The sequence below is a fragment of the Diabrotica undecimpunctata genome, chromosome 7 (assembly GCF_040954645.1).
Source record: "Diabrotica undecimpunctata isolate CICGRU chromosome 7, icDiaUnde3, whole genome shotgun sequence".
NCBI lineage: Eukaryota > Metazoa > Arthropoda > Insecta > Coleoptera > Chrysomelidae > Diabrotica > Diabrotica undecimpunctata.
This window is the reverse complement of record NC_092809.1, coordinates 69284601-69356689: the sequence shown is the minus strand read 5'-3', so window position 1 is coordinate 69356689 and position 72089 is coordinate 69284601. Positions and strand designations below refer to the sequence as shown.

Genomic DNA, 72089 nt, shown 5'->3' with positions numbered 1-72089 from the left:
GAAGAATATGAATTATGACAGAAGATATGGAAATTGGAGAATAGAATTAACGAAATATATTAACATAAGAAAGAAAGCAGGCAATGTAGCAGTTATAACGCTACACACTTCCACCACCCAGTAGAAAAATTTCTAAAGTACCTTGAGAAATTTTTCTCATCACTAAACTCATTATATGTTATGATCATCAAAATAATAATAAAGGTAATCTTTACCAAATAATAAAGTTATCTAGATACCTAGATATAGGTATAATAACTTGTAAGTTTAGGTACTATTATTTAAACAAAATAAAGTGAAAATGGTTAACTTGTGATAAGATATAAAAATTAATATACTTATATTAACCTAAGTCAAAAAAATAAATGACTATCACCCAACGAATTATAGTATCCGTTAAACTAAAATTTTAACTACATAATTATAAACTATGTATTACAGTATTGTAATACTATATACACTAAATGACTTTAGAGTGAGCACTCTGGGTATTATTTCATCCCCAACGAATTATAGTATTCGTCACACTAAAATTGTAAGGTAAATAATCCTATGCTATACCTTATAGCAATTCCTTACAAGGCTTTAGAGTTAATACTCAGGATAATATTTTATCCCAACGAATTATAGTATTCGTCACACTAAAATTATGAGGCAAATATTTATGTGCTATACATTGTAGCAGCCTGTAACAGGGCTTTAGAGTTAATACTCAGGGAAATATTTTATCCCAACGAATTATAGTATTCGTCACACTAAAATTGGTCGTAGACCAAGAGGGAGAAAAGCTACGTTAAGGGTTATCCGCAATCTTTGGTACTGTACATCGATTATACACTGGGCCGATTGAAATCATGTTGGTATGAACGCAGTAGCTCATAATCCATGGTTAAACCTCGAAAGCGCTCCTCAGAGACGACAGTCCTGTGTACTATGAACCCCCCGACGCCATACCCTAAAGACAACCTTACCATTAAAGAAAGATCCAGTGGTATAAATGTACATCTCCACCACAGTTCGGTCCCATATATATGTAATTACATAAATATCATACAAAAACAACTAATATGGGGACGATGTATCTATCACTCATGGAGATAAACATCGTTAGAAATACATTCTTTCAAGAATGTTAGTTCTTAAGGGAAGCTAATTTTAAACCAAGGTAATTATGATATTAGCAATATCACTAGATATGCATATAATCATTAAGTTATAAAAGATAAGATATCATAATCATCAGTAATGCAGTAGGTATATAAATCCAAATATTAGTTATCATAATACTAATCTAGATTTTAGTTGCATATATTGCATGAGATAGTATGAGTAGAACATTATAAGCAGTTAAGAAAGATAAGGTAAACATCAAAATATAAAAGAAATAAGTAAAAATTTAGTAAGACCAATCTAGACATCTATTAAGTATAAAATCTACACAAGATGAAAAGAAAACTGCACAAAATTATACTCAGTTGAACTGAAGAAGAAAAATTAGTCATAAATATACTTTGATTTAAATCCAAACGTTATGCACCTGTTAGAATAATAAAGTAATCTATACAGAAAAATTGTACAGAGCAAAGTTATACAAGAGGGTATAAAAAAACAAAACCTTTCCATTGTCATTTCAAAGAGACACAACCCTACACCAGATTTCTAAATAGTAGTATGCATAAGGTTAAATCTACCTTGTAAATGCAATAAAAAAAATTTCATTAAAATATAACACTCAAGAAAAAGAAAATTCATTGTAGTTATGCATTGATGAGGGCAATCATTGTGAACTAAATCAGAGAAACTTATTATGACTAAACTTCAATAGACAGTATGGTCTGGAAACAATTACATTGTTTATTAAAGATAAGAAGATAATGAGAATGAATTCTCGGCATATTGCATATGCATATTTATGGACTAAGGCAAGTCAATAAAACAGCAAATTGACATTAAGCTAGTATAAGATAAAGTAATTTTTGTACCAAATAGTATTAAAAATTAAAGGTAGGTAAATATCAAGATAATTAAGTAACACAAGTAATTTTGATTGTCAGATAAAGATAAGTATATTCTTCACAATACCTAGTAAGTCAAAGTTCTACACAAAAGACATTAAAGATACTGCATAAAATTTGGCTTACTTATGATAAAGGAAAATACAAAGCAAAGATAAGTTGTGGTAATATCATATAAAATTGCTATAACACTAAACACTATCCAGGGATCTACACAAAAGAAATAGAACTAGAACTGCATAAATATAGACGTATGTATTTAAAATGTTAAAGACAATTCAAATGCAATCAAAAATTTCAAAGCTTCATAATCTTACACCAGAGGTTTCTATAAAAGAAGATATATGCATAAGATTACTTTCACTCCAAAAGATAAAGAATTATGCCTAACGCAACACCCCTAATGGGTAAATGGAAAATATTAACGCCCTTGTTAATAGTTTTCCTGCAGTGACCTCAAGTCCCGCGAAGATAAATCATCCTAGGCAATTTTTATGTGCTTGTCCGAACAAATCCCATATTTGAACCCACTCAACGGAAAAACAAGACACTTGCACTAGGTATGAAAATTAGACATAAGTTATTACCGCAATAGTTTTAATAACACCATAAAGGTAATACAAGTAGCTAACTTGTAAAGGTAAGAGATAATGTGTTATTAAACGAAGATAAAGATAAGTAAATAACAATCAAACTTGTGAAAGGTAGTAGATAAATTTTCTAGCAAAGGTTCTCATAACTAAATATTTTATTGAAAAGTCCATAAATAACGAAGATATTTGTTAACGCAGGTAATAAAAATATGTATAAGCTTAACAAAAGAGATAAGAAGATAATTTAAAATATATGCAATACAAGATATATGTAAGTTTAAATTACACTTAAAGGTAAGATATAATAGTATAACTGCAAGTTTTACTCAAAAGATATATTTTTAATATGCATTACTGATTTTCATCGTCACTAGAATCAGTGACATCTAATTTGATATCCCTGACATGAAAATTTCCAAGATCATTTCCATCTAGATCCTTTAAATTGTAGACTAATTTAGACAAAACTTTATTGACAATACAGGGGACAAATTTTGGCGCTAGTTTTGCAGAGAAATCATCGACAGCTTTTGATAGGACAAAATTTTTCTTCCAGACTTTATCACCAACGTGATATTTGACATCACGTCTACGAAGGTTATACCTGCTAGAATTCGTCGCATAAGAGTGACGTATTCTCTTTTGCACTTCTTTGAAAATAGAAGACATATTTTCTAGTGGTCTTGGGTCGAATAGCTTGTTATTAATATTAATGACATTGCTTGCTTTGTCTTCTATTGCACCAAAGAAGGAACCGTCCAAAGGGATATTTCTGGCAAAAGTTAGAAACGAAGGACTAAATTGTGTAACTTCGTGTTTGGCTAGGCGAATAGCCTGGGCAATCTTAAAGATTTCTTTGTCCCAATCTTTATGATTATCATGTATAAAAGAACGAATAGCTGTTACGATAGTTTTGTTAATTCTCTCAGTAGGATTTATTTGAGGAAAATATCTCGCATTATACCAAATTTTTTGTACTTTATATTTATTCATTAAATTTTTGAAATCATTGGAAACGAACTGTTTCCCATTATCAACTGCGAAAATTTGTGGTACCCCAAAGATAAGAAAAACTTGATTTTCAATAAATTTAACAATAGCTGTAGAGGTAGCATTTGCCATTGGATGGACAAAAATAAATTTCGTGAACCAGTCGACAACAACTAAAAGAAAACGATTTCCATTTTTAGATCTAGGATAAGGACCTAATAAGTCAGCAGATAAAAACTGAAATGGAAAATTAATATCTCTGTACTTTCCCATTAAACCAGCAGGAGGTACATTTCCTGGTTTACTAGCAGCACAGATTTTGCACTTACTGATATAGTTTGCGACATAAAGTCTCATTCTAGGCCAGTAATACAATTCCGTGATTCTAGAGAGCGTTTTATATACTCCTAGGTGAGCAGCTGTAGGATCATCATGAAAGAGTTTCAAAATATCTTTTCTGTGAGGAGACGGAACGAAAATTTTCCATTCTGGGGAAGGATCTGAAAACTTATTCCTTGAAAAGATATGCTTGTAAAGAACATTACCATGAACTTTAAAAGCAGGAAATTGATCTGGATTATTTTGTACTTTTTGTACCATATTATCATACCAAGTATCTGTTTTAAGATTAGATAAATCTAAAAGAGAAATTTCAGGATTTTGTTCAGGTATTCTAGAAAGGGAATCAGCCACAACATTTAAAGAACCACTACGGTGAATGACAGTGAACTTGTGACAGGATAGTTTCATTATCCATCTGGCAATTCTAGGAGAAGGGTTTTTCATGGAATATAACCACTGTAAGGATGAGTGATCAGTAATCACAGTGAAGTTTTCACTTCCTTCAATATAACACCTAAATTTTTCAATAGATAATAAAATAGCCAGCAGTTCTTTCTCAGTAGTAGTGTACTTACGTTGAGCTTTAGAGAGAGTTTTACTAAAGAAAGCTATAGGATGCTTTAAACCATCTTCTTTTTGAAATAATACACCCCCAACACCAGTGTCACTTGCATCACAAGCAAGATAAAAATGCTTGTCAAAGTCTGGACTAGCAAGAACAGGAGCAGATGTTAGTGCCTGTTTAATCTGACTGAAAGCTAAGTTAGCTTCTGGAGTCCAAACAATAGACTGTCCTATCTTTTTACCCTTGAGTAAATCAGAAATGGGAGTACAAATGGATGCAAAATTATTCAAAAATCGACGGTAATAACCTATCAATCCGATAAGTCTACGAATTTGAGTAGTAGTTTTTGGAACTGGATATTCCAAAATAGCTTCTACTTTAGCTGGGTCAGTTCTTAACCCTTGTTGATCTACAACAAAACCAAGAAATTTAAGAGAAGGTCTACAAAACTGACACTTTTCAAAATTGACTGTAAGATTTGCATATTTAAGTCTCTTAAACAACATTTTAAGAATTTTGATATGACAATCAAAGTCAGGAGTAACAACAATAATATCATCAAGATAATAGAAAACATAAGGCTCCAGTAAAGGACCTATAACTGAATCCATAACTCTGCACATAGCTTGTGCACTATTATTTAAGCCAAAAGGTAATACATTAAAACAGAACAAACCTCTATTTTGAACTGTAAATGCAGTCTTTAATTTGGATTGATCATCCAAAGGTATCTGATAAAAAGCTTGTTTTAAATCGATTGACGAAATAAATTTAGCATCTCTTACTTTAGATATGATTGAATCTATTAAAGGCATGGGGTAACTATCAGGAACTGTTATCGAATTAAGTTTTCGACCATCAAAACAAACTCTATAGGAACTATCTTTCTTCGGAACCAACCACAAAGGAGACAACCAAGGTGTACTGGTTGTTAATGGTTCGATGACTTTCAACTTAAGCATCTCATCAACTCCTTCGTTGAGAATTTTCTGCATAGCAGGCGAAAGAGGATATTGTCTTTGCCTAATTGGTTTCGCATCACCAGTGTCTATATGGTGAGTATACAAGTGGGTTCTACCAATAGAATCTGTTAGGCCTATTTCCTTAAACAGTTTGACTACCGAATGTAGTTGTGAAAGCTGATGGGTGGATAAATTCTCTGAACTTACTATAGTATTAACAACACAAGTTGACAGTTTAGCTGTACTATACGAAAAATTTGTGAAATCCAAAGAAATTCTAAACAATTTCATAAAATCCATACCTAAAATCATTTTATGTGAGATAGAAGGAACCACTAAAACTTTTAACTTTTGTGTGCTGCCAGATAAGGTAACAGGTAAAAACACATAACCTAAGGTACTTTGGACATTACCATCAGCAGTAGTTAGCTGTACTGAAACATCATAGTGAAGATGCAAATTCATCTTCTTAAGAAGAAATAAGGCTGGAGAGCCAATAATAGAGACATTACTACCAGAGTCTACAAGTGCAGATATTGTTTCACTGCCAATATTTATTGAAATATATGGTCGATTATCCTGTGTACGAATATCGAGAAGAGGATTAGTTCTACATAAAGTATCAGACGTTGAAATCAACGGAAAAGAAATATTCGCAGGATTTAAAGAAACATTGTGCGTTGTATCTATGGGAGTTTTGTCTATAGGTAAAGGATTAAAATCACAATTAGAATTAGAAGTTTCAGCTCGCGTTTTAACAATAGGTGGTAGTTGAAATGTTACTCTGCTTGTCCTTTGTTTGAAGTTTTCTTCAAATTTTTTCCTGGTATGTTCTTCCCTTTTAGGTTTGATGCAGACATTTGACTGCAATGAGGTTGATTCCTGTCCGCTATCGAACAACCTCGCGCTTCGTTTTTTGAACATTTAGGGCAATGTGCCTTAATAACGTTCTTAAAACCGCAACCATAACAAAATTTATTTTTCTGGTACCTGCACTGAGGATACACATGACCTCGTTTGTTGCAATTCCAACAAATTTCATCAAGTGAATTTGTTTCATATGAAAATTTCTTATTATTATTATTAAAGTGGGGTATAGATAACGCAGACTCAATTCTTTTACAGTAAGAGGTAAGATCAGATACAGTGTCTATATTGTGCAAAGCCAAAGCTTTGATGTAGTCTGGCAAAAGACCACGTCTAATTTCTAATTTCAGATACTTTATCTTTCTCTGAAACGGCAGAAGGTAAACGGAAGAAAAGAGCTTCAAAATTAGAGATAAATGTAGATACAGGTTCTCGAAAAGATTGCCTTGTAGAACGAATTTGTTCCCACAAATTCCTCTCATAATCTGCCGGAAGATAAGTTTCCTTTAAAGCGGCAACTAAGTCAGACCATGACTGAAATGTCTTTTTAAGAAGATGATTATGCCACCAAGTGAAAGAATTGCCATCAAACAGATCTCCTGCAGAAAGAAACAGGTCATCATTAGAACAATTCCTGGAGATTTTAAGCGTCTCAATTTGTTCAAGAAAAGGAATCAAAGGCTGTTTGCCGGAAAACTTTTGAATTCCCCATTTATAAATGGGCACAGACTTCACTACTGAAGATGCAGTATGTGATTCTACCCTAACTGGAGTAGATTCTGAAGGAAGATTAAGTTTTTCCACAAGCACACCCTCAATTGACAATAATTTACTCCGTAACTGTCTTTTGACTGTTTCCTGCGTTGAAGAAGTGGTCTTCAGACGAGATACACGGCCAGACAAATGAGTTAAACGAGAACAAATACATTTGTACCTATAATCAGACTTACTACCTGAAAATTCATCGATGATACTAGATAAATCAGCAAGAGTAGCCAAGGCCTGATTATGGTCTTGCTCAAATTCAAGAGGGACAACTGTTTCAGAGAAGCTTCTGTCTGATGCTTCCTGAGACAAAATTCCAGTAAGGACTCTTCTTTTCTCATCGACAGTAGAAGAAACCTCAAGATCTCTAATAATTAACTCATAGGTTAACTCATCAGTTTTCAAATGCTTAGGGTTGATGGTAGCCATTTTGTAAGATTATTTAAAAAACAATAATTTAAGTAAACCAACAAGTAACCAAATCAACTTTAAAGATAAAGATAATTAAATTTACGAAAATAATATAAAACTACTATTTTATATTTAATTAAGTTTTAACACTACCCAACAACACATGGACTTGTCTAGGTTAATGATAACCAGCAGACAAAAAAGGTTGGTGATCAAAAAAAACTATCAGTAAAAACTAGATAAAAAAAATAAGTATAAAAAAGTAAGTAAGATAGAAAATAGATATTTTTACTGAAATTTAATAAATTTACTACTCAAAATAGGAAGAAAAATGTTAAAGATAATAATAGCAAGAAAATATAAAAGTATTGTTTCAACTAAATACAAGAATGTATGCATTACTCAGAGTATATTACGTTGGTGCGCCAATTTGTAACGTTAGGCACCAATTTGTAACGTTCCAACGAACATTCATTGGGTGCCAATTTGTAATCCTTCGAGGCTCAATTTGTAACATCCCAACGTTGAGCTGCTGTTGTCAACTTGTAACCGCAAACCTTAGTTTGCTGCTACAATCCGACTAACATCACTAACAACGTTGGAGTGACAAATCGTTTCCCGTTGGGACCAATTTTTAACGTCATAACCCCTAATGTATCAATTGCAAAATTGCTACATTAGACGTTATACGAAACACTCCCTGGCTAGCTCACTCAGGACGTGAATATGGCCTACTCTGGAGCAACACATGCAAACAAGTAAAAAGAAGAAACAATACACAGTTAAATTAACACATGTTTATTAAAATATTAAACAAAAAAAAAACAGTAAAATACATGTTTAAATATTAGGTATATTGAATTTAAATAAAAATTATTCGACTTCTTGCTACAGTGTTACATTATAGTAAGGAAAAAATGCTTGTCACCAAATCCTAGGTTTTATCCTGGTCTTTTCTGCTATGGTTGTTAGCAAGCCATGTTGTTAGTTGTGGATTTTCTTCCCCTGGAGTCAACTCTCCTATTGGAATGATAGTGCCATTCTCAGGCCGGTTGGTCTTCTGGATGTTAATATAATTGACCCGCACCTGAGAAATGTATCCCGGAGGTTGACTCCTAATTCAGGAGACGACACAACAATTGGTTATTTATACTTTTACAAAAGTCATGAAGAAAATCGACATTTTTAGAAATAAAAGCCATTATATCGACTTTTGTATCGAACGGGAAGGGGGAAATGTCAACAAAAAGGAGTCTTTGTCACTAGCATTAAACTAAACAGAGAATAAAGATGGCACCTCTCGTTCCAAAGTAACAGAAATAGAGATGAAAATAAAATTCATTCTTTAGAAACTTGAGTAAAAGATAAAAATGATGATTATTAAGAAAATAGGAAAGGTATATACTGAAATATATATATATATATATACATATATACACATATATATACATACATATATACACACATATATACACACATATATATATATATATATATAAAGAAGATAGATTTGGACGCCAACTGGTTTTTATACCAAATACCAGTAAAAATGAAAAGAGAATAATGAATCAATTAAGTAACGACATAATTCTGATACAATCTATATCTGAGAAAATATATAGAAAAATAAGAGATACAATGGAGGATATAGAAGAATATGAATTATGACAGAAGATATGGAAATTGGAGAATAGAATTAACGAAATATATTAACATAAGAAAGAAAGCAGGCAATGTAGCAGTTATAACGCTACACATGGTGCATCGGCCCATAAAAAATTATAAAAAATTGCTTTTTTTTTTCACTTTAAAAACAACTTTTTTTTAATACTTTGAGAGTTATTTCAAGGCAAAATTTATTCTTATGATTTTTATGAAAAACGCTTATTTTAAACGTAAATTGCAAAAAAACTACTAATTTTTCGAGGCCATTTTTTAATCGAGGTTGAACATCAAATGTAAAAAAAAACAAAAAATATAAGATGAAAGCTTACGTCAATTCGTTTAGAAATGTTCAATTTTATTTTGATTTTATATTGCAAAAGTCAGTCAGTTAAACTGATATACCGTTGCGTTTCGGAATATATTGGGTTGACGAACGTTCAAACATTAGCATTTGACATACATTGTTTAGTTCGTACCCAAAATATTAAACTTATTTTATTCGGAAGAATATGATGCTGTAATATTACAATAAAAAGTTTACCAAACATATTCCACGGAAACTTGGAATATAAAAAAAGAATAAATAATATAAATACATTTTTAATTTATTAAAAAATTGTTAAAAATAATAAACAGCTTCCCGTGTTTAAACTTCGGGTTAGCTTTTTACTGAAATGTTGTAGCATCATATTTATTATTAAGTTTAAAGTAAGATTTAGCTTATGGGTAAAAATAAACAATGTGTTTTGAACGTTAAAGTTGAGATGTTTGTCAAGTCTATTAATATATCCCGAAACGCAACGGTATATCAATTTGTTTATGGATATTTTAAACTGACTTATGCAGTATAAAATCCAAAACGAAGCATCTTGAACCTATTTTATAAAGTTTTGTCTCATATTTTTTGTTTTTAAAATTCGATGTCAAACCTATTAAAAAATGGCTTTGAAAAACGTTAAAGTGACCATTTTTCGGCATTTTTAATTGTTTATTTGCATTTTGCGTTTAAAATAAGTAGGTACTTTACGAAAAAAATACAAGAATATTTTGTTTTATAATTTGTTTAAAATTGCGTTGTGCCAATTTTGTAGACCGCATTTTTGAAACTTTGTGAAAGATTTCAACAAAATGAAATATTTTTCGAATTTTGAACATTAACCTGGGACTGCTTTTAAAAATCAAGGGAATCTAAATGATGCACATGATAAAATAAAATGCTTCATAGGAATCCTTATTTTGAGTGGTTACAATTCAGTCCCATCTAAACGTCACTATTGGGAGAAGTTCGAAGATAGAACTGACTTGGTATTGACAGCTATGAGAAGAAATAGATTCCTGTCCATCATGAAGTTTATTCACTGTTCCGAAATTAATAACCTTAATTGTTAATAAATTAAGTCCAAAATAGTCGACTGCAGAAAACGATACTACTCAAAAAACAACTGTCGTTTGCCTGGTCGGACGAGTGTAACGAGAAAGAGCTTATTTCCCTGAGCTAAAACTAATATTTGTGAACTATCTTTACTGAAGTGAACGTTGACGCTCCAAAATAAAGAAAATCTTACTATTTCCCTGTTGTATTATACATATAAGTTAAAAAAACTAATACCATTTTAAATTTACTTATACCTACATATCGTCGTATAAAATGACTTTTTAAACTTTAATGTAGATTAAGACATACAAGAAACGTTGATGGAATGTGCTGATAAAGAAAAAAAAACTAACTGAAAAACAAACTGTTTTAAAAATATTCCTTTAATTTGTTTATAAAAGGTCTAAGTTTATACATTTTATCACACACATCAATGGCATTATTGTCTGAGCAGTGCATACACTTTAAAATTTGTATAAATTGGTCTCGCCTCATATATTCGCTAACAAGAGTATTTTTCTTATTTCTTTCTATGATTCCCATTATTTTTCTAAAGGTTTAATATCGTAACCGCTGAAAAAATCCTTATAAAACATTTAGTTTCTTTAGCAGTAATTAACGGTTCAGCACAATTCTTGAAAGAAGCATATTTATTTGACTAGATTTACTAGAATAGACTAGAATATACATTATGTACTATACATCTCACGTCGTTTGATTTGATGTGTCATATGCTATTATTAGGCTAGTTGTTTATTTTGTAATCAGTCAGATACCCTTTTCAAATCAATAAACCGAATTTACCTTATATTTACCTTATGCTTTATATCTATATAAAACAAATATGTTTATTATCATCCACAGTGTCATGTGATATGCAGCTATACATTCAATAATAACGACGACTATGTGAAGTGCCCTTTTAGTAGTCTCTTTGTTTGTTTTTCTATCTAAATATATTCGCTATATTCTCCCCTTTTGTTTACTATATCGCACATTAGGATTCGATCAGTTGTTTATTTTGGCCTTAGCCTGAGGCCTTCTGTAACTCAATAAATCAAAATTTGTCTAATGGTAAATCTATTTTTATCCATAGTGCCCTGTGATATCTCATATGTTGCTATACGTTCATTAATAATGAAGATACTGTGTAGTGCTATTTTGATAGTCGCCTTGTTTGTTTTTTGTATCTGAATATATTTGTTATATCCTCGTCTTTCATTTGATATGTCGCATGTTATGATTCGATCAGTTGTTTATTTTGTATTCAGCCAGAGGTCTTCTTTAAGTCAATAAATCAAAATTTGTCTTATAGCAAATCTATTTTTATCTATAGTGCCCTATGATACCTCGTACGTCGCTATACGATCAATAATAATAAAGATACTGTGTAGTGCCCTTTTGGTAGTCGCAGTGTTTATTATTTCTTTCTGAATATATTCGTTATATCCTTTTCTTTTATTTGTTATGTCGCATGTTAGGATTCGTTCAGTTGTTTATTTTGTATTCAGCCAGAGGCCTTCTTTAAGTCAATAAATCAAAAATTGTCATATTCATTTCTACCATTTTCATCCACTTCATCTATATTCCTTTTATCATAGTCCTTGTCCTTATTAAATTTTTTCTCCAATTCTACCACTTTATCCTTGATTTTTATTGTTTTATTTTTAAAATTAATCATTACATCGTTTTCCGATAATTTCATATCATAAGACATATTCGGCATTATCACACATTGTAGTGGAAAATTTCTTTTCCCAATCGTAACCTAATTCGTATACCTTCATTTGTCGTTGCCAATCGTTTATTTGCGCCCACTAGATTCACTGGAGATATTTTGTAAATTATTTTTTTCAAATATCTGCTTCTATAATTTTTCTACTTACAAGTAAGATTTGAGAGCCAGAGTCAATTAAAATTTTTATGGACGTTTAATTTATAAATTCATTTACTAATTTTAAATTTGATCCATTTTCTTTCTACCTATGTTCTGCCAGTTTTATAAATCCCTTTGGCTGACAAACAATTCTGGTTTAAAATGCGTTAGGCTTTCACGGCCATCGTCTAACTTGTTAAACTGTTTGTTCGGGCTGTTAGGCTTTTAAATAGGCGGAGTCTTTTACAAAGGCATCGTTTTTATTACGCGAAGTGTATCGAAAACCTACAAACACGGGCAGATACCTAAACAGGAACTCAAATCATCATCCAAGCCAAAAACAAGGTATCATCAAAACTCTGGTGGAGTGAGCGAAGAGAATTTGTGAACTACAGCATCTGCAAAGTGAACTTCTTCATATTGAAAAAGCGCTCACCTCTAATGGTTATACGAGAAGAGAATTACATAAAGCGATAAACAATGTCTCTAGAAGAAAGGACGAAGAAACAGAATGTATAGACAAAGCGTTCTTGCCCTATATATCGGTAATGGACAGAACTTTGCGAATACTTAAAAAAGCCAATGTAGACGATTTTCAAGCCTACAAAGAAAATCAAGGAATGTTTAAGATCGGTGAAGGACAAACGCGACCCAGTAGCAACGGCCTGAGTATACCGAGTACCATGCACATGTGAAATGGTATATGTGGGAACCACGAAAAGACACACAAACACAAGGATAAACGAACATAAAAGCCATTTCGTTTAGGACATATCGACAAATTTGCCGTTGCCGAACAGCTTTGGGAAGCGGAGTACTACCCACGGTTGTATCGGGAAGCGGTGGAGATATATAAGCACCCAAATAATTTTAATCGGATAGAAGAAGGACTAAAAATCAACAAAACATGAATACCAATATTAAAATCCACAAAAACTCTTCCCGCAAAACACGAAGAAAACAAAGCTACTACAAACGACGACACGTCCCCTCACGCCGAAACCAGTGGAGGTGAGGCGAGTAGAAAATATAAATATGCCCTCCGCAGGACAACGCGGCGTCAGTTTCAGCTTACAAGCGAAGCAGTAACATCCCAAGAAGATGCCAACCTCTAGTGTTGGCGAAACATCGAGAACTAATCTCAGAAGATAACGGCCTAACAGCCCGAATAAAAAGTTTGTTTTGAGTGAAAACACTCCTAATGTCTTTCTGTATCACTTCTGTCATCTCATTGTCTCACTTTCCCGTTGTGTGTTATTGACCTCTCTAGCCATTTCTCCTGGTTCTATTGTATCTATGTATGCTGGATGTATTTCTATTTAAATTTTTTATTTTTTTCAGTTCTCTTGTTGGGTCCTGCAGTCTACAGTATCTCTGTAGTCCTGCTATTTTTGTGGTCTTTTAGTTCTTATGTTTCGTAGACGCAGTTATCTTATTTGTAAAAATTGACAACGACTATCATTATCTTTGTAATTTTGCAAAGTGATGTGGTATTCTAACGTTTCCTCAAAATTTCTGGCAATCAATTCTACCAATTATTATAATAATAATTGGTAGAATTATATTCCAAGTGTTTGGAATTGTTGTAGACCTGTAATGCATTGGTTTTTCTGGCATTTTCATCCTTATTGTATCTCCAGTTTTGCAGTTCTTTGTTGATTTTTTAAATGTTGATATCTAAAGATGTTTATAGTTGCTGAATTTTGCCCCAGAAATAATTTATAGAACTGTTTTCAAAGTTTTCCCAACTAGCAAATTCATCTTCTTTGCTGTCAAATCATAGGTTTGCTTTATCCTTAAGGTGGTTTCTGATATTTTCCTTGCAAGCTTCAAAATTTTCAACATGTTTTTTTTATTCTTAATGAAAGGAACCGGGTGCAATTTTCTCACGTCCCCTCCAAATTGGATTTTCAGGTCACCTGTACTATGGATAAGTATTTCTCTTCTGTCTCCGAATTTTTGTTGATTTTTGTTTTCTGTGACTTGTTTTTCTATTTATTTTATTCTTTTCTCCACTTCTTGCACGTTCTCTTGAATAGCGTTCACCAGGTTGATTTTCAGATTCAATTCCTTTTTTCTGGTAATTCTTTATTTCATTTATTTTATTTTTAATTTCTTTTTTCTTTATCTCTTGTTTTGAATTTTTTAGTGTTATCTCTTTCATCTGTTGTACCATTTCTCTCTTTATCACCTCTACACATCCTTTAATTTCCTATTCATAATTTTCCAGACGCTGCTCAATAATCCTGTTTTTTAGTTCTATTGCTTGTATTGTTTCCCGTTTGTTTTTTCTTCTCCACACTTTTACTTTTCGTCTTAGAGGTTTGTTTTTCTCCTAAATTATTCTCATTGCCAAATATGATGCTTTTAATTAGTTAAATATTATTCCCGTCAAATGTAAAACTTTAAATTTCCTCGATTTGTTGCATATACGACAAATTTTTTGCTCACACAAATATAAAAAATCAAAATTTTCAAAATGTTATCACACGTCAATAAAAAAATTTAAATAAATTTGTTAGAAATTGTAAATACCACTAAACATTTTAATATTGTTCTGAAACTATTTTCTTGTGGCATTTTAAAGTAATTACTATTTAAATGAGAATAAGCCACAATTAAAGGTTAAAGTAAGTTTATTGACGTTTTAATTTACACTTCGGAAATTGTTCTCAAAATAAAATTTACTAATGTTTGTATTATGTTAATTGTGGCTTATTCCCATTAAAATGGTAATTAGTAAAAATTTTAATTGTAAAATGGAATGTATCAAAAAAATTATTCACTCGATGAAAAGAAATCTCAATCACCTGTGTTGTTGCAAGGATACGGGAACTGATTGGAATTTGATTGGCTTAGAAAATAAAGAGAGGTTTTAGATGTCGATGTGAGTCCTGTCTGGAGAAGAGATTGGTATTGTGGTTTAAAGACCCGGAGATGATACTACAGTTTTTCTGATACGACTTTGTTAATAAGCAGAGTTTTCAAAAAGTAAATTTTGTGAAAAGTTGTGTTTTGTGTTTGTGGAAAGAGTTTTAACTGTGGTAGCAGGCAAAAGAAGTTGAATCAGTAGATGACATACTGTAAGTAAAAAAACAGATGTAGGTATAGTTTTTATTTGATCAAGTGGATCAGTTGAGATATCCTTGTGTCTAAAGAGAAGGGGTTTTTCCTGGAGTTTGTAGTTTGAGTGAGGAGTTGGTCAAAGATTAATGCAGTTGTAGCATTGTTTTATCGACAACGACAGGCAGAGGAGAGAGCAGGCATATTTGGAGCAACTGGGAAGTACGAGGGAGGTGGACACGTCGCAATTAAAGGGGAATAAATTGAAGTCAACAATTTTGAACACAAAAGGTTATTTTTATCATTTACAGACGACAGAACTATCATCCACGACCATCTATTTACAGTAGAGTTATTGGTTTTTAGTTATTTGTTTTTCTTAATTGAAAATAAAGTAAATATAACATTTTTGAGTCACTAGCAACAAAGTAAATGAAAGAATAAAATAAGGGGTCTTTGATATGGTACTAAGTTCATTTAATTTTTTTAGTGATAATTTTGGGTGTATGATTTGACGCGTTTTTTTTGTTAATTTATTTTCCTATTGTCTAATCTTTCCTCAAGGGCAACTATAAAAAATACTTTGAAGCGAGGTTTTTTGTTAAATAGTAAGTAAAAGAGCCCGGAGATATCGTATTAAAATATATTTGTTTTGTAAAGGTAAGCTCAATTAGAGATAAGAGCTAGTAAATTGTAAAAACATGAATTTCAGCCAAATCATAACAACATAACCTATATATATATATATATATATATATATATATATATATATATATATATATATATATATATATATATATATATATATAGAGGTATACTAACATATATTTATAATATATGGATTATAGTACTTATAATGTTTTTCTGTTTTAAGAGAGTAGCGCACTAAGCTGCAAGCTGCTATATATGCAACGCGAAACTTGGAACTGGATCTAGATGCAAAGGTGGGATAAACATGTCGTCTTTGCCCACTGCTTCCAGATGGGACGGTACCCGCCTGTATCACCATATTAACAAATGTTAAGTGAATGTTTATTCTGTTTTATAAATAGTAATTTCTTTGTTCTAAAGAAACATTTAATATTATTTTAGTAACTTGTGGAAGGTTACAAAATGTTATCGTTATGATATTTTCCTTGATTTCTATGTGTGCTTTAGATTATACCAATGTCAATTACAATTTAAATCCTAATATCAATCTCAGAGTTTCTCACACATCTGGATACTATGTTTACTTTAGTTACGTGTGGTTTTATCTCTTCCTTGATTTTTTAGTCATTATTAAACATATTTGTTTATAGTACATTTGAAAATAATTGATAGCACACATTTTATTGCAGATGAGATAAACGCCAATATAACATCATAATTCAGTGACGGAGATTTTCGTATATAAAATATTCAGCAATGTTCTGAAAATATTTGAGTTTCACCTAAAATTTTTAAACAATTTATTTCAATTTTTGTCCTAAATTTTGTAGTTATTTTAATTAACAAATGCGACAAATCTTCTGCTTGGTCAATTTGGATATCGAAATGAGTTGTGGAATACGCATATGGAATGTGCGTAGTTTATATCAATCCGGAAAAATGCATAATGCAATAAATGAGATGAGAAGACTGCATATATTAAACATCCTGTACATGGTCCCTTGAGCCGGATCATGTACAGAATGTTTGATCAAGAACTAATTGAAATTCTGGTTATACATGAATAAAATGCAATTCTGGATGTAAATAAAAGCATTAAACCCAAAATGACCGTTTTGTTGACGCTTAACCGGTTTGTAATGACTTAAACCCTTACGTCCTCTAGATTAATTTTTACCGACTACTCTCTTTCTCTAATCCGTTACATGCTTTTATAAATGAATTACGACGTCAAGCTCCACGCTTCAAGCCTTATAACAAATATGATTCAACAAATAATTGTTAACATTTAAATGAATAGCATCTAGCAAATAGATAATTTTTAGGCTACACATGCAATAACAGTATTAAAAAAAAAGGTTATTTATAAGAGGCAATAAAATCCATTGTTTAATAGATGATAATAAATACGTAACTGAACATAACTGTAAATAAAAGCAGACACAAGTAATGAAAATAACGAGTAACAAAGATACGAAACACTTAACCGAAGTGATGATAGAACAACAAAAATTAAGCATAAAAACACATACAAATACCTGGCAATAGTAATAAATTAGAACGATCCCAAAAACAGACTAGAGACTATAGAAGAACCAGACTTTAAATCAAGGATCCACCATCAACAAAGAAATATAAAAAAAGACGACAGTATACGAACCAATATATTGACCAACGTTGACATACCGAGCAGAAAACTGGATTTTAAACAGAAGATATCAGCATAAGATGCAAGCAGCAGAAGTGAAACACCCCAGAAAAACAATAGAGAAAAAAAGAACAGACAGACTCACAAAAAAATAGTGTGGCTGAATTATATAAGTCGATTTTGCAGTAAAAGGAAGTCAGAAGAGTCTGGGAAACCTAATCAATAGGATAAACCAGAAAAAGTAGAATAATTCTGATAGGATAAAATTTCAGGTGAAAAAATCTTTTTTTACAATTTTACTGTCCTCTACTTATAACTAAACTACGTTTTTACTAAACTTTGACGACTCTGATAACTTTCCACCCCTAAATGAATCTTATTTGGAAACGTTTTTTCTAAGTAAAATAAAAAAATATATATATATTTTTGTAATACCACCGTGCTCTATAACTTAAATAAAAAAGTATTCTGTTAAGTTTTTACTAAACTTTAACCACCGTGATAATTTTTACCTCTTAACCAATCTTATTTGGAAACGTTAATTAAAAACGAAACATTAAAAAAATATATTTTTGAAATCCCGCAGTGTTCTGCTAGGTTTTTACGAATTTATTACCACACTAGTAATTTTTTACCCCTCAACTAATTCTTGTAGAAAGTCAATAATTCTGCTAAGTTAAAATTTAAGATGAAAAATTTTTTTGTAATTATACTGTACAATTTAAAATAAGAAACTGCTCTCTTAAGTTTTTACTAAATGTTAACCAACTACACCAATTCTACCAGCCACACATTTACGTTAGCTGAATTAAAAAAAAATCTTTTCGGAAATACAAAATACTACAGCGTTATGCTAGATTTATAATATATATAAATTGCGTGCCAGAGTTTTACTGAATTTGGTTTACCTCATAATTTTTGACGATATAAGCCAAAGTTAAATGGAAACATTCCGCAAGTTACATATTCACGCTAGCTAAATGCAAAATCTATTTGGAAATACAAAAGTGCTCTGCTAGATTTTTACAGTATTTGTATAGTCCTACTAGAGATCTAAGAGAGTCGTTTATATTTATTTATTATCGATAAATATCTACTGCAAGGCAGCTGGGGATCGTCTCTGGACATGATCGTACATTTATTTTCGATTTGCATTACTTATTCGATTATTACGTGTATTTAAAAGCCGGTATTTATCATTGTCTACTAAAGTTATAATAGTTGCAAAAATATTTACATACACTACATTCGCATATTTTCAAAACTTTATCATTTCTAAATAGAGTACAAAAAGAGCAGAGGCAAAAATTATTTTTAAAATTGAGGTGTGTCTAAAAGCTGGTTTTATACCGTTATCAACTGAATTTTAATATATTTATATAAATATTACGTATACATACAAAGTTTACCATTTATAAATACAATTCAAAAAGTACTAACATTTAAAAAAAAATACATGGACAAGTCAGTTTCACTATCACTGTCGGTTATCTAAATCAGTTATCTAAATCTATAATAGTTTCTTTGAGCAACCTATCTGTAGCTGTTTTCAGCTGTCATTGGTTATTTTGTCCATTTATAATTCAATTAGACGAACTACAGATGAATTTAGGGTAAGCGAAACATTACTTCTCCTTACCGATGCTTTTAGCTCATGCCATATGTGTTCAATAGGATTGAACATGCAATAGTAAGGAGGAAGTCTTAACACTGTATGACACATTTATTCCGCCAAACTGTCGCAATACTATTGTTTCTGATGGAAAATGATTTTTAAGTTTTAAATAATTGTTTTTTGGAATAATTATCTTTATAATATATATCATTTACCAGCATATATTCCTGGATTTTAAGTTTGGTGTCATTAGAACATGCCTACGACTCACGATATATTAAAAATCGTAATTATATTTTCTAACTTGGGGAACAGGTAGACTAAGATAATATTATGACACTTTTGTTAGTTATTTGTTCATAAAGGAAGATAATTTGTGTATAAAACAATGTTATTTAAAAATGTTTCATCCCTGGTAAGCGCCGGCTCACGGATGAAACGTACCAAAACGTAAACCAAAAGTACTTCTCGTGAATTTATTAATAATAATAATGCCGAAAGGATGGACGTCAGTGTTAACAAACCCGTAAAGCGCAGTGTTTTGTCAGTTGACACAAAAAAGTGGCATTTTACGTTTACACTACCCTCCTTGAATGAGAACTTTCCAAATTTAATGCAGTGAAGAAAGCAGCAGCCTTAACACAAAGATCAATGAACACAGTGTGATTCATAAAAAGACAACCGATATTAAGTAGAAGAATAAGAAAAGACGCTGGTATGTTTAGGAAACTAGACCGGAGTATTGTGGAGATCATTAGGAGAAAAATTTATAACATGTATGAAGAACAGATGGTCCCCACGTTAAAAACCATCATACAAAAGTTGCAGAAAGATGACACTGGAATCAAGTGCTGCAGTGAGACATTTAGGCAATATCTTCTAAAAAACGGATTTAAAATAAAAACGATCTATAAACGCCAAGTAATTATGGAATCTGCTCGTCTACAAATATGGAGGATGGAATTTTTAATTCAATTTCATAAATACAGAGAAAGTAGAACAGAAACTGTTTATCTGAATGAGACGTGGTTTTACACCCATTACGTTCCAAAATATGGTTGGGCAGATTCTTTTGGTCGCTGTACAACAAAAGCTCCATCAAATAAAGAAAAACGTATTACAATAATCCATGGAACAAAAAAATGGTTTTATACCTAAATCTTTAGCCTTTTCATGCAAAAACATTACGGACTCCCCTGTCGAGTATCATGATGAGACCACGTCAGAATTATTTGAAAAGTGGTTTTCAACGAAGTTATTGCCAAATATACCACCAAACAGTTTAATTGTAATGGACACCAAAGTTAGAATTCAAGAATATATGCTGGAAAATGATATATATTATGAAGATAATTATTCTAAAAAACAATTACTTGAAACTTTAAAATTATTTTCCATCAGAAAACAATCATATTACTGCACTCCTTACTTTGCATGTTCAATCCGATTGAACACATAGAATGAGCTAAAAGCATCGGTAAGGTGAAGTAATGTTTCGCTCACCATAAATTCATCTGTGGTTCATCCAATTGAATTAGAAATGGAGAAAATAGCCAATCACAGCTGGAAAAATAGTGTTGCCCATATTCTAAAGATGGAAAGATATAAATACAGATAGGTTGCTCAAAGAAACAATTAGTATAGATCTAGATAACGACAGAGATAATGAAACTGACTTGTCCATGTATTTTTTTAATGTAAATACTTTTTGAATTATATTTATAAGTGGTAAACTTTCTATGTATACCTAATTTATGTAAATATTTTTAAAATCAGTTGATAACGATATAAAACCAGCAGATTGGTAAATACAATGGAATTGTTATATTTTCCATAATAATTACCAGGTAAGAAATATTCAAGGGCCTGCGTAGTGCAAGCGGTAGGATGCTTGCCTCGCACGCCGGTGGTCCGGAGTTCGAATCCTACCGCCGACAAGAACAACTAGACATTTTTAAAAATGTCTATAGGCCACAGGTCGACTCAGCCTGAATAAAATGAGTACCTTGGGTAAAACCAGGGGTAATAATAGGCGGTTGAAGCGTAGCACTGGCCATGTTACCTTCCTTGTATACCGTAGGCCCTAGATATAGCAGACTACCCTGCTATACTCCCAAAGCCGCGAAGCGGTATAAAACGGGAGACTATTATAAGAAATATTCAAATTGCAATAATTATTTATTAATAATTATTGCAATAATTATTTTCAGGTAGGAACTTTGTAAGTAATGTATTTGTAAAACAGATTTGTATTTATTAGGTACTGAAACTTTAGAAAATAGTTTAGGTATTAAATATTTTAATATGATTTAAAAAAGAAGGGTATTAAAAATTGGTTAAAACATACTGTTTTTAGACTAGTTGTATAGCATAAAGAATTTATATTACTGGAAAACATTTTAGGAGATAAACAATTTAAGAATATTGGTTGGTCAAAACAGCTAGTTTAGATTATTATTTTATATCTATATTACATTTATTGTCAGTTGGATGTAGGTAAAAATTTAGTATTAGGGTATTAAATAAGATAGTTAAGGGGTGAAAAATTGCTAGGGTGGTAATAAATTCGTAAAAACCTAGCAGAACGCTGTGGTATTTCAAAAATATTTTTTGGGGTTAAAGGAGATTGATTTAGGCGTAAAAAATTATCAGGGTGGTCAAAGTTTAGTTAAGTTAAACTTAACAGAACGCTTTTTTATTTTAGTTATAAGTAGAAAACAGTGAAATTGAAAAAAATATTTTTTCACCTTAAATTTTAACCTTCCAGAATTATTGACCTCTCATAAGTAGTAGTGGAAGGGTAAATAATTAGTAGGGTGGTAATTAAAATTTTAAATTTGTTACAGCTATCAGAATAAGGAGGTATAACATAGATCTTTTTTTTTGGAATTCTGCTAGCTTGAATATTAAGCCAGCAGAATCACTCCCCTTTGCAGAAGGGGCCAAACCCCCCTGCACCTCAGCAGGGTGATTTGGTGGAGAAAAATAATTAGGGTGGTATTAAATTAGTGAAAAAATATTACGTAGATTCAATTGGATTCCGCTCATCTGTCCCCGCTAGCTTAAGGGTACTAAGAATCAACACAAATGGCGCTGTACAGAAAAGATTGGAAATGAAATGGTAGAAGAGAAACGATTATATATTTAATGTAATAAGAACGGTATCTATAATTGGTCTAGATTTAAACTTTAAATTTAGATATTTCCTACTCCTCCTCAGTCCTAATCCCTTTTGGGATGTGGTGACACCATCAGGCCTTTACAGTTTTTGTACGATTTCTCTCCATCCTTCTCTGTCCGGGCTAGTTGTTCGGCTTCATGTAACCCTTGGTTAATCAGTATTTTTGTTTGATTCCACGGCTTGGAGATCTTCCCCTAGGTTTCTTTCCTTCAACTCTACCCTCGACTATCAGTTTTTCCATCGTACCTGTTCTTCTAGCAATGTGTCCAAAATACTGCAAATATCTCTGTTTTATTTTTTTGTGCAATCTATATTTTACTTTAAGTTGTTCTAATATCAATACGTTAGTGCGATGATCAATCCAGGATATTCTCAACATGCGGCGGTATACCCACATTTCAAAAGCGTCTAGTTTATTTTTATCCGCTTTCTTTAAGGTCCACGTTTCGGATGCATATATGTCGCTATGGGAAAAATGAGCGCCCTTACCAGCCTTAGTTTTGTGTGTATTGTTATGCTAGAATTTTTCGAGATTGCTACCAGTTTTACCATAGCTGTTCTAGCAATAGTCTACCTTCTACGTATCTCTCTGTCACACCCTCCGTCATTTGTTATTAGGGACCCCAGGTATATGAAACTATTTACTACTTCAAAGCCCCCAATTTCTTTAATGTGTTGTTAGATATTTAGCTATAGCTAAAAGGGAAGGGTCGCAGTAGTTGACTGTATACCATGGTTTAGATAAACTTAACAGTGAAGTGAAAAACTTCGGGTTTAAAAAATTGTATATATTTAAAATTTAATAAAAATATAAATAAAGTGTAAAAAATATATTAAAAATATTAAAATGAGGTTATTCTGTTTTAGAAACTTTCATCAGACAGTGCGCATACGACGGTGCATGCGATATCATTTATCCAGATGAGGAAGAACTTAGATGGTGTAAAACTTGTTTTACCGACTTATGTAACTCTCAGAGTTCTTCTGTTTCTATTACACCAACTGTGTTAACTCCAATTATTGTCTTTGTAGTGATACTAAATTACTTTAAAGTAGATTTTTTAAAAGACATTTTGAGAAGTTTTTGAATAAAAAATAAAAACATTTTGAAGCGAATCTTCTTTATTGACGTTGTATTTTACTTTTTTCTTTATAGTGAAATGCATCAAGTCTAGCGTCAAGAAACTAGTGCTACAAGATGGCGTCGTCACAAGTATTGTTATAGAATATCGAGTCTTCACATTGATACACTACTCTCAATTAATTCGTTTCTAACCTTCATATATTTACTCTAAGCAGATTTAAATTAAAAACTACATAAAAAATAACTAAAAAAATACAGACAATAAAGGAAAAAGTTAAAAACTAAAACTATACCTGTCATACCATCCAATTAATAACAATATAATTACGTGTGTTTAATAAGGCCTGATATTATAATCAATTTAAAGTGAACATATATGTACGCCTCTCAAAAGTTTACCGAAGAATGAATTGTTTAGAATAACATGATGATATATATATATTTATTTGAAAGTTTTTTTTTACCAAAAGATACAGTTATGTCTTTATTTGAACAGATCAAACATTTAATAAAACTTCGTAACAAAGAGGTAAGTAATATCATTAGGATATAATAAATATTGTCATCACATTAACATAGGTGGATAAAAAATAAATAAAAAGTTAAACCAGTCAACATTAATGTTATAACGTATACAGTGTGTAATGTATAATGTCCCTATAATCAACTGACTTCAGGTAACCCTATAGAAAAAAGTCAGGTAGCGGTAAGTCTGGTGACCTCGGTGGCCACTCAATAGGACCTCTCCTCCCAAAACATTTGTTCGGATAATTAGTATCCAACCAGTGCCTAACTGGACCTGCATAGTAAGGAGGTGCTCTGTCTTGTTGGAAGTGCAGCAAATCTTCATCTAGAGCTAGGTTGCCTTGATCGTCCCTTTGGTTCTCTAATTCATACACAATTAAAGGTTCAATGATGTTTTCTATGGTATAATTTTACTATTTGAGAGAGTGATTCATCGTTTAAAGACGTATGAAAATCCAGTGACGTACACTCACTTTTATTTTAACGTTAATTATATTTTATTTTTCAAATATTAATGTTCGAAATAGGCCACAATATATTTATTTACAAGTTTTTACTGACTTTTCGATCGCTATATCCAAAGACCGCTTTCAAAGATATAAATGATAGTTATATTTATTTTATTTGTTTATTATTATATATTTTTATAATCTTATATTGTTTATTTTTTTTTGTTCTATCTTTAAAAACGGAATAGAGATCGAAACGTCAGTGTATTAAACATGTAAATAGATATATTGTGACTTATTTCCAACCTTCTCCCTAAAAATACAGAATGCCACAAACAAGAAGCTATAGAAAAATAAATATATATGTCATTTGTATGTTTGAAAACGGTCTCTTTATAGAGATCGAAACGTCCGTAAATTAAACATTTGAATAAATATATTGTGGCTTATTCCCAACATTATTTCTAAAAATACAGAACGACAGTGAAAGGCCATAGAAAATAAATATTACTATAATTTGTATAATTGAAAAGGGTCTCTGGATATAGAGATCAAAACGTCAATAAATAAACATATGAATAAATATTTTGTGGCTCATTCCCTACATTCCTCTAAAAATACAGAATGCCACAAACAAAACGCTACAAAAAACAAGTAATTTTGCGGAAAGTTTACTGATACCAACCGGCTGTCGCGGAAGTTACGCTAAAACGTCTTTTGACTTGACGCGTCCTTAAAGAGTTACACAATGAATTTTTTTTAAACCAAATTTTAAGACAGTTTCCACACCACCCCAGAGGTATATCTTGTGTCGAGTTACTTTTTTGAAATGGGTGTTCGCCAAGAGCAATATTGTCTTATTAAATAAAATGAACAAAACACTTAACCAGTATAAAACAAAACAAAATAAAATCCTATAAAACAAAATAAACTTCTATAAAAACAAAATAAAAATAATGTTTAATGTAACAAAACATTGTACTATTCTATTTAAACACAAACACTATACACACTTACTATGTTCTTCTCGTTTTTTTTTGTTTTTGGTTCTTTTTTATGCTGATGTTCTCATTAAACTATTACAAAATATAATTCGCTGTCTAAATCTGAAGCTACAGTGCTGCTATCGCTATCATTATCTTCACCACCTGGTGTAGTTATAATTGGCTCTAGTAAAACTTCGATATGAGTGTCACGTTCCCACATACGATGTTCTTCTTTAATTATGTGGCCTATACATTTAGCCCATTTCTCTGGAGTTATATGGAGGATTGCTTGAATCAAAAGTTTCTTAATTTCGTTTAATTTGAACGTTTTGTTATTGCGTGCTACTTCTCCTTTCACTTGCGCCCAGATAAGTTCAATGGGATTAAGTTCGTAATGATAAGGTGGTAGACGCAGAATCACCTATGGCTTTGACACCATAATCTTTTGCATTTTCATCTACAGCATATTTAGGATATTCACTTTTCCTTAACCGTGCAATGTCAAGTAGCTAAATTTTAAGCATTGATTCTTCGTATGCAATCCCCTTTTCTGTAAGCCATTCTTGAATCCTCCCTTTCAATTTCTTTCATAATCACCTGTTTTTTTCGACTCAAATTGAAGAAAACCATCATCAAGAAACCCTATATCACTTCCTATATGGGTGATGATTAAACGCCGTCCCTTTCCTGGTGGAGCTTTTAATACTGTAGATCAGCCTTCTATAGATGCTTCGCGTTTACTTTTGACATTTAAATCTTGCCAAAATTTTTCCAACTGTATGACCTTCGTTAATCCAGGTTTCAAAACATATTTTGCGTCCAGTACTGCGAATTTTGCGTATTTCTTCTAAATAATTTCTTCTCCACACTATAATTTTATTTTTTTCTGTTGAGTTTTACATATCGAAAGTTCATTTCGCGCATGGTCCTGATTAAGACTCTACGAGATATCTTGGGTAAGGAGTCATCGTTTTCGAGCTCTTGAGAAATATTTTTCAGTGCTGGAATTTCACTCCGAATATAAAATGAATGAATTTTTCGACGTATAATATTCCTTGTCTCGTCACACAAAACAATGCTTTTCCTACCTCTAGTTTTACCTTTTTGTTGCTTTTTATTTTCCGATGAATTTTTAAGTACACGATAAATACAGCTAACGGATACTTTTGTTAAACTGCTACAAATGTCGACCGCTTGGCTAACATTTAATGCCATTTTTCTGCCGACAATTCCTTCATAAACGTTTCGTATCATTACCTTCTCTTCGGACGTTAACATTTTATGTCTCTTATCAACATCAGAATTTTGCTGTCTTCTCTTGGAACAACTCGGTTTTTCGTCCAGCTCCAATAAAACTCAAACCAAATAATCACAGAATATAACTAAAAATTTACTATAAAACGACAAACTATACCACTCGTATTATCAATAACACTTTTATCAATAACACAAACTTATCGCATAAAATATATTCACAAAATGCAACACATGCCCTACCCTCAGAAATGCCAATGTAAATGAACTATTGTTGATATGCACTTGCTCGACAAAAACTAGTTTTACGGCTTTCTGTGGGTCGGAATTGAAACGGAGTTCCGTCGCTAATTCCAAAGTTGCCAAACGACTGTAGAATATCGTTTTAAAATATCGATTTTTGTTTTATAAATTTAAATATGTAACGAAACGGAACATATAAATAAAATTTATTTAATTACAATTTTGTGCTTAATTTTTAATATTAAAAAAAAATCATGTTTTTTTGGTATTTTTATGACTGTAATAATCGCTGCGTGGAAGAATACAGGTTTTGTATGACCATAATTACTACTTGTGAACACGAATTGGCTACACTGTACGACAACTCCTGGTCAGTTTTTCTATAGAGAGGCACAAATAAATATACTACTTATATATTGTGTAATTTCTTATGAGAAAACGCAAATTGCAATTGAGAAAACAGGTAGTTTTCGAGGGCCGCTGTCTACATTTAAATTTGAGGATATTCAGCGTTTAAACGATGGATCACTCTTCCAAATAGTGAAATTCTACTATAGCGTATCGATATAAATGTCGCCACTTAAATTGCCTGGTATGAACAAGGGGCCAATTATAGCATCGCCTAATATTCCTTCCTAAACATTCAGTTTTTCAGTATATTGAGTGTGACCTTCTCTGAATCGATGCGGGTTCGCATAACTACAGTACCGACAGTTTAGTTTATTTACATTACCATTCAGCATAAAAGTACATTCATCAGTGAAAGAAATATTTTTTAAAATTCTCGGTTCAACGCGAATTCTTTGAGTCATGAGTTCACAAAATTCAATTCGTCGGACTGGATCATCATCGCCTAGTTCTTAAAGAATTTGTGTTTTATACAGGTGAAACTTATGTAATTTCAACACCTTTCTAACCGACTCATATGAAAGTCCTTCATTGCAGATACTTGACGTGTTGATGCAGTGGACTCTATTGCAAAATTTCCATGGACCCCAATTTGGGATGCTTCATTCAGTAATATTGGGGCATACCTTTTTTTGTTTTGCACTGATCCCGTTTCTCTAAACTTTTTAACTAAATGGACATTGTCCGGATGCCTTTCATGAACTATTTGAGCTGTTCTTAAATAACACTGGTTCTGGGAGGCAACTATGAAAATGATCTCCACGTGTTCAGGTATAGTGTAAACTATCATTACTACAGCTGAATGACAGTACCGGTTGTACAAATAATGAAAACTAATGACATTTAAAATTCTCAAACAAAACCAAAAATTATTGAATCTGACAGAACCCAAAAAACAAATTAATGTTTTCAGCTAGTTTTGCAAAAATGGCAAATTAAGTTTTTATTTAACAAATAAACATTCCGACGGGCACCTATCATAAAAAATAATAGTCCGAGAGATAGCGTTACAAATACAAAAGTCATAGTAAACCGGCTAATATTAACTCCCTGTATAATAATTATTAAACAATAATTATACAGGGTCATCAACAGAATCAACAAAAACCTTATTAACTTTTCCATTTAAGACATAGTTTTACAATTATTGCTTCAACCTGTATAATTATTATTTATAGCATTGGATAGCATTTTTTATAGTCTTTTTAATGACTTATCACAAGTAGGGGTTTGCAATTTAAACTTTTTTGGCTGTGGTGGGTGAGGCCTAGGAAGTACAGGGGGGTGAGTTTTTTTTGTCATTTTAGTTCCCCCTTACTATCCTAGAAACGGTTTCAAGCATTTTTCGATGTCAGCTTTTGTTTGTAAGATATAGCCCATTGTAAGTTTTAAAATTGACACACTGTAAGGAGAAAATGCTAATCAGCACATATTTTTAGGGGAGAAGCTGTTACATCAGTCCAACAGTTATTAGTATTAATATTTTTTGCTTCTGAAAAAATGCAAATATCAGTAGCTAACTATATGGGTATATCGAGGGCAACAGCTTCAAGAATTAAAAAGGTATTAAATACATGATGAAATGGTCCAAGTTGAAGAAGAGTTTTATGCCATTCTATGATTTTCAAGATGCATAGCAGCAGTTATTTGTACTTTAATACAAACTGATCCTTATGGTGGTGCAAATGCAGAAATATACCGTTTAGAAAATGAATTTTTGCATTAAATGTCCAAAAATCAGTGATTAGTTTAAAAATTTAAAATATTGTTGCAAAATGGCTTTGTTCTTAGCAAAGTTCTTAGGGTGCAAAGACTTAAAGCTGGAGACTTTGTTAGGTTTGTACTAATTTTTATAGTTGGTGTGGTTAAAATTTGAAACCATATTTGACAACACGGCTAGACAAGATGTTAGAACAGAAGCAGAGAATCTTTAAAATAAATCTCTCATACGAACTAGGAATGTTGTGGAAAGGCTATATAGGGTATGGATGATTACCAATTACCAAAATATAAATTTAAAAGTGACTAATAAAGTGTAATAATAGCAACAGCAATATTTAACAATCATAACAATCATATTTAACAGCATAACATCATTATAAAAACGAAGCATTGTTTTCTGTAAATCATAATCTAGATCGATAAGAAAAACATTTAATTAAGGCCATAAAAAGAAATAAAGAAGACAATCTCCCTTAATTTCACCTTAAAATTATTACGTCACACTATAGTCACAATTTCTAAAAAACTAGTTTCTATTATATTAATTGTTTTATTTCTGAGGTAATATACAAAGTTTTACACTTATTTTCATCTTTGCCAAGATAAATTTTATAGAATATTATGATACTTGTATTTCAATAGTTTGCATTTTTATAATTTTACACAATATATTACTCATAAATATATTCGTTTAGTAATTGCTGTACTATGATTAAATTTTGTGTATAGTTTAAATTTATTTATTTAATGTAAATGGTATTAAAAACCTACACTTTTTGTAGAGTATATTTATTATAGACTAGCTGACCTGCCGATTTTAGTACCGCTTTAAAATTAAATATTGTATCAAAGTGCAATGCTCCTCATCGGGTCTGTTAAGTAACAGAAATCTCTGGGTGATAAAATGAATTTGGTCGAGGTGTCAATAGCGACTTTTTCCAATTTCTAAAACCTGCTTCACAAACATAATTGCACTTTGATCTTATTGCAAAAACTCTCACATGATATTTGAAGCGTCTTTAAATGCGCAACAAATTTGATGATGTTATATTTTTACTGGGAACTGGGAACGTTTTAAACAATTTCTATACAGCGGTTTACGTTAAAGGGCGCGGCATATTATCATGCACGTATAGTTTCTGGCACGTAGCGTTTCCAGTCCAGCAATCGGACTGCGCGTTCACATTTTTATACGTAGAACGTTTCAGTTTGGTTCGGTGAAGATATGATCTCGCTTTTCTCGACAAAAATTATGTGCAATTGCTCTTCTCCTTAACGATGAAGAAAAAAAAAACTGTAGTAAAAAGAAGGTTTGAAGTACATCCAATGCTAAGAGAAAGGAAGAATAAAGTGAATACTGGACTTTATACAAAGATTTATTTGATGACGATAAAAACTATTATGGATATTTTAGAATGAATAGGATTCAGTTTGAATACGTTTTAAATTTAATTACACCTTTAGTTTAAAAACAAAATACTACATTTAACAAAGCCATACATATCAAACCAAAAAGTATTTTTAAAAAGAAGAGGTATAATTTCCGTACAAAAGTCCTAATTGTTTATCACTTCCGTGATTAATTATCACAAAGCAATAAAAACATATGCATAAATGACAAAATAGCCTCCGAAATTATTTTTTTAAATACTCTGTATCAAAATCAAACAAATACCTAAATAAACAACGAGGGGAAAACGACGAACATCTAATTCACATTATCCATACCAACAGGTTTCGACTCCTTCAGTAGCCGTCGGCATTTGTAAAATATTTTTTTTTCGAATATACTGAACGGAAACGTTAGGTGTCTGATACGTTCCGGACAGTGTGAATCGTTCATATTTAAAACCATTTAAATTATATTTTTTCGGAATTTAAACGCCACGGGCTGGAAACGCAACGTGCATGATAATATGACACGACCTTAAGAGCGGAACGTTGCGTAGATAGGACTACGTATTTCTTATGGACAATAGAAGCGCGCCGATGCCACGACGAGCATAAACACGATTCAGGGTTGTATTTGTATTTTCTTTTCCACATAAGTTAACTAAAATGAATGTTTTCTAACGTAACTGACCAGAAGTGCCCATTGGACACAAGAGAGGAAAAGTAGAAAATATGATTTTAATTAAATAAATATTGCTAAATATTCTATGCTGAATCAGAAACACCTTTATCGACATGCCACGTCGTTTACTCTGTATTGCACGTTTTAGTATTTATCGCAATAGGCTTCTGAATTTACTGTTTCACCCGTAGGCAACTCTACGTAAATTAAACCCTTACATTTATAAACCGAATCACACTGCGTACTTCACATTTGGCGGGATTTTTAATGGGTGCCACCATTTTACAATGTTAAAGAGCAAAGTCACGTGACTACACCGTAATCAGACTTGGCTCATTCTGATGCAACAGACAGTGGTAACTAGCGAAAATGAAATTGTGGCGGTAGGAGATCGGACCCACGTATCTGTAGCACTTTGTATGTAGCACAAAATTGTTTCTGGTTACAAAATCAGGATTTAGAATCCCATCAATGCAGCTGATCAGATACTTGAGCTTGAAAACTTTAGTTGTTTCTATTCCGTATACAACTTATACTTACTTGTTAGTTTGAATTCCTATTTACTACCAATATCTTTGTTTTTTCGGTGATAGTTTTTAAGCCAAATAGACCTGCTTCAGCTATTTTGTTAAGTAAACGATGCAAGCCCTACTGTAATTAAATATATTTGTACCGTCGGCATGTCTTAATTTAATAGTCGATACTCCGTTCACTTTTATGCCAGCTTTGCCCGCTCGAGAGCGTTTAGGAATGTAAAGTATATGTTAAAAAGAATAGGGCTTAGTGCAGAACCTTGTCTGACTGCACGTTTATTTGATGTTAAAACGTCAATGCCCCTTTAATTCCCAATTATTCTCATAAACCCATCAAGAGTGCTCTACGCTTGCTTCAGTTATTATAGGTTAGGTCTCTGTATTTGTGTAATGTTAAGGTCGTTATACTGGAAAATACGGACCTAACTATGACCCACAGCGTCCAGCGGCTATACAGAGATAAATTCCCTGAATTAGCTGACGTTGAAGATAATTTTGAAGTGCTGGAACAGACAACAACAATACGAAAGGGCGCAGACAGACGCACCAAATCTCAGAAGATTTTAAAAATTAGAACGGCTGGCACGCAAGAAGACATGTGGCATATCCTAGAACGTGTCAGAGAGAAGGCCTTCCCAAATGCCTCTGTGGCCTTACATTACGTGAGCTTTATGTCAGTTGGAGATTTGAGGAAGATGGCAGAGGTTATCTTTAAAGCGACTAGCAACATGGTACAAGTACATACTACTGCCACAAGAAAGGACAGGCCGACCTACGGCTTCATCGTGTCGAAAAAGGACACAAGCTATACCCAACTCCTAGAGGGGGTACAGAATGCCGTGGGCAAGACAAATGCTATTTAGGCAATCCGTAGCCTCCGGAGTACTAGGGATGGTAAGTTACTTATCACCATATATAAGGACCCAGATGCCGTCAAGGCAATAAAGACTGCCATTGTGTCCAAAGATAGCGGCTTCAAGGCAAGACAACTGGGACAAGATAGGTCCACGGTTATACATGTCAGAGGTATGACCGCGAATACAAACACAGAGACATTGCAAAATGCACTGTCTGTAGTGATAGGCAAGTGGGAAAAGGACTTCCTGATTAAAAGTCTAAGAAAGATGCGAGGGGATACGCTGGCAGCCACGATTGTACTGTCTACCGAGGCAGCCAAAAGAGTGTTGGAGATAGGACACATTAAAGTAGGCCTTGCTAGATGCGAGGTCGAAAAAAGATACGTAGTTAGGAGATGTCAACGGGGCTGGTCGTACACACATGACATCTCAAAGTGCGACGGTCCTGACCGTATTGGCCTCTGTCTTAAGTGCGGAAAGAAGGATTGTAAGGAGAAGGACACATGTACAAATGAGGAGTGGTGTGTTCTCTGCAAAGAGAGGCACCACATTGGAACCCCGCGGTGCCGAGAATTTAGTGGCGCTCTCCAAAGGGCACGACTAGCCGACAAGACGCGCGCAAAAGAACTAACAGAAAGCGTGCCCGCTAAACCGCCATCGACACCCTTTTCCCAACCGATAGTTAAAGACATCGCACTGGCGAAAAATGACATACCTTCGACATCTGCGCCAAATCCTGATGACGATACTATAGATGATGACGTTTTTCGTAGAGCTAAGTTCCCCTCATTATTGGAGGAATTCGAGAGTATGTGTGCCGAGGTAGTGGAAATGGCTAGCAACATAGCGGAAAACAAAAACAACAATCCCGTCCCCGATACTGAAGGACCGCAGTTGTTGTCTGGACTATCTCCGGACAACACTCTGCGAAAAATACTCAGTTGATCCCCAATAACTCTCATCCTAGTGACCTAGAAGAGCTAGTTGTAACGACTTGAAATAGCTTCGATCCAGACAAAAGGACTTAGAATACTGCAGGTGAACATCGGAAGGGCAAAGGTGGCACAACCTGATTTACTCAAAAGCCCTGCAAATTGACGCAGATATTATCATAGTCCCAGAACCGAATAAAAATATCTTAAAAAAAATTGGTTGGATCTCCGATAACAGAGCAGACGTTGCTGTATTTTTGGTAAACAACAAAGTGTGCATAAAGAAAAATACCAAAAAAGAGGGATTTCTAAAGATAAAAATAAACGAACTAGCAATCATAGCCTGTTATATCTCACCTAATATAAACATGACACAATATGCTGAGCGGGTTGAAAAAATCATTAAGGCGTCACAGGGAAAAACAACATACATAATTGCTGGCAATATAAACCCCAAATCTATTCTTTGGGGTCCCCAAAAATGACAAAAGAGGAGAAATTTGGAACGAATGGATCTCCTCCGCAAACCTGACTGTGCTAAACAATGGTAAACCCACATTCCAAAGAGGTGAGTCGCAAAGTCACATAGACAGTACACTAGCAACCAACAACTGCGCCAAGAAGATCTGCGGATGGGATGTGCTTGATGATAACATCTTCACGTTTCACAAGTACATCTCATACGAAGTCGGCATTAAGGTCACAACCAGGCACGGCAGGAAATTTCTCGAGTTCGATAAGAACAAATTCAGGAATCAGATACGGAACTTACAAGAAGAAACTATGTACCAACTTTAATAACTTTAGAGACAACATAATAAAAGCACACAAAGCGAGCAGCAAAAGCTAACATGTCACATACACAATACCATACTGGTAGAATGAAAACATTCACCAAAAGCGGACAGAATGTCTTAGAATCAGGCGTACGACACAGAGAAATAGGACCCAGCAAGTTAAAGAAGAGTATAAGAACGCCAAAAAGGAACCAATAAATTGATCAAATGGGCTAAACGTACATGCTGGCAGAACTTGTGCGAGGCATTGGAGAACGATATATGGGGCGAAGCATACAGGATCGCCACTAAGACGCTGAGGTCAGAGACATCATAAAACCTATGCGATGACAAGAGAAGGGAAATAGCGAATACCCTGTTTCCTAACAAGCCTATAAACGACTTCCTGATTAAAGACGATGAGAACTCTCCCAAAGAATTAACGGCGGCTGAACTCACCAGAGCTGCCAATTCCATCAACATAGGTAAATCCCCTGGACCGGACCGTGTGCCACCAGAGGCGATAAAAATACTAGTGAATAAATGCCCAGAAGCTACTAGAATAGCACTCAATGAGCTGCTAGCAAGACAAGAATTTCCAGACCAGCTGAAACTAGCTAAACTTACACTAATACATAAACCCGGTAAAAACCCGGACGAAGCCAATTCGCACAGGCCTATATGTTTATTAGATTGTCTGGGAAAACTATACGAAAATATTGTCAAAAATCGCCTAGAAGATGAATTAAGTGAAAGAGAGACTATCTCCAACAGACAATACGGATTTAGAAAAGCTAAATCAGCCATAGACGCGGTAAAAAGTTTAACCGATACTGTAAAAAACATAAAGAAAAGATGGGCTATACTGGTTATATTTGATGTAAAGAATGCCTTCAACTCGGCCAACTGGGCACATATCATAACAAAACTGAAATCAGCACGAGTGTTAGGATATCTCATCAATACCATTAAAAGGTATCTTACTAATAGATACGTTACAGTGGCAAAAAATACAGAACATAAGTTAACAGCCGGCGTACCGCAAGGTTCTGTATTAGGTCCGACACTCTGGAATATATTATATAACGTGGTACTAGAAATAGACTATGGTAGAGATACTCTAGCTATTGCATACGCAGATGACCTGGCGATACCAGTCATGACTGACATGAACTGGAAAATCGAAGATAAAGTCAACACATGCTGCAGAAAAGTCAACAGCTGGATGGCTAGAAACGATCTCGAACTAGCAGGAAGCAAAACGGAAGTGGTCATACTAAAAGGACCACGACGAAGACCCGAGGTGACTTTTCAAATTGGTAGTACTATTATAATCCCTACAAATTGTGCAAAATACCTAGGCATATACATCGACACAGGCCTAAGGTTCACAAAACACCTGACAAATGTAGTCCAGAGGGCGGAAGAAAGAACGGCAGCCCTACAAAGAATCATGCCGAATATAGGAGGCCCAAGCAGCCAAAAACAAAGAATGTACCTGCAAGTGGTACAGTCGACTATATTATATGGAACCCCCATTTGGGCAGACGTACTAAATTACAAAAAGTACAGAGACATGATAACCAGAGCCCAGCGAAAGCCTCTATTAAAAGTTACAAGTGCGTACAGGACTACTTCAACGATGGCCCTACAGGTAATAGCGGGCACGCTCCCTATTCACCTCCTAGCTAAAGAACGGCAGACGCTCTATAACTCTCAAGACGGCCACCTACCTCAGGTCAGAGCCGCCATTAGAGAACAAAAACTAACAGAATGGCAAGCAGAATGGGAGGCACAGATAGACAAGGCACAATGGACCCAAAAAACGAATATCCAATGTGATAGAGTGGTACAAATGTAAGTTCAGACGAGTAAATTTTTATTTTATGCAGTTCCTGACCGGACATGGATCTTTCAGGTCTTACACGTATCGTATAAGAAAAACCAGCGATGATAATTGTGTCATATGTAACGTAGAAGACGATGAGGAGCATTGTATCTTTAGGTGCAAGGTGTTTGCGTCGGAACAACATATAATGCGAACAAAGCTAGGAGAGATATCCTCTGACAACTTGATACGTGTCGCTATGGAAAGTAGAGAGAACTTTGAATTTCTTATAGACCAAGCAACAAAAATTATGAAGAGAAAGTCCATGATAGAGAAAGAAACTGAGACAGGATGAGAGTGATCTGGGGCAATCCACCTCCATTTAAAACTAGTTATCATTGTATATTATCTATGAATATGTATGTAGATATGTGTATTTGTGTGTTCGTAGGTGTGTATGTGTATGTACGTATGTATGTATGTACATATGTGTGTAATACACTTGTTTATTACATACGTATATATACTTACTTATTGTTACCTAGTATTACCTAATACCAAGTATTCTTACACCTTATTGTTACCTTGTATACCTATACATTCCATATACTCTCCCCCTGGTTCCTTACCGCTCTTAGGTAATACCATCGGCAAGGCCATTTACATATGGACATATTTTACATACATTTTTCTTCTGGTTCCTTACCGCTTCTAGCTAAGAACCAGCAACAAAACTTTATTACTAATTTAGGCAGCGCAAGGCATCTCTAAGTTTCGTTCGCTAACTGAACACGTACGGGGGTGTCTTGACGAAGAATGGGTGGTTTTAGTTGGTAGGCAGGGCAACAGAAAGGCACCCATTTGCAGGACCTCCTCTACATAGGGGAAAATGGGCTCAGATGTTTTCCTCTGCCCTAAATCCAACACACGCCGAGCAATGGTATGGTGTTTAGAACATTTCCACCCTCATCAAAAAAAAAAAAGGTATTTTGTTCAGCTTTACTCAGTTGTTCATTGAGTTTGTCAGTATTTGTTTTTATCTCGTTATCTTTTTAGCCGAACTTGTATTTGTGTTACTACGAGATTCCTATCTACTCCACGTTTCTACCAGAATTAGTTTTTATATATTACAAATACTGTTTCTATACCTTTTTGGTACTAAGATATAGTCAATTACTTGTATATCTTGTGGTGGTCTCCATATTTTATTTGGTAATATAGATTTAAACTTCACTTTTGTCAACAATTTCCCAACGTGGCAAAACATATACACATATAAAATTTTTGACAGTATTAGTGTTCCGTGTGCATAAAAAACAGAGTAGGTATAAAAGAGACTCTCCGAACACCAGGCAGAACTGCGGGAAAGGTGAAAGGGCAGAGCGAATTAAGACGAGTGCAAAGCAACACCTCTCTTTTAGATGGCCTCAAAAATCAGGTCAACGATTTTCACCACATATGTATATATTGCTTTCCGATCTGTGAAAGATTTGTCCCACTTTTAGCATAAGAGGAATTATGTGGGAAGTTTGTAGTACCAACAAAAATTCTTTATGTGTAAACCAACAATTTTATCTAAGAAGTTAAATTATAGTTGTTTGACCCTTAGACACTCAGTGTTCACATCTTCACATCTCTACCATCAAGATCTACGTGATAGTGACTTAAACAATAGTGCATAGACAATCCAGATACTTTATGTAGAATTGTGTTTATGTTGTTTGTATTTCTCTTTCATTTAATAAATGTTTTGTACCCTTGGAGAGCATTTTGTATTCAGCATCATATGTTTATACACTCTTTTATTTAGGACAATCTTTATGTTTGTCCTTATTGTGTAGGTACTAATTTAACTACCCTCCATATAATACAACTAATACTCAAGGGTAAAATCGAAGGTCGACGGAAATTGGAAGAAAATAACAATCTTGGCTCCGAAACAGGCGAAAATAGACTTGCATACGGAGTACTGGACTGGCATATGGGGTACTAGACACCTTTTCAGATGGCAGGAGACAAAAAACTCTAACTATAGCATGCATTTAGTTCGCCCGCCGCAGTTAACTGAGCAATAATTACTAAATAAGGAACAGTCTGAAAATAGAATCAAGGCTTCATTAACCCTTATCCGGGCAAGGTGGGTCCAACGGGCACGAGACGCCAATTCTTTTTTCATGAACTTTTTTATTTTTTATTGAAATTTATGCATTACTAAATTTGTTTAGAAGTATGTTTCATTTAACATAGTCATGAGCTATTTAAAATATTCATTATCATTTTTACAATTATTGCGTTGAAAGAATTTTGTCACGTAAAGGGGCAACACGAGCCCGTCGTATCCTATTTGTATTTATACCCAGTCTAAATATTTGTTACAGAAGTTAATCTGTCAGTCAGGTAATGTTTTTATGGATTATCTAAACGATTTTTATGATTTCGGAAATCTAATAATAAAGTCTAAACGTGTAACAAACAATGTAAACATCTCTTTGATGTAAACATCAAGAGATGTTTATAATAAGTGTTGTAGCTATTCTAAATGAATTTTAAAACTAATAATCATTGTTGGAATGCAATAATATTGTTAGGTAGGTACCAATACATATTTTAAAATAAATAATGCATCTGCTAGCTAAACTTCTATTGAATTACAGTGAAAGTAGATAGTGCCGATGTGTAAATGTCCCTAAAACCATTATCAGCTGCAGAACTGCAAGATATTGTTAATATTTTATGGAATTCAGATGAGGAAGAATCTCCTGAGGTAGGTGGTATTGAAAATGACTCTAAAATTGAAGATCATCTTTTGGAAGAAAGTGATGAGGATGATCAGCAAGTATTATTGACTGATAATGAAGAAGAATGTGTAGCTAAAAGTTCTCAGTTTTCAGAATGTGTATTTTTAAAACTAAGGATGGAATTAACTGGAAGTGTCAACCACAACCGACAGGATGTATGCGATCCTGCGACATAATAAAAAGCAAAGTGCACAAAGTAGTGTTCGCCTCTAGTCAAAGTGTAGATGATCCTGTTGATTCCTTTAGTTTGTTTGTGGACGAAAAAATTGTGAACGAAATAGTGAAGTGTACAAATAAAGAAACCGAAAAAGTTCTGGGGATAGAGAACTGGAAATATTGCGGCTCTACAGAGCTATATGCCTTTATTGGACTACTACTAACTGCAGGGCACCTGGAGGGCCAACATCCATAGTGTAGATATACTTTTTAGTAAGTTTTATGTACCTACTATATTTAAAGCTAGCATAAGGTTAAAACGGTTCAAAAATTTGCTAAGATTTGTTCGATTTCACGATAATGACACGAGGTCTGAACGAAGAAGGAACGACAAATTAGCAGCAATACGCGATGTGTGGAATAAAGTTAACCAAAACTTTCAGAAATACTATTTACCAGAAAAAGACATAGTGGATAGATAAGCAACTTATTCCGGATCGAGGTAGGTGTCCTTTCAAGTAGAATATGCCATCAAAGCCTGATAAGTATGGCATGAAAATATGGTGGGTCTGTGACTCGGAAATATATTACCTTGAGGTGGAATACCATATACAGGAAAAACGGAAATACAGAAGCCAAAGGTCTTGCATTTCAAGTTGTAAAGCAACTCGTTGAGCCTTATTATAATTTCAAGAGGAATGTGACTTGCGATAGCTATTTCACTGATCTTGCTCTTGCACATGAATTAATGGAAAATTCTACTGGAAATTTTACTCTATTTTACTCTGTAACTTTAACCATAATTATTTACTTTAGTATACAAACAATCAAGGTCGTTCGCTTAAGTTGGGGAGTGGGCGGGGTTCTTTTTATCATATAGAAGCTATGTTTTATCTTTCAAGTTAAAATATAATGGGCACCGTTCCTTATACTTATTTTCGTAAGGAAATGAGTCAAACAAATTGTAAAGAAGATTTTAAAACAGACTCTCATCTATCGGAGATGTTAGGAACTACAGTAGGGTTCTTGAGGTAATTAAATGCACTCGGCGGATAGATGTCGTGAACAATTTTATGTTGGAATATTTACTCGAAATTATAATGAATTTTTTGAAACAGTTACAACTCTAATGTTTAATCTATGAACAAATTTTTGTGGACCACCTTTACTGGACACAAAGTTGATAATCCAAGTTGAAGATATTTTCGATTTTACTTTTATATTTATATTAGGTATAAAGAGATTTAGTTATAGAAAAGTTGTAAACAATAATTATAACAAATTAGTTATAAAAAAAATATTCTTGTTGGAAATACGAGGAGTGAAATACTAAGTAACCATAATTTACTATATATATATATATATATATATATATATATATATATATATATATATATATATATATATATATATATATATATATAGTAACTTATATATTGCTGTAAAGAGATAAAAACTAACCAAACAGAACGTCATCTAAAGATAAAAAATAATATAAAACTTGTGTGGTTACACTAGGTTAGTCTAGTTTTATCTTTAGTCTATTGTTACAGTTTTTATCTCAAAATGAAATCAATAATTATTGGTATCGTTGGATTGGTATATTTTATATACTGTACTAAAGGTAAATTTTCTAATTTTTTTCTATATCTGTATCTTGCTAATTTTGTATAATTGTATTTAAACAAAAAATAAAACAAAATAGGAACCAAAATTAGATTATGGGTATATCACCCATAGCTTGTGTCAAGCAAATTGCAATTTTGCAATTATCTTTTCATTGCTCCTTGCGTTTTCGCACCATTAGGTATAGTAAAAGTCCATGCTTGTTACCCATTCATAAAAAACAGGAGTTCACATTTAAATATTCTGGGTATTTTTTGTTTTTAAAGATATAACCCAGTTTATCACACGCTCCTAGCACAGAATAAATAACAATCAGAATGCCTACTCTCAGATGCCGCCTTTGAATTTTGTCAGCACCCGATCGCCATAATTTAAACGGAAACATAGACTCGAATTGAGAAATTTGTGACAAACTAAGACAGAACTGTAATTTAAATTTTTAGAGATTAATCATTTAGTACATTTGAAATAATTTAATCTATTCTTCAACTAAAAGTACGAATAAAATAGTGCATATTATGTCTATAGTTGCCGTAAATAAATTAAACCTGGTTAATTTTTCTATACACACAAGATAAAATGTCACTGAACAGCACTGGTTCCGACAAAAACATGGTTGATTCCGTCTGGGCGAACGAGATGCGCCTCCTTATTTTTTCAAGCAGAGTGGGTATTCTGTTTGTTTATTAATCTGTGCTCTTAGTATGTAGTTTCTTATTATTTCCACCGAATTTAACCCTATAGAAAACACGTAAAGAACAATTCTATTATAGCACACGTTAGGACTGAGAGGCCTGTGGGTAACAAGTTTTAATTAACAATTATGCAGCAATACAACTAGTAGTTTAATATTATAAAATATCAGAAATACATCACTACTTTAAATATTCCTTACTACAGTGGGTTTATACTGGAAACTTAAAATGCTAAAATCATTAATCACTCAATAAAAGTTTTCGATAGAATTAGGAAGTCAGAGGTTTTCACTACAATTACGACATATAGGTCTGTTTAAAAATGAAGTCGAAAAATTTTTCGCAGATATCTGAAGCTTTTAATACATAGGTGGGGGTTACTAGATGACGAATAGATGAAAAAGTACTCTATTTTTACCTTACGTTTTTTTAAACAATAGTTTATGGTCACTATTTGATTTTTTGTCTATAAGTTTTTTCCCTTATATTTTACATAAACAATATTTATATCATTTTTTATATCAAGAATATCTTTATTTTCCCGTTTTTTAAATTGAAATTGATAAATAATTTACGGAGATATTTGCAAAAAAAGCATTTTGTTTGCACTAATTTATAAATTTTAATAATTTTTTTATTAACAAAATAAAATATTATTAAGTAATACATTTGAACATCGAGGAATTACAGTCTTTTAAATTTGTGCGAAATTTCCCCCAGATCGGTCAAATAGTTTAAAAGTTATTTAATGTGTTTATCCCTGAGGCTAAATATTCAAACTATTGAACTTGCTTTATCAATGATGCTAGCACGTGTGGTACACAATGAACTGGTGCTGCGTACCCATTAAACCAAACTATTTTATCTTAAACATAGCTAATAAAAATTAGGTTTACAGAAAATTTAGTAAGATTTCAAATTTTTATTGTTTAAAAGCACAAAAATAGGTGAAAATAACAATAAAACTGAAGATAGGTATGATTCCTATCTGATATTTAATAAAGAAAAAACACTGTAAACGCAAAATAGCGTTGTTGTCGTTTTGTGCCGCCACATAGTTTGGGTCCCGGCAAAATATATTTCACATCTTTCTTGTTGACGAAAGCTATATAAGGAACAATAGATGGGGCATAACAAACTATATTTATCCTTAAGTCTTACAAATGATATACAATATTTTCCGTCTTGTTCTATCTGTAATATTTTCCCTACAAAATATACCTACCACTGACTTTGGTGGATGAAATTCTGCGAGGACATAATCTTCTACGTTAGGGTTAAAACCTTGGGTACTAAACAAATTTGGATTTAAAATAGAAAGATCTTGTTCATACTCTCCACTATCACTGTCACTCTCAAGAGAGATATCTATTTCATCTTCCACTGAATCTGTATTATTGTTATTAACAAATTGGACTCCCTTCTTAGCTTGTCTATTTTCATTTATTAGCTACTTTCTTTTAGCTTGCAATCTTTCTTCTTCAATATTGTTTTTTCCGGTGTATCTGTGGCAATAAGTTTTTTACTTTTTCTGTTCTTTCTATTATTTTGACGAGGTTGGGCTTTCAATGCAGGCATAAATTGTTGTGGTGCAATAAATAATGGTCCGGCTCGACTTTCTGTATCTTCGAGGTTTTCTGATTGAATGTTTTATTAGCTACAGAACTGTCATTTTCATTTGGCACAGTGATTTCATCGTTATCATTTGGGCATGGTCTGTTTGTTAACTCACTTGGCAAAAAATCCTGGTCTGAAAAGATGTCCCGATCAAAGGGACATCTTCGAGACAAGAATTTTTTTAAAGGTATTGGCTTATATTTGTAGGAGTCATAAAGCGGATGTGTGCTATACCAATACATTCAGCCAATTCATAAATAGCTATCGGCCTACCAGAATTTATTAGAAGCCATGACTTTATGGCACTGTTATCATACGTCTTGAATGGCGCGTAAAAACCAACTTCAAATGGCTGTAATTTAGCTGATGTGTGGGGATGCAAAGATACAATATTAACCCCTGCAGCTTTTGCAAAATCTAAGGCTTCGATGAGATTCATGATTATTAAATACTAGAATTTATGGGTTATCAGGAGAGCTTCTGCTATGTTTAATGAAATTTTTCATTACCTCTACAAAAAACTCCGAATTATCTATCCTGTAGACCTGAAGGCCTAGGGAGCCAGTAGGGGCGCCTTTTAACAAGAAATCCATATAATTTTTTCGCGGAAAAATTATTGCTAGAGGTAAAGCATAACCACCGGCATGGCACATATAAAACGGTACGTTGTTACTAGCATCTCTTTTTGACCGCTGGTGACTTTACCAAAACACTTTTTCCCTTTTGGTGCCAATATTTTCTGCGTTTTTTGCACCGTTGTGGTTGCAGTTTGATCCAAGTTGTAAATTATTGTGCCGTCAGAAAGAGCGGCATTCCGATTTATTACAGCATATAAGTTGTCAAAAAAGCGATTAACTTTATCTCTGTTAAATGATATCGCACGTGCCAGGCTGCATGGCTCTGGTTTTCTCAGTGACAGATCTGTATTCCTGTTCCTAAAACTTCGGAGCCATTCCCTGCCAGCCATTTCTGGATTCTTCCAGGAATCAGGAATTTGGATATTATTCCTTTGGGCCATTTGATATGCAAACTTTCTACATTCAACAGACGTCAATCTATAAAACATAAGTGCACAAGTTTTCAAGTAGGTCTTAAGAGCATCTTCTTGTTCACTTGTGAAAATCATGTTCGTCTCATAGTTGTGGTCCCATAGTTGCTGCTGCTTTCCGAATACTCATACCCTGGTTACTAAGTCCAATGCTACCTTCATTTGATCAAGAGTATGCTTATAACTTCGTTTTTTTTTAATTGGACATTCTGTATATTTTTAAATTTTAGAAATATTCGCGTTCTTCTGAACATTTTTGTTAAAACTTTTCTATACCTAATGTGAACCGTTTTTTAGTTATGATTGTTTTTATATGGAAATTACACTTTTCTACCATGTATATAAAGTTCAATATCCTCTAATGTAATTTGAATAAAAGTTTAAATTTCTTGAGACTTATTTACCACATACAGCATTATCGTTTAGAGTGTAAAGTTGTCTTTTTCATTATACAGGGTGCTGTCAAAATTGGCATAAAAGCGGGATCTCACATTTTCGCATAATTCCTTTCAAATGGGATACCCTGTATGTGATTCATTAATTTAGAAAAATATGTTTTTCACTATCGATCTGTGTTAGTATTCCTTATACATATTTCTTGCAGTTTTCAAATAAATTAACGTTATATATTTTTGTTTATTTGCAAAAAATTTATTTATCAAGTAGCCTGTGGAATATTCTTACAAAAATATCAAGTACTACTAATGTTTAACAGTAACCCTGTTATCTGCCATTCGATGACAGTTATAATAATAATTTGCCTCATTTTCTTGACAAAATAATAATGGCTCATTTAGGATTTACAAATGATGTTTTTAAATTTAATTATAATTTAAAGTGAGTGTATCACAATAGTATTCAGAACTTGCCGTGTTTTTGCTAAGAGATATTCTGAAAAGCCTCGACCAAATCATAAAAATGTAAAACGTTTAAATGTAAAAATGTAAAAAAAATTTTTTTGTTAAAAAAAATTTAAATATTATTTTTTATTATTATTATTTAAATATTATTAAAATGAGAAGGATGTCGTGCTATGTAATTGTCGTGCTATGTTTATTTATTCCTATTAGTTCTGTTTCTTTATTCTTATTCGTTTTTTGAGTCATACCAAAACCAGTCACAATAATATTTTTCGACTTTCACAGACATTTGGATATTATTTGCTTTAGTTATTTATTGTTTCAATTCTTTCTTATTTATTCCTTTACTTGTTTTACTTTTTTCTTTATTTTTATTCACTGGATAATTTAAGTTTGAGATAGTCTATTTTCGTCACATTTTCAAATATATTGCCTTTAGTTAGTAACTTTTATTTAACATTATTTTACTGGTAAAACGTTTGTTGAACAACTGTTTCCAGTTTGGTTAGTTTATAAGTAAAAGGGCCCACGTCGATAATAAAGACTTCCAAATATATATCCTGGGATATTTTGCAGTTAATCCAAACCTATCCTTACGTTAATGAGAGCAATTGTTACAGGTATCGACTTAAACAACTCACAGAATTAAAAAAAAAACATCACTGAACCCTTTATTTGTATACACTAGCTCAACATTTACATCATGTAGATCTTATAAGACGCAGGCGCACGTGTAGAAATTTTGTGAATGGGTTTTAATGAAATGCCAATATCAAGATTTTACAAAAAAATTATTTGGTGTGATGAACGAAGTTTAAAAAAAAACAGTATATTTAACCGCCATATCAGCCACTTCTGGAGTGAAAAAAATCCTTAGTTCACGTGGGATAGTAAATTTCAAGCATACTTTTCGTTCAATGTATTTTGTGCTGTGAAAAATAATAAGAGGGTTCTTCTCATGATTTATGACGAAAGTTTAAACGGAGAGCATAACTGCAACATTTTACGGAAAGTAATTGTAACTGCACTGTATGCTTTACACAATAATAAGACTAAGGAGGCTTGGTTTCAACAAGATAGAGCACCGGCTCACAATATTTTCACAATCCCGTTGTCACCTTTAGATTACTATATTTGGGAATATATTAAAAAATAAGGTGTGAACCTGTCGCTACTGACGAAGCTATAATAAACAAAGTCCTTCAGGATTTTAACGAAACATATGGAATCAATATAATGAGTTACTAATGACATTCTGGTTAAAATGATTGGATGTTGATGGGTTATATTTGGAACATTTATTATATTAATAAGCTACTACCTATTTTCTTTGATAGATTATTTTTAATTGTTCAATGTTTAACTTAAAATATAAAAGTTGTAAATTTTAACACAATTTAGCCTGCGAAAGATTTTTTTTGTGACAAAAATGTATAAAGTTAATTTATTTGAAAACTGCATGAGATAGGTATAGAGAATACTAATACAGATCGATAGTAAAATATATTTTTCTTAAGTAATAAATCAGATACAGGGTGTCCCATTTGAAAAAAAAAACTTTAGGCGAAAATCTAGGATGCCGGTTTTTTGCCTATTTTGACAGCACGATGTATAATGGAAACGAAATTTTTTTCTGCAAAATATTTGCACTGTAAACGATAGAGCTGCATGTGGTTAATGAGTTCCTAAGAAATTTAAACTTTTATTCGAATTACATTAGAGGATATTGAACTTTATATACATGGTAGAAAAGTGTAATTTTCATATAAAAACCGTTATAACTCAAAAACCGTTCACAATGGGTATAGGGAAGTATTAACAAAAAATGTTCAACATTGGAGAATAACGCGAATATTTCTAAAATTAAAAAATATACAATTAAAAAAAAAACGATTTTATAAGCAACTTCCGGTATAATTGGAAATAGCAAATAAATGAAAATATTTTCATTAAATAGGTCGCTCTTCAAAACCCTTTATTTTAATTTTCATGATACAGTTACCTCTATTTCTCGAGATATTTCTAATCGGCCGTTTATCTGCCGCACCCTGTATATATATATATATATATATATATATATATATATATATATATATATATATATATATATATATATATATATATATATATAGATATATATGATGATGAGTGTCTTACTACCCGGCAAAATAGCGGAAAGGATAGAAGACAGATTAAGTTGTGAGATAGTACGAGATAAAGCTAGTTATTAGACGTGGCTATTTGACTTCAGTCATAATTATACGGATGACCTCGAAAATATTTTATTTTAATAATTTTTGATGTTAGAATAAATGATTGAATAAATTAAGATATATTATAGTAAAAAACATTAATTAGTAGCGATTTTAAATTATAAATCTTTAAGTTTATTTAATAATAAAAATAACTCAACTGAAATATTTGACTAAACTAAAGGTAGGTATGTTCCGTCCGAAAACAATTATTGTATGTGGAATTGGTGTAATAGCTAGAGACGTGGTCTATTGACAAGCAGATTGGGGTTCAATTCACACCAAGGATAAAATTTTTGTTTTACTCAATCAAAAAATAATAGGAAATATGATACATATTAGGTAATAAGTTTTCGAAAAACTCATTATTTAGGTACAATTGATTCTTATTCCAATATTATAAAATAGAAATACAAAATAATTCAAATTCAATTCCAGTTTTACAGTCCTCAGTTGTGAATGCAAAATAATCCGATGAAGACTGTTTAATGTCAAATCCATCAACAAATTCTCAGTGTTAATATCAATTCCTCTGTACAGGTAGATTTACAGTTCTCTGTCCTCTGTACAGTTTATTTTTGTAGAATTTTTACTTATTTAAACATTCTTTAAACGTTCTTTTATTTTTGAAGAATTTTTACTTTATTTTAGAAAGTACGACGATACTGTTTTTTTAATAAGATATTTATGTTTAACAACACTTCTAATACTAGTAACGACTGACATAAATGTTTAGTGATTCAAAGCAAAACGATCTCTGCATAATTTCAAATTATTAAAAAAAAAGAAAACCACATGTGGGGTTTGAACTCTAATCGTCTGCGACGTCTGTGTCGCAGTGTCGAATTTTTACTACTACTCCACGAAGGATTGATAATTATTCTGTGACAAGAGTGTATGAAACTCCTCAAATCATAGTAGAAATTATTCTTGGTTAATAATTTAAAACTTTAGATTAAATAATAACTATTAATTAAATTATTTTATTCGCACTTTTGCTTTATTGTGGTCAATCAATTTTTACTTTATGCGAAATTAAAAAATGGAAATACGTCACACATACGACTTTACACATAATAATTATGTGATTTAGCTCGAAGCTAACGTCTAAAGGTGTGAGACTATCGATAGTGGTAATGTAATGTAATGTAAATTATAGGTTTCTACCGATTATTTCCCACCTCTACTTATTCCTACCTCTATTTATTCGAAGATCTTTCGCTTTCTAATCAGAAAGCATCAGTTCATCCAAAAAGAATAATATGAATATTCTTTTAGATGAACTGATGATGCTGAGAATGCAGCTAACTTATAAAATGCAATTATCTCAAAAACGGTGGAATTTTCAGGTTACTTACAAGTACACCTTTTCTTTGTAAAAATAATGTATCCTTAATATTTTTTAACACAGATAGAGCTAACTTAAAGAGCAAAAAAGTTAGTAGCAAATTTATGCCACACATGTGGCATATGTGGCGCCCTCTATTAGTTACATTAAAGTATGTGTAAAATTATAATTTATCGCACTCAAAAGCCTCCAACTGTAAATTTTTGTCCAAAAATATTTACAAACGTAAAAGTTATAGCGAAAAATAAAATTTTAAATTTCCACTTTAACACCCTCTATCTTTCTTAATATCAACATTTTATTAAAGCTAGTTGGCTTACATCGTAATATTTTAAAGTGCAGAATCTACGGTTTCTGTTTGTACAATTGCAAGGACCACCCTGTATATATACATACAATATTAAATGTTTGTATATTTTAAGTTGGTGTCGCATTAAACTGCTATGAGTGCGATGACCAGATTGGACATGGATCTAGCTGCGAAAGTGGGAAGAATATGGATTCTACTTGGAAACATACTTGCAAAGATCATGTCAACCTCACACCCAGTTGTGTAACTGCTTTAGTAAATGGTAAGTAAATGTTTCTGTTTTCTTAAAACCTTTAACTACCCGCGCTCCAAAATCTCACGCAGCTACCCGCGCGGTGTATTCTATACACCATATTTATTAATATCAGATTCAATACATACGAATTATTTATATTAATGTATAGGGATAAAAAACATGATTCCTTAATTTTTATGCATTTTTAATGATATAAATAAAAAATACTTTTTTTTAAAGACAAAATCTTAACAAAGAAATAACTCAAGAAAACAAGTAAATTTTTAAAATGAAAACTTCACATGTGTCACTGTTAGTTTGTATTATTCACTGCTTGCCTCTCCATTTTTGCAACAATCGCATGTAACAACTGTTGTCATATGTTGTTTGCACACTGACTTATTGCAACTTCCGCAGATAATTGTTGTGATTCGATTGTTTTTCCTACCGCAAATGAAACACCGCGCTCTGATCTTTGCAGGTGGTTCCTCATTGTCTTCTGTTGGTTTTTTATATTTCGCCAGAAAACCTTTTATATCACTTGGCAGTGATTGAATACTGGCGCGTTCAGAGAGGTATGGCTTCATCAAACCTAAGGAAAGCACTTTCAAAAATTCCCGTCTATGCTTATAAGCTGCATTGACATGAGTTGCATTATAGAGAAGTTGTCCATTGATTCCCGCGATGTTCATGAGTTGGAAAAATATAGACAATGGCCATCGTCTTGTTCTTCTTGATACTGAGTATGTGCTACACATTTTATCAACAGTATCAACTCCACCTTTGGTTGCGTTATATTGTAAGATGATTTCAGGTTTACTCGACACTGGATCTATATATCCATCCTCGTGCATCGTTGAGATCAATACAACCGCTCTATTTGTTTTCGGTACATGGGAAATCAATGTTACATTTTTTTTGGAATCCAAATAACGAAGATTTAACAGGTCTATTTTTATGAGGTAAAAACTCTTGCGGTATTTCCCGTTTATTTTTTTTCATGGTCCCAATCATGGTAGTTTTCTCTTCCAATAATTCCTTCGCTAGCGGATAACTTGAATACCAGTTATCACATGTCAAGTTCCGATTAGTACCTTTTACTTCGTTCAACAAACGGTGCACAATTGCACTAGGTGTATTTGGCATGCTGTAGGGGCCTTCGGGCTGCTTACCACAATAAACTTCAAAGTTTGACACATAAAATGTTTTTGCATCACACAATATAAAAAGTTTTAGTCCATACTTCGCGGGTTTGTTGGTAAGATATTGAAGAAAACTACAACGTCCTCGGAAAGGTATCAACATTTCATCAATTGTTAAAAATTCACCCAGAGTGTAATTGTCTTTGCAATTCGTTACGAATGTATCTATGACCCATCTTATTGCAGCTAACTTATCTACCTTTTTTCTTTCATTTCTGGTACTTTTATCATCGAATCGAATCACTGCGAGTAAAAATAAGAACCTGTTTTTGCTCATACATGCCCGAAAAATTTCAGAGCCGGTGCCATCTGTTGTCCAGAGTTCCAAAAAGTGGGTATGATTTTGCTTCTTGTATCTAGATAACAAAAGCAAACCTATAAATGCCTGCATTTCTATTTTTGTTACGTCTTTTGCATCACGTTCTCTCATAAACTGTGGTTTAACATTCTTAATGTGTCGATTCGTGCATTTAGTAATGTACTCTATCATTTCATCTGTGAATATTCTCATAAAAGCATCTACTTCGTTTTGAATATCCCTTGCTTTTTGTATCACGCCAGGAAAGATTTTTACAAGATTTTTAGCGCTGACTTTACTAAATTTGCTTTTGAGTGGATTTTTATTCCATCTAGTCAGTTTATCTTTGGCAATAAAGTAACTGCTAGATTCAATATGTTCTAAATCGTCATGGGACTCGTTACTTTCGATTTCTGAGTCTGAGTCATGATCAGTCTCCTCTACGTACTCTTCAGAAGAAGTATCAGCATCGTCGTTTGGAATTCTTCTTCCGAATCGGAATTGCAAATAACTTGAGCCAGCTCCTCTAATTCCATCTGTGTTTATTTGTTGGGGTTTCTGATTTTTACTTTGTCCCTAAAAATAAAATATAAATATAATAAAAATAAATAAAATGATGAAAATGTCCAAAAAACAAAAAAAAAACACCAATTTACTGAACAAATAATTATACTTACATTGCTACCCACGTGTATTTTATTCACCAAACTGTATTGCACGAAGAAAGTGATAAATAAATCATCATAAAGCACGTAAAAAACACATCGTTCCAAGGTTACATAGAGTGTAAAAAAGTGGAGTATACGGAATTTGGATTTTATCGTTGTTTTAGTAGAAATGGTGAATTTTATACACCAGCGCGGGTAGTTAAAGGTTAAAAATAATAATTTTTTTGTTAAAAAATATTTAAATATTATTTTTTATTATTATTATTTAAATATTATTAAAATGAGAAGGATGAATACTCAGATATATGCATAATGTAATTGTCGTGCTATGTTTATTTATTCCTATTAGTTCTGTTTCTTTGTTCTTATTCGTTTTTTGAGTCATACCAAAACCAGTCACAATAATATTTTTCGACTTTCCCAGACATTTGGATATTACTTGCTTTAGTTATTTATTGTTTCAATTCTTTCTTATTTATTCCTTTACTTGTTTTACTTTTTTCTTTATTTTTATTCACTGGATAATTTAAGTTTGAGATAGTCTATTTTCGTCACATTTTCAAATATATTGCCTTTAGTTAGTAACTTTTATTTAACATTATTTTACTGGTTTATGTTTGTTTCGTAATTTTAGTACGAAAATGTAATATATTCAAAAATTAAAAATAAAATAAAGACTAAAAATTATATTAAAAATATTAAACTGCTGTTATTCTCTTCCAGAAACTATCCTCAGAGTTTGCGGACACACCACATCATGCGATGAGGCAAAATCATTGGGGGGAGTTAAATGGTGTAAAACTTGTTCGAGTGACTTCTGTAACACTCAGTCTTCTTCTCTGTCTATTACACCAACTTCATTAACTCCAGTCATTATTTTTATAGTAGTGCTATGTTACTTTTAATTATAATTTTTAAAAGACATTTTTAAAAGTTATAATATAAATCTTTTTCAATATTTTTTTCTCTATATGACTACTGCTTAAAACACGCTTATTATATGTCCATGTATGTACTTTTTGAGAAAATCGAATGTTTGAGCTCTTATATCACAACGTTACATTTTTAATAGTAAACTGAATTTTTTTATGACGCCTCATTAAATGGATAATGAAATGAGTAATAAAAATAAATACAAAAATTAAAAAAAAAATTAATGGGAAAATCTCAGTAGTTGGCTGTATACCATCGTTTAAAAAAACATACAGAAGTTAAAACACTTCACAATTGTATTTAGGTATATAAAAACATATAGTTAAAACTTTTAAAAGTGTCGTCAAAATTTACACAGTAGCATAACGTTTTCGATCTAATCAGATCATCCTCAGTGCCTTATGTAGTTGAATCTAACAATGAATTTGTGGCTATGACATCCATATATGGGGGTTTACATCGTTCCAAAATTAAATTATAGCTCCTTAAGTATTAAATTTTATCCAATGTTATCGCGCTAGAGTCACCATATAATTTAATTTTGGAACGATGTAAACCCATATATGGATGTCATAGCCATAAATTTATTGTTAGCTTCAACTACATAAGGCACTGAGGATGATCTGATTAGATCGAAAACGTTATGCTACTCTATAAATTTTGACGACACTTTTAAAAGTTTTAACTATATGTTTTTATATACCTAAATACAATTGTGAAGTGTTTTAACTTCTGTATGTTCTTTTTAATAAATACCTTTCTTGACAAAAACATTAAAAGGAAGACTTTTTAAATTTGGCAATAAAAGCATGGACATACGATAAGTATACATCATGATTTTAATTTAATTATTGGACGTTTTATGTAAATAAAAATAAAGAAATAGAAGAACATAAATGTATTTATTCCTGTTAAAATAATAAAGAACGTCAACAGTCTATTTCTCGTTCAGAATCGCTTTCTATTCAACACATTGGAACTCTGTCTTGCAAATTGACTAGTCGGTAGAGAACCTATAGCGCATTTGTAGACTTTCCTCTCACATGCAAACGAAGGGATAAGAGCCAATGGAGAAGTTATCAATAACATTCGATATGCTGACGATACTGTGATAATGGCAAGAACATCGGAAGATCTACAACATCTAGTTGAAAGTATGAATGAGATATGTAATAACTACGGCATAAGGATGAACGTCAAAAAAACCAAATATATGACCTTCTGTAAGAATTCAATACATGACGCTAGTATCGCAATACACGGTACCCAACTCGAAAAAGTAAACGAGTACAAATACCTGGGAACCCTCATCAATGAAACAGGTGACCAAAATCACGAGATAAAAAGACGTATTGAAATTTCCAGGTCTACCTTTATAAAAATAAAAAAAATTATTTTGTAATCGTAATATTAGTATTCAGCTACGAACTAGAATGTTAAAATGCTATGTATTCAGTACTTTACTTTACGGTGTTGAGGCATGGGCTCTTAAACAGAAGAATGTTAAAATCTTGAAAGCTTTGAGATGTGGTGCTACCTCCGTATACTAAAAATAAGTTGGGTGGATAAAATTACAAATGAAGAGGTAATACGCAGAATAAATAACGATCCAGAAGTTATACTGAATATAAAAATGAGAAATACTTTGGCCACCTGATGAGAGGACAAAAGTACACATTCCTACAAAATATAATGCAAGGAAAATCCAAGGACGCAGAAATCCAAGTCGTAGAAGAATGTCCTGGATGAGAAATTTAAGAGAGTGGTTTGGCTGTAATACTAACGAATTATTCAAAACGGCAGTAAATAAAATTAGAATCGCCCTAATGATATCCAATCTCCGATAGGAGAGGCACTTAAAGAAGAAGAAGACTTTGGGTATAACTCCAACATTAGACAAGTATAATAGATCTTTTTTCTTGGCCATGGATATTGGCAATTGCTTGAAGTATTTTTTTTTCAATAAGACTTCTTCCCGGGTAGGCGATTGTCTTGTACTCCTTCGTGTAGCTGACACATCCAAATAGTATGAAATCTTTGTCATAAAAGTTATATTTATACTGTGTGATGGTAGAAATAAACGGAAGATTTAGTCCACAAATTAGGATGGCGAACTTACTACCATTTAGAGCGAACTTAGTAATGTAATTAATTTCAATTCGAAGGACCACCCACTATTTTTTATCAGGTGGTTAAAACATGTTTTTTTTTAATGATTGCTATCCATGAATTTTTTAGGTATCAGTTTTTAATGGGTAAAAATAGGTTTTAAATGTTTTATACCAGCGATTTCTTTAGAATTTGCACGGAGAAAGTTACCTCGACAGATCTTAGGAAATTAGAAATTGTTTGCTTTTAGTATCGTAGCAACACTTGTGTAAATCTCTGTAAGAAATGTGATGTAAAATGACTTTTAAATATTTATCCAGTATGGTGAATGACTTACTTTTTCCAAATGATGCAACTTAAGTTTAAACAACTTAACAGTTTTCTTATTTATGTTCAATTGTTTGTTCGTAATCATGAGAGTTGACAGAGCTTGAAAGTCAAACATGTCCTTATAGCCTAGAACATTATTTATTTTGTATCGCCCTGGTTTAATTATCGACATTTCGATAAGAAGAGCCCATTCTCGTGTAGAATAAACTGAATTGTGTTTTCTAGCCCTCTCAAAATTTAATCCGCTTTCCGTGCATTCATTTCACAGTAGGTACGAATTGTCATAATTGTCACATTGACATTAAAAATTTCAAACGAAGTTCTGAACGAATAAACAAATAATTAATAAAAGGCCTATTACGTTGTATACCGTCTAAGAAAAAGTGCAATTTGTAACATGGTACTTTCAGGGTCATTCGATACGCGAAGTAATTGATTTATTTATTGTTGCCTTCGAAAATTATTGTTGCTCCACCAAGTGTTACAACAGTTATAAATACCATTAAACATTTTCAAACTTCGAGATGTGTAAACAGTTGTAAAAAGTATCATAAAGGTAATGAACCACATGTTAGACCTGTCGATGAGGAGCGTCAAAACGGGGATATTGATATTTGTGCTTTTGTGGAAGCTAGTGAACCCTGCAATAGTGTACACATTTCTAGGGAAATTAATGTGAATGCTCGAACTGTCCAGCGAGTTCTCAAAAGGAATGGGTATCACTGTTTTATAATATACAACCAAAACAAGAACTGTTTCCGATAGATAACTTTAGGCGAATAAAGATTTGTAAAATTTTGTTAGATAAACAGAATAAAAGTGTACACTTTTTAAAAAATATTTTATTTTCTGACGAATCTTTATTTTCATTATATAAAAACACAATCCATCCGTTGTAAGGTATTAGTCTCGGAAAAATAAGCACCTCAGTGTCGGTCCATTTTTTATGGATAGAAACCTAAACGGGCCCAAATATTTACAACTTTTACAGAATGAGATCATTCCGGCAGTTCGACGCCTTCCAGTTAATTTTCAGGAGGTTTATTTCCAACAGAATGGGTGTTCGGCTCACAACTCAAGAGCAACTATTGACTTCCTCAATCAAACGTTTCCTGATCGACTGATGTACAATTAAATGGCCCGCTACATTCTGTGACTTAGCGCCTAACGATTTCTTTTTTGGATTTTTTTTAAAGACAACATTTATAGGCATCAGTTTGAAAGGGCCACAAACCTAGTCGAATTAAGGACAAAAATACTTCATTTCTCTGCGAGCATTACACCAGCCCTACTCCAAAATATGAGGAGAAATCTGTATGACAGATTTGGTTCCTGTTTATCACAAGGAGGTGGAAAATTTGAGTCCTTAATTCATTAATCTGCTTTCCTAAATTTATTTTTTGTTGAGTACATTATACGAAGTTTGTAGGTTCTTAATTAGGTCGTATTTTTTATGTTTAAGTTTGGAAGAATTTTATTGTTTTTTTTTTATTTAAAAGTACAAACGATTCTTATTCTGATTTTTTTTCTTCTTTCTTGTCTTATTATTATAAGCTTTGTCCATAAAATTTATACAATTTTCAGTGACAATAAAGCATATTACTTATTTACTTACTTATTTATTTGTATTGTTATTAAGGCTAAAAAATAACCAAAAAATTAGTTTTACAGCATTATGATAAATATACTCTAGAGATGGGACTGCAATAAATCCTAATTCCTATGGTCAACAAAACAATGTCGTTATCTGTATAACATGGCTGCTGTCATATTTTTTTTGTTGTGACTCTGACCCCCGCAAGTATCGAAAAATGTGCTTACATATTTGACAGCACCAGAAAGTTTTGAAATATACTTCAACAAACAAGATGCAATTTCAGATGACCCTTCTTCTCCACTTGTTTCATCCTAGATGTTACAATGTTTGTCACTATTACAATAAGAAAATATTGTAAAGTTGTAGACAGAAAGTTTGCGTCTGAAGTAGATTCAAGCATCACTAGCATAGAGCACATACAAAACTGCCTGCAAGTCGAATGAAACAGATCAAAATTTTACACCTTTGTCATTTATTGACCGTTTCTTATCTTCACCCTTTATCTTAAGAAAGTCAGTTTCTCTCTTTTTATGAGCTTGAGATTTTTTCTAAGGAAAACTTGTCTGAAGCATTTTTATAACTATAGCAGAGAACACTGATCGTTTTTGGTTAATAAAAACTTAATGGAGGTTAGTAGCTATTAAAAAGAGTGTACATTTATAGTACACTTAGATATATTATTCCACTGGTAAAATTGTTAATAAAGACTATACAAATTGGAGACATTTAAATTGCACGATAAGTAAAGCTTCTTTGAGTATTTTGTATAATGAAGACTACGAGGAAAGAAATCGTTGTGTTCCTTAGCTTTAGCAATTATCCAATTATATTTGCATTTGTAGTATTAGGAGCCCTACGGTATTTTTCTTTTATATGTCTATACACATGCTCCTGAATCGCCACGTCCAGTCAGTGCCAGATCTATAACTTGAAAACTTATGCTTAAAGTTTACAAAAAAACTTAAGACATACTCTTTGATTTTCATTTTTTTTTTTTTGTCTAGTAAGTAATAATACTTTGAACACTTTTTATATTCCTTAGAGCTTTCTTGACGTGCACGTGCTTGTAAGATCAGATTCTTTTTACAACTGCACAAATGAAGGATTTTTATCTTTAAATCGTATCGTTAATAGTTGAATAACTTTTCTCTTTTCATTTGTCATATATTTTTCAAACATTTAAAACGACATTTAGAGCGGTCAACATCTTCAACTTTTACAGAGCGGTTTACATAAGTCTTAACTAACGCACGTTTTTCCTTTCTCACATTTCTGGCTTAAGTGGAGAAGTAATACTATTTCGTTTTCTTGTTAAACCTGGAATAAATTCTTCAGCTGGAGAATGTTAAAGATCGGTAGATGAGCAAGATGGAATTTCGTCATTGTTTAAGTCTGTAGTAACAACAGTTACGCAAGTTTTGCCAGGTGCGACTGTAATGGTTTCTATAGCATTTTTCATATAGAAATGCTTGCACGTGATTCAAGATTTACGACGTCAGAACCCCACAGCGTTACCAAAAACATCAGAATAGCCAGTAAGTGAGGAATTCTTAAAAGGTCAACTATTAGTCAAACTATTATATTAACAGTAAATACACTTAGTTTTAAGACTACTGCAACACACTTAAATACATAAAAAAACATTTTAATACAAAGTTAAATATTCTAAATTTTAAACTTACCTCTTTTAGGGCTTTAATAGTAAAATCGTCCCGCCATTATTTCTTGTTCAAAATAATCCACCTTATATGAAAGCTTATCAGCTTTCTACAGACTATTTTGTTTTGGCATAGCATAATCACAATACACAACAATAATTAGTTTTTAAAGCTATTAAATATTTTATTAGTAATTAAATTATAGTATTATAAGTAATTAAATATTTCAAAAATTAGCTTAATTAGCAAGTCAGAAAATAAAGTGAAAATTGCTTAAACAGTTTTAGTTTTTAGCCTTACATGAGATAGCCGTCTTAAAATACCGCATTTCCGAATCGCCTTTAAAATATTTTTCGTAGAAGACCGAGAAAAACAACAGAAATGTTTCGCAGTTCTTACAAAATCAATAAATAATGCACACGGTATTTCGAATGCTCCAGATATTCTTGATTTCAAATTCTGGATAAAAGCTCTCGATTCTCATTACAATTTTTTATTTACGCCTTCATTTCCATAAGTAGCTTTGCAAAACTTCCAGGGTTCGACATAACAATTGAAATTACCTTCTTTATTTATTGGGCTGATGGAAGCTCAAATCTTTTTACGCCTCTCCCGGGACCTATAACCCTCTGATTCTGAACATAAAAACTGGGAAATATAACGGTTGTTTTAAAAGTTCCTACATATACCGGGGTACGCTACAATGCTAAAATGGTGTGTAAAAGTATAGTAATAAATTTATTTACCTTGAATACAGATATTCAATAAATAAAATTAAATTTTTTGTTTATTTGTTATTTAACAGAAATTTATTTATACAAATACTCTTTATATAGGGCCGTCGAGAAGAGGCCATGGAATCACGATGATATATAAAAAACTATTTCTAATACATGTTGATAACGTGATCAAAAATTTATTGACGTTAGAACTCGGCATGCTTTACACCCCCCCCCTCCCCATTCTATTGGGGAGGTGGGGGGGTGTAAAGCATTCTATTTTTCTAATCTCAACACCAACAGTCCTTCAAGAAACTTGCATCTAGACACAACGATTGCAAGTTGGGAATCCAACAAGAGGTCAAATATTATTATGGAGAAAATTAAAGACGTATGACCCCATCACAAAAAAACTAAACTTCAGACTTTGTATACAACTAGGTGAATTGAGACAACACGACGCATTGCTACAGTTCCTAAATATTTTTTCATAAACACTCACTTTAATGGTTGACCACACTCATAAAGAGCTACGGCAAAAATCAAATCCATTTTCAGCATCAATATTTAAAATACAAACACTTTTTTACAAACGCATTTTTCGAAATGAGGAGTTACTACGAATCTTTGGAATAATATGTTGAGTACAATATATAACGGAGTCAACGAACAAGTTCTCTGGAGAAGGTAATATAATTTCGAACTCTATGGACTTTTTGGTGATCCAGATATCGTCAAAAGTATTAAAATAAACCCCGCTAAGGTGCGTGGTCCACTTTATGCGGATGGGTAAAAGGAATTCTTCTAAAATACCATGCTAAATAGGCCGGTCGTAAGAAGAAGAAGGGTGTGACCTAAACTCAGCTATCTGGATGATGTGCAGGACGATTTAAGAAAGATGGAAGTAAGGGGGTGGAGAAGATAGATACTCGACAGGGAAGGATAGAAAAAAATTCTCACTGTATATCTTTTTTATAATTTGGCCCCAGTAGTCTCTTGAAATAGATCTCAAATATGTTGCCCACCTGACAGCCTTCATTAGTACCGTTAATATGGTAAGATTCCTTGCAATTTACCTACATATACTTGCTAGGAATCTAAAACCTAATTACAAAAACATGCATATGTTAAAAAAAACTTTTTTATTAAATAATAATATATACAAATTTATCGATAGACGTCAATAGATGATAACACATAACTAAAACATTTACCTGTAGAATTTGTGAGAGAAATTATAAATATAATATTTTATCTACAAAACATGCCATACACATAAGCTGTTAAACCGGCCTACTTCTAATGATGTAACAAAAGCATGGCTTGAGAATGAGGGCTAGTTTTGTTTTTTTCCACTGTTTATGTAGGAAATATTAAAAACAGCCGGATAATTAATTAAAGTCTTTAAAAACGAAATGGAATATTGTCGTTCTCAATAAAAAAAAATCAGTTGGCATAACTCATAAATTATTATCAGTAAAAAAATCATATTTAATTATTTTGAATATTTAGGTATAAGCTGAAATGAACCCTTGTCGAAACTTGCAATGTGCATCATCTTACAGCGGAGAAATGGTTTTCGACGTTTCGATGGCGAAAGAAATAAATTCCACGGAAGATGCGCTCGCCATAAGTTATTGTTTAGTTCTAATTAAATTAAAGTTGTTATCTTGAGGGTTTCGGGTAAATGAAAGATTTTCCCATGGGTAATTTTTAGACAATCGGTTCTCAAATTTGGTGAAAAATATGAATATTGTTTAATTTTAACAAGATACATTTAAAGATATGAAACTAGGTGATGGATTAGTTAAATTAAATGATTAAATACGTTCGTATGTTAAAAATTTTACGAATAATAAGACAAATATTTAAATAAGCACTAAATACTTTTTAATATTATAATTATTGTTTTAGAGGTTCTACCATGTATATTATTGCACTATCCTTGCATATACAGGGTGAGTTTATAGTGCGACATCGGTTGATAATTCCATTATAGTACAAGATATCCAAAAAACTTATTTAGAAAAAATGTAGGCAATTATATTCTTCATACTCTTTTTTAAATGCGACACTGTATATACTTTTTTCAAATTTGTATTTTCTCATAATTCTTATTCTTATAGCATTAGGTTTTGCATTACTATACAGAGTATTTAACAAGTTATGCCCATTTTTATTTCGAAATCCGTATGAAATCAACACCATGTATGTAAAGAAGTAATGCATAAACAATTATTTATTTAATATATTAAGGTAAATAATATACTGTAATTTTAAAATTAGGTTTAATTGAAGTCATTGACTAAAATTTGTATACAGAATAAACTACAAAACAAAATTACGATTTTGTCAATTTTTTTAAATAGATCACGCTACATTTTATTTTTTATAAATAATGTATTGATGATATACTCCATTCGCTTAGCTTGGGCATATTTTGACAGATTCATTGTCGGAAACCTACAACACAACAATTCCTACTTCTTAGTATTAATAGCTCAAGTATCCTACTATTGCAGACTTCTTTCTTTAAAAAAAGAAGAATTATTCAAAATAGTGGAAGTGTATACTAAACTCATCAAATTTTGGGTAGTATATATTTAAAAAATATATTTTAGTTGTTATAATTTAACATAACTATTTATTATATGGTGCAGATAAATAAATATTTTTTGTGGGTAATTCGCAAAGTTCTATTTTATTTACTATTTAGTTTGTTTACTATTAATATTGGGTATGAGTACGTGTGCTTGGTTGTATGGTAATTTCCAGCCACTTTTAGTCTGTCAAAAAGTAACTAACTTCGCAGAAAAATAATTACTAAATTCACTAGACAGTTCGGACTGGGAATAGCGAACCGAGTATACTATTTCATTTTTGTATAGCATTCCGTATACCTAAACTGATTATTATTCGAGATATTTTGAATTTTTGAAAGTAGAAATAAATATTGAGTATTAAGTGATAATAAGACTTAGGCACATATGCAAATTGTATTTTGCATATAATGCATAAAAAATACAAAAATGTAAAATTTTGCATATTTTTATAAAAGTGAGCATAAAGTGCATATAATTTGAAAATTTGGTGTTAACTATATATGTTTATATTCAAACTTACAGATAGCATGAAAATGTCAATATTTAATTTTGTTTTATATTCACTTGATATTCAAATTCTTTGTATAGTAACTAACAAAAGACAGCGACTTATAGTTTTATCACGTTTTGTCCTGGAATTAAGGGTTTGTGTTTGCCAGTTTATGTCTCTATGTAAAAAATTTTATTTTGACTGTCAGTTTCAATTGGTTGCACTTTTAGTGTAAAATTGGAGGCGTAGACAACGTGTATTTCTAATTTTGAATCAAAATTGTGCTTTGAAAATGCCGAAAATAAGCAATGTTTTAACTTGGATAAAACCTTACAAAGAGCTATCTATGGATATGGATAAAGTTTATTTGTCATGTTGTGGCAAAACCGTAAGTACATACGTATTATTTTATATTCTATTTTAAAAATTTACACGGTGATACAAACAAAGATTTTAAAATTGGAGATTATGTTTAAGAAAAGTACAGACACAAGACTAGTTCGCAATAAATCGATGTATTTTTTCTTTTTTCAAGCATTTCTTAAACTCCTTGCGATAAAAAATAGGATACCTGTTTAAAATTCAAATCATTCAAAAGTCTACTGAAAGGTAGCTAACATTTTTTTTTCTAACAATAGCATAGTTTGCTTTAATTTTGCTAAAAACATCATATATTGGACTTAATTAATTAAGTGCTTATAATTTATGCTCACAGTATTTTTTCTTTAAATGTAAACAGAAAAGACCAAGAGCCTCTTGAAAATATTTGGGGGTTCTTCCTTCTTGCACAAACAGTTCTCGACATTTTCAAGATTACTACACCGATTTTTATTTAATTTAATCAAATTCAAAATTCAAATCAATCAAAAACCAATTCAAATTTAAAAACGGTTCATTTTTAGTTTATTTCTACAATCTTAGATTTTAAAAATGGATACAGCTATAGAATATTCATATTCTTTTTTAGATTTCATCTGAAAAAAAATTTCAAATAGATCAGCATGTCAGAACCGCGAAACATTTAGCAAAAAAGTAAAAATCACGTCCGGTGAAAAATATCAACCTTCAGTGTCCAAGTGCTTTCAGTCAAGTTCCAAAAAACAAACCAAACAATAAACTTTTAACGAAAATTAGTGTCGTGCCTTAGTGTCTTCTAATATACAGCTTTCAAAATTATCCAATAAAAACTTTAATTCTTTTTTAAAAAAATATTGCAAACAAAACATTCCCAGTGAACGAACTTTAAAGAGAAATAATGTCAATTTGTTATACTCCTCTGTTATCCACAACATAAAAGCCGAAATGGGTAATAATTACTTTTACATATGTGGGGACGAGACCACTGACTGGTTAGGAAGATACATTGTGCACTTATTGATTGGTGTACTTAGCCATGAAACCTTTCCAAAATTGTATTTAATTTCCTGTAAGCAATTGGAAAAGACCCTCTAACAATAAATATTGCTAAAAATAAATAAATCTAATAAATTATTGCTTATTTTATCTAATGCCGCACCATATGGTGAAAGCAGGACAAAATTTGAAAATATTTTATCCAAACTTAATACAGGTCAGTTTGGTTCATGGAATAAACATAGTTGCGGAGGGAGTAAGAAAAAAATTTTCACTAGTTAACAGTTTAATAGCGAGCGTCAAAAAGGTATTCCTGAAATTACCTGTAAGAATACAATGTTACAAAGATACGCTTCCTGCTGTTCCACTGCCACCGCAACCCATTTTAGCACGTTGGGGAACATGGTTGGAAGCAACTAATCTCTAGGCTGATCATTTTGTCGATTTAAAAAAAATAATAATTCACCTTTTAACGGATGATAGTAACGGAAGCTAAGCAACCAAGCTCCAAAATAACATCCTCCAACAGCAACTGTCATTCATTAAATCAAATTACAGTTTTGTCCAGAAAACTATAACTCAATTAGAATCCTCCAAATTATCATTGTTAGAGAGTACAGTTTTAATAAAAGAATTTGAGTCATTGTGTCAAATGATAAAGGTACTACTGGAAAGGAAATTTTTTAATAATTTAAAGTAACCATGGAGAAAAATAGTTGTTACCAGGTACTTTCTGAAGTGGTAAAAATATTTATTTCTATATTAAAATAGTTCTATATGTTATGTATTTATAATATTGTAAGTATTTTTGTAAATAGAAAAATATTGTAAATATTTTTCATTACATGCATATTTTCTAGATAAATATGCATATTTTGCATAAAATACTGCATATTTATGCGCATATTTCATACTTTTTTATTTGCATATTTGGCCAAGTCTAGTGATAATATAATAAAATTATTTTTATACAATTAGTAACTAACAAAAAATATAAACCATAATAATATGTAATACATGTAACAATTAATGTGATATTAACGAAATAAGTCTAAAGTAAATGTTCAAAATTTCCACCTTCAACGTCTATGTTTGTAATTTAAATGACCGAGCCACATTTCTTAACATTTTAAGTCAATTTTATTAAAAGCTTCTCTTATTCTATTTTTCAGATCATCTGGCGTCGTTGGAAGCATCTGGTTTACAAGGTCTTTTATATAGCCCCACATGAAAATATCAATTTTGATAATTTCGGTGATCGAGGTGGCCAAACAGTTGGTTCTCCTCTGCCTATCCACCTCTTATGAAAGTTATTATTTAGATGATTGTGAATAGGAGCGGTGTGGTAAACTGGAGCACCGTCTTGTAAAAACCACAATCGTTGTCTAATAATAACCGGTACATTTTGCAGTAGTATTGGCAAATGATTATTTAGAAAATCCAGATATATGGCACCATTCACAGGACCATCAAAAAATGTGAGCCAATCACATAATCGCCAACAATACTACCCCAAATATTTATAGATCACCTAGTTTGACTATGTGTGTTAACAAAATACTAATTATTGTTTGATGCACAGTAATAAAAATTATGCCGATTTACCGTTCCGTTTTTGTGAAATGTAGTCTCATCTTTAAAAAGCACACAATCAAAAAAAATCGGTCTCTTTGCACTTGCTGCTGAAACCATTGACAAAAAGCTAATCTGTGTTGATACTCATCTACTGTCAATTCTTGATGTAACTGTATGCGATTTAAGTTAAGTTAACTTTTAGGGATGCACTTTATGTTTACGAAGAATTTTTGTCGCTGAAGTTTGACTAATGTCATTTTGGTATGAAGTTTCACGAGTGCTGACGTCGGAATCTTCAGTAGTAGCATCAGTACACCATATTCCTTTCCTTCACTTAGAACAGTTTTGGTTCTCTCATTTTTTTCATAATACAACTGACCCAGTGTGAAGAAAACATCCATTAATTTTTCAAAAGCTTTTGGCTTCCTCTGTTCAGGATATCGCCCGTGATATATTCTGGATGTAAGTTAGCAATTTCTCGAACTTTCTCCTAATACTTAGATCATATCTGTTAACTCTTCAGCAGAAAAATTTATTTTTAACAATAAAGACAAGCCACACCGATTTTTAACAATAAATACCGATTAAAAAGGTTATAATAAACTGTGATTTTTTCAAAGCCTTCTATTTTATCTTTGTAACTGACACAAATGGTCTTTTATTTATTAATAACAGCGCGTCACTATCTGCAGTGATGGAAAAAATCCTGGCTTAGAATCCTGTTGCTATACCAATCTAAAATTTGTTATATCAATTTTATATTGTTTTCATTCCTGTTTTATGTGAGTTACTTATTGAATAAAAATAATTTTGTTATATTATTATACAAAACATATTATCTTGTAGGAATTTTAGGGGTCTTGTAATGCATTAAGGAAAATATGATATTTCCATAATATCACAAGTATTGATACAGCCATAGCTAGGCTTACCATAATTAAAAAACTCTTAACCTCGACAGTAAATGGTGGATAGGGTAAAGTATAAAAAAAACGATTAAGCTGCTGCCAAAAATTTTTATTAATAAAATACCTATTTTTTGTACTATTCATACTATTTTTTCGTAAAAATCGTTACATGTCATATTAAATTTTAATTTACAGTATAGGAATGCTTGTACGGTATACTCCAACATACGGCTTCTATCGTCCGACCAAATTTGTGTCATCATCGAGAAGCCACGCTCTAAAGGAGCAAAGGTGCCTGGTAAGCATAAAATATATTGCATCATTTTTACCAGGTTGGATGTATCGATGTGATGAAAATGTTTAAACAGTAAAACCCATTTGTCAACATAATCAATTTGTATCGTCGTGGAATTCCATTCATCATTCTTTGATGCTATAAAAACTTTTGTAAATGACAGCTCGTCAAAAAGGTATTAATATTTTGTCGATCGTCCGAACCGTGTATTTTGTTTATAATTTCAGCAGATTCTTCGATTTTGTTCCATTTCAATACGTGATTCAGTTCAATCCATTCGAAAATGTTGGCTCCTCCGAAACTGTCTTCACACAATTCAATGTATGAAATGCATCGTCGGTAAAAATCAGTTACTTCTGTTTGAAATTTATGAATATCCTGGCTACTACCAGGATTCTTTAATAATAATTGTTTTGCTCTTTGTGGTACAAAATTGCTGTCCATGCGTTCTTGAAGATTAGATTTCAATGTTCTTAATTCCAAAATAATGTAAGTCGCACTTGCTTCACTTTTTTCCATAAGTACAGTCTTGTTAAAATTGTTTAGTTGTTCATGCACAAACCAAAAATATAACCCACCCGTTTCACTTTCAAAAAAATCTCGCATTGCACGTGGACAGATATCTTGGGAAAGCAAATATGCTTTTAGTCCTTCGAATATATTTAGAATTTTATCAATTGCCGGCAGAAGAGAAAGAAATCTGGTACTTCCATGTTGGATTAGGTTTTTATATTCTACATCTACACATTCGCAGAATTCCTTCAACTGAGTTACTCGAACTGTGTACATATGAAAATGTTTATATATTTTGACAACTAGTACTTCAATTTCAATAGGTAAACCATCCACAGCATTTTGAAAAGCATTGTGTACAATATGTGCGCCACATCCAATTCCTACAATATCTACACCGAGTTCTTGTTCAAGTCTTCTGTAAACATTATTTTGTCCTTTTCTATGCACACCTCCAAAATTTGTATTACAATTTTTGCCACCAAATGCAATAGCAGTAAATGATAATGCATTATTTATTATCAGTAAATATGAATCCAGGAGGAAAAAAATCATTTGTGTGAAATCACTTAACAAAAATTCAAAATTACGACAGTTTTGTCAAACCGGGACAAAATGACAAACGGCCGGGACTCCTGGACCGATGTCTAAAACCGAAACAATCCCGGTTAAACCGGGACGTATGGTAAGCCTAGCATAGCATATTGTTTTGTTTATATTTTTTGTTAGCTACTTATTGAATAAAAATAATTTTGTCATATTATCACTCAATACTCAATACTTATTTCTACTTCTACTATAAAAATGAACGAGTGTCATAAATACAATATTTCTAAAAAATAAAATATAGGGTGATCGATTAAAAAATTGAGAAAATCGTAGCTTTGTTTTGTAGTTCACCCTGTATATAAATTTTTGTCAATGATATTAGTTAAACTAAATTTAAAAACTAAAATACATTGCTTACTTTATTATATAAAATAAATAATTGTTTATGCATTACTTCTCTATATACATGGTGTTGATTTCATAGGGATTTCGAAATAAAAATGGTCATAACTTGTTAAATACTCTGTATAGTAATGCAGAACCCAATACTTTAAGAACAAGAATTATGAGAAGAATACAAATTTGAAAAATTATGTAGGGTGTCCCATTTAAAACATTGTTTGTTTGCTATACCACGTAGGTAATAATCACCCTGTAGAATTTCACATATTTGCTTAGTATGGAGAATATAATTGGCTACATTAAGTCTTATTTAATATTTTATACCATAATGAAATTATCGACAGATATCGCATTAAAAACTCACCCTGTATATTTTCTTAATATTTATTCGAAAGTTTTATTAAGACATTTCGTGTATTGAGATGTGCACGTTCATTACAACAACGGTTTTACTTTGTTATTATAGTTACAGCTTTTAAGAGAACGATAGAACTTAACATTTTCCCAGACAATTCGCTAAATGAATCTCTCTATAAACTATTACCAACCGGTAATATATTAGATAGACTGGTAGAAATCCATTAATCTAGCACGTCATACAGCAAAACAAAATTTTTAGATTTTGCTACTCTTCCAAATCACTTAACTTAAAATGTATTCATGTTATTGTTTTTCTCCTGTGATAATCCCTTTATCAAAGTAAAATATGGTCCACCGAGCGACGTTGGCTTTATTTTCAGAAACGATTTCCGAGCTTACGCTATTATTCTCTGTCCTAACAAATAAAACAAGAACGCAAAACAGAAGTGTCTAGGTCATAAATATGCATATGTGTATTCTCTTTCCATTACTTTGAGTGTTTTTAATATTGCATATGCTCGGCACCATATATTCTCTGGTTTCCATTACGCACCGACAATAACTTCCTATAATCTGAATTGGATAAAAAGAGAGATTTTTCTTTTATTCTCTCTTTTTTGCTTTTTGTTGTGAGGTAATAAAAAATAGATGTTGCTTCAGGGTTCGGGTATGAATTATTCAGATATTTCGAATGAGGCGTTGTTGCTAGGTGCATTGTATTTTTATATAATACTCGATAAAAGTTATCAAGCTCTATCACGAAAGTCAGTGAAATAAAAATTTACAAATTCAGGGAAGCCATATTTAAATGATTTAATTTTTTATGTCTTAAAATGAAATTTATAATCAACTCCACTTTAAATAGTTATGTACGAGAGAGAATAGTTCTTTGTACAATCACTTATTAAGAGCTCGGGAAATATGCACTTAAAAACCCTAAAATATGCATGCAAATATGCACAAAAACAGTTAAAATATGCACTATAATATGCTTTTTATGCTTTTATGCGTTTATAGAAAATAAATAAAAACACAGTAATACTTGTATTGAAGGTATTTAATTTATTTTATACTATAGTTATATTTATTGAAACTTATATTATTCTACATCATTATATTTATCTATTCTTTGATTCATCATCATCATTCTTTATTATACTATTATTACAGTTAAAACTATATATTATTAAATTTTTCTCTAAATTTTCTAGAGAAAAACTGTGCCGCCTATCTGATAATAATTGTTTATATGCTGAAAAATTTTTTCCTACTTCACATGAAGTTAAAGGTGCAAACTTTGTATAATTGAGGGTTTTACCTGTAAAATTAAATTATCTTCACAATTCCCTATCTTAATCATATTATTTATTTGAATTATTTTTTTATTTGGTTTCCCCAAGGTGTTTAATTTTTTCATTTAATGAATTAATAATTTCAATACTTTGGTATTATAAAATATTTCGCTTTTCTTATCTAGTAAATGATTCAGCAATATTTACAAAATTGGTTTGGATATGTGCCAAATTACTTTTTAATAACGGTTTTTTTAAAACGTCCACACATGTTTTTATATCACCTGAGCTATCTTAATCTCTAAGTATATCTTAGTCTCTAATTCCCTCAAAATTATCGGTTATGAAATTTACTAAATTTAACCATGTTTCCCATCTAGTTATCACTGGTTCATGTGGTAAAGGTACATTAGGTACACGATCTTTATACGCCATTACGTGCAGGGGGGGGCTTTAAATATTGTTTTATATTTGATAAAAGGGTATTGACTATTGGAACTCTGTCTTACAGTTTCTGCTAATCTATTTAGCATGTGCTAAACAGAAAACGTGTATCAAATTTGGAAAAAATATTTTTAAATGCTGTCCAGCTTTGATCATATATGGCACAGCACCACTTAAAATAACAAAGTTTTTTCAGTTGGTATCAGTGGAAGTAAAAAAAATTACTCAGACATTCATTTTCAAATCTACAAATAGTTACACTGTTCGTTTTTTTTGCAACTTCTTAACGGAAACTAAATATCCGGTGCTACACTCATCCCCGTTTAAACTTCCTATAACCAAATTTGCAATATACCGTCCTTTTTGAGTTTTGATCGTAGAATTTTTCTTTAAAAATATCAAAGGTTTTAGTACAATGACACATTTTTATCGTAAAAAAATAACGTATTTATTTTTTACGAATAAGTCAGTGTGAAAACCATGTTTACACCTTTGCTAAAAATAATTTTAAAATCAGTGCATTAACACGTTGCGTACGGCTGTACAAAAAAAAATATACCCCCAGCCGGCGTTTTCTTTTATGTATCTAGATTCATTTTTATCTTATTAACATGCCACAGTAATTTTTCCTGTTTGATTTTCGATATATCATAGGTTTTTTCAGAATATACTTTGTGGCATTACTGAAGAAGTGTGTCATAGCGAGCAATTTCAGAGGAGGAAAGTTGATGGAACATCGCTGAAAACATTCGATTACAGTGTAGAAAACGACGGAATAAAATCTTCGTATTACGAAAATTATATAGATCAAGAACCATTTGATTGTTTCAAGATCTTCCTCGTAACGAAATTATTTTGCTTACCATAGGTTAAGATTATGGGGGTAGAAATAGGGGACAGAAACTATGGGGGCGAAGATAGGACAAGCAAAATAAACGCTACTATGCGAACGGTACTCAGGGGGTTGTTGGAGAGCTGGGGTCGTGGATAAGTTGAAATAAATGGGTTGGATTGGGGCAGCTACAAAAAAAATGAAAGGGTACTTACATAAATCTCCTGGACAAAATTAAATAAGATATGGCAAATAAGGTTACCTCTAGCTATTTAAATTTGGACGCCGCTTCGAAGAAAACTTTCTGCTGGAAAAAGAAAGAAAATTTCTTCATCCCTAAAATCAAAAAGTGTTAGGAGATTTTCTAAACTAAAATAAACAAAGGATCGGAGAAACAAATCAAACGTTTATTTTTGTCTCATACAAACAGTTATCAAACATAAAAATGGCACAAAAAATATACTATATAAATAGTTGCCAAAAACAGAATAAAAAACTTACATGTGTCCGTTTACAAACTTCGTTTACAAAGGGGTTGGAGATACTACAAAACTTACAAATGTTATCGCACAGAGATTAACCTTTTTTTTAAACAAACAAAACAAATGAATATCGAAAAGAACAAAGCTAGCTGTCATATGTTAACATTATATTAAAAAACAACAATTAAAATGACAGCTGTTAAACCATAAATTTTACAATTTATTATTTATTACAAATCCTTTAAATTTTAATGAAAGCAATTATTGTTTTAGTAAAAAAAATGTCTGTCTTTACTTTAAAATTAAAATGTTAATTGTTACCTGATTTCACTGTCTAGCACTTAACTTTCAAAAAAAACTTGTTAACGTCTATGGGACTGGGGCTGCAAAGGACATAACTCTCAACTTGAATAAAAATAAACCATTTCCATACGTAGGCAGGAACGATTGGAACAGAAACTTGATGGAGGAAATCAAGCTGTCGACGGGGACATTCTATATAAACATTTTCCAAATTTCATCAGTGTCGATATACTGCACAAATCTTATGGGTGATTACTCTGATCTAAACTGCCACATTGCATAGAGTATCATCACCTTAACCGGTCTTAAGATATTACACAAAAAAAATTGAATCGACTCGCGATTCAAAATCTCTTCTGTCTGCTTTGCTTGGGGCTTAAATGTCGACTCCTCGATGCCTTAGAGGGTTTTCAGACGAGGATACTGTATGCGAGATACTGTATGCGAGATACAGAATTTTCGATGGCTACTGTATCGGATTCACGGGCATGCTCGTCAGTATGAAAATAGTAGCAGTGCAGTGCGGTTATATTTTTGGATTATGGATGTAGAAGAGTATGTTATGCTGTGGTACATATTAAATAAAAAGAAAAAGAAACTGAAAAGACGACGTAATTTGTGGGTTCATCCTATTGTAGAATTAAGAGAAACCAAGGGAACGTATAATTTGCTGTATCAAGATTTATTGCAAGATCCATCGAAGTTTTTTAATTATTTTCGAATGTCTGTGAAGTCGTTTGAAGAACTTCATAAAATTTTAGAAATTCAATTGAGTAAAAAAGACACAACTATGCGTAAAAGTATTTCGTCAAAAAAACAGCTTTCTATGACTTTAAGTTAAAGTTAAAGTCTATGACTTAAATTTAAAATAAATCTGTGTACTTATCTCCAATTTGTAAATTGTTTACCTCGCCCTAAAAAAAATGACCGTATTCCTTTCACAATATTTATGAAATATTATGAAACAAAAAACC

General features: G+C 32.0%; 1 long non-coding RNA gene across 1 annotated transcript; it reads left to right on the top strand.

The window, feature by feature from the left end:
• The first annotated feature begins 40707 nt into the window (after positions 1-40707).
• Positions 40708-53225, top strand: LOC140446812 (uncharacterized). The gene is made up of 3 exons (XR_011951502.1): positions 40708-40833; positions 49078-49227; positions 52092-53225. It is a non-coding gene; the product is annotated as an uncharacterized lncRNA (long non-coding RNA).
• The last annotated feature ends 18864 nt before the right edge of the window (positions 53226-72089 follow it).